General features: G+C 46.9%; 1 protein-coding gene and 1 long non-coding RNA gene across 2 annotated transcripts; one reads left to right on the plus strand and one right to left on the minus strand.

Annotated features, from left to right (window-relative positions):
* Nucleotides 1-2,622: 2,622 nt before the first annotated feature.
* SLC32A1 (solute carrier family 32 member 1) lies at nt 2,623-20,693 on the minus strand. Its single transcript, XM_069652365.1, has 4 exons — nt 20,556-20,693; nt 19,544-19,629; nt 12,883-14,845; nt 2,623-4,057 (listed from the first exon to the last, which is right to left on the minus strand). Exons 3-4 carry the CDS (start codon nt 13,270-13,272, stop codon nt 2,870-2,872), a joined length of 1,578 nt encoding a protein of 525 aa, XP_069508466.1. The 5' UTR covers nt 13,273-14,845; nt 19,544-19,629; nt 20,556-20,693; the 3' UTR covers nt 2,623-2,869.
* Nucleotides 20,694-21,005: 312 nt separating this feature from the next.
* LOC138581198 (uncharacterized) lies at nt 21,006-45,641 on the plus strand. Its single transcript, XR_011304468.1, has 2 exons — nt 21,006-21,139; nt 44,828-45,641. It is a non-coding gene; the product is annotated as an uncharacterized lncRNA (long non-coding RNA).
* Nucleotides 45,642-72,089: the final 26,448 nt, after the last annotated feature.

The raw sequence follows: 72,089 nt of genomic DNA on the forward strand, positions 1-72,089 counted from the left end.
GCCCCGGATATCTGATGTCATCAGTGATGTCATCAATGATGTCATTCGTGATGTCATTGTCGATGTCCTGGGTGGTAGTTTTAGCAGTGCATGGCGGTGGCGTGAGTTTTGGCTGCATAGCTTACCATAACTGGTGAATTTCAATGGTTTTTTCGATTTTACCTTGCGACCATAACGTCCCTTTGGGAATGTTTTTTTCAATGAATTTCCTAGGTTTTTATTAGTGCAACTTAACCATAACATCAATGTAATAAAGTTTTTTCAGTGAGGTATATATTCATATATTTCCTGATTGTTGTCACATACTTGTATCCTCTTCGTGCAACCTCTTGTCCTCTTGTTGTCTATTGGTCTATTGCTTCCCGGCTAGCCAGGTAGGTGTGCACTATATAAAACCAGTGGTAGAAGTGTACCGAAAAAAGTAGTGGAACTGTGGTTTCGGCAAGGGAGAGGGTACGTGGAAGCATAGTGCAACATGTGACAAGATGTTGCAGCTAGGGCATTTCAATAGTCTAAGTGACTAGTTAAGACTCCAATTACAACTTTAAACTTGCACATGGACAAGAATGGACAAATCCTCTAAATAGAATGGTGAATATGGTTGTAAAAAGAAGGATTGGAAAACTGGAAAAAATAAAAGTGGTGGAACACCGCTCCTGCCCGTTCCCGCTCACTTCGATCACTATATAAAACCCAAGGCAGGCATCCATACGTCAGCGTGTGTTACCAACCACTGTTGTGTAAAGTCCTCATGATTACTTTAGTAGGTAAAGAGACAGTGGGTCTGATTCACAACAAGTTTTCAATTGGAAAATTCAATACCTTTTAAAAACGCTTCGTGAATCAGGCCCCTCGAGCTTAATAGAGAAAGTTGGGGGTGCTATTGAGTGGAAAAGATCAAGTATTTGTCCAGGGGGTACCTGCAAATAACAAAAAAACAGTGCATCTTTGTCTCTCTTTATTGTTTGATATATTTATGTACCACAATATATGTTAAAGATACATTTTGCAATATACATCTCATCTTATTGACCACGGTTACACCACATGTACACTTGAAACATCTCCACAGGTTGGCTAGATTGCACAGAATGAGGTGAGTCTCTGCCAAACCCTTTTCAAGCAAACGACTTCTGCCTTAAAACTCAAATGAAAACTGAATATGTTTTTTTTTTACTTGATTCCACTTGAAATTAAACTGACATTTGGAGAGGGAAGCACGCGTTTGCTGAAATTTCACTTGGAAGATGAAGGAACAGTTGGTGCAGCTTTGATTGTTTCCCGTTGGTATGTTCTGAGAGTGATTGGGAGGGTCGGAGGGGGTGCTTTAAATATTACCCTATGCATTTATGGTTCATGCATAATGACAGACTTGTGTGAGTAAAATAACCATCCAAAACTTGCCACAATCTGATAATAGATAGAAAAAATGGTTTGAAAACACGAATTTACTGACTTGAGGCGGTTTTACCCACAATGCTAAATGAAACAAATCGTTTGATAAAAAGGTTTGTTGAGACAGGAAATGTATCCCAAAAGGGGATTTTAACTAAATTAGCTTTTTTTCCCCAAAAACTATAGAATTGGCATTTTGTCTTGTGAAGTGTGTTTTTTCCCTTAATTTACGATCTGCTTGAAATGCCAACTCTCCAATATTTGAAATCTTAGAATTCAAAAGGGATTATAAGGCAAACTCAAACTGTGTGTGTGTTGCATTCTTTACCTGCGATGGTGATGGTGCATATTTTATTGATCCAGTGGCGCGCGCGTGTGCGTATTTTTTTTGGGGGAGGACTTCATGGAAATACTACATGTTTTGCTCCATCCACAACACAATTATCCTTTCTTCCGCGTTCATTTTTTTCTCAACCTTTTCCAAAAACTATTCTGAGTGGGCCCACACAGAGTCCTGCCATATTTGGAGTGAGCCAACGTGGCAGATATCATAAAATAGCTTCCTAACTAGGTAATCACACCCATCAATATATTTTATGCCGGACACATTTTTGGTCTTAATCTTTGGGAATGCCATATTTTGATGTACTTTCAAACATGTTTTGAAAAGCACCAATAAAGGTATTTTCCCAAGTATACAGACCCTGCTTCCTGGGTGAAACCTATTCTACAGAGAGTGTAACTCGACTCACTGTTGCACTTACAGAAGGAGAGAGAGAGAGAGAGAGGGAGAAAGAGAGAGAGAGAGAGAGAGAGAAAGAGAGAGAGAGAGAGAGAGAGAGAGAGAGAGAGAGAGAGAGAGAGAGAGAGAGAGAGAGAGAGAGAGAGAGAGAGAGAGAGAGATGGCATTTGGGCCAATGTCTGACTTGGGTTGATTAAGCTATGTATAAAGTAGCATTGTCCTCTTAGACAAAGAAAACGTCCTGGAGAAAAGTGTTTGCATTTGAGCTAATTTACATACCCACAATGCCTTGCTGTTGTGGCTCAGAACTGGAAGTGAACTTCCTGCGATGGCTACTAGGTGGTGTTGTAGAAGTGGACTTTCCTACTTTCACATTTCCGGTCAAAGGTTTTATATATATATATATATATATATATATATATATATATATATATATATATATATATATATATATATATATAATTATTATATTTATATATATTATTGCATATATATATATATATATATATATATGCAATAATATAATGGATAGCATCACCTTCACATGATCTATTTTCTGCTGCTCTGCTGGTCCAACTGTGTATGTTCCAAATTCCTAAATTGATTTGATGTCAAAGCATTATGACCAATAATAGATGCATAGTGTATTCATGTAGATGTCAATGCATTTTGTTGCAATCAGTGCCCTATTTTTTTCTCTTCCCTCCTCCTCCACCGTGTTTTCATCCCATTTTACTCCTCAGGATTGTTTCCAAAGGCCTCTATCAGGCCTTCGACCGAATGGATGAAGCCGGAAACACTGCAAATGCCCCCAATCACAAAGATGGAGACATCAAAAAAGACATGGTGCCACATGAGTTTCCGCCACATGAGTTTGAGGTGGAAAAGGCTGGGGAGCAGGAAACAGAGGCCGGCTCCTGTGAGGCTGCCTGTGAGACCCATAAGCAGAGCAAAATGGGGCACATAGATAGCCATCAGCAAGGTGAGAACAACTAGGGCGCACCTGAGGCCCAGTCCCCAGGATTTTAGCCTTCCATCGCCCCCATAGCAGTTCGGAAAGATGGACCTGCCCCCCTCCTGGAAAAGTGATCGCTCCAAGACCTCCACAGCGGCAAAGAAGGGCAATGGGTAAGAAAGTAGAGCTTTGGCCACCAGGAAAAGGTTCACTACTGCCCTGATGGTAGAGGGCAAGTTGTCTGTGATGACCTCCTTCGTTTCATCGGCCCAGGTCAAGTAGGCGACAAGTGCAAAGAGCCCCTTGAGGATGCAGGCCGCAATGTGGGTCCAGTTCATCATGCAGGTGAACTCCTTGGGTTGGCTCATGTTGCCCTCCAAAGAAGGCAGGAAAATCTGGGAGGTGTAGCTGAAAACAATGATACCAATTGAGATTGGGAACTTCTTTACATCAATGTAGAACTTGACCTTGTCCCAGGCCCAGTCGCGCGCCCTGGAGAGGCAGTAGGCAATCACCAAGATGTTGATAACAAAGTGGGCTAGGGTGCATAGCAAGCTGAACTTGGACACCGCCTTGAGGTTCTTTAGGAAGGCGCAGGGCAGCAGGATGGCAGTGGCGATGATGGACCAGGACTTCTGCGAGATGGGCAGGTTCGGGAAGCTGTTGTACATCAGGTTGCCACTGACTACCACGTAGAGGATGCAGGTCATGACCAGCTCGATGATCTGAGCCACATTGACAATCCTGCCCCCGAGTTTAGGGAACCTGGGGGCGCAGCAGGCATTGGCAATGTCCACATAGGAATCCCGGACTCGCACTGTGTCCCCATCTTCATTTTCTTCATAGAGGCAATGAATGAGAATTTTTCCAGTGTAGCAGCAAACCACGGCAGCAAAGATAATTAAAAAGAGTCCTAGGTACCCGCCATGGAGGATGGCATAAGGAAGGCCAAGGACAAACATTCCCTAGAAGAAAGAAACAGAGTTGTAATTGAGAAGCAATAAATCGGTATTGTATCAATCCTTCAACAGATAAAATGACTATGTCATTAGTTACGCCTACGCCCCTCCCCGCCCCCAATTAGAAATAGCTAATGTCTTAATCGGGGCTGTGTTCATTCACATTTGCAATTTGATGCATAGGAAAGATTTGCAAATGAGTGCCAAGATCCCAAACTCTGCTGATTCCCCATGCTATGAATCTGGAGTAATGTTACACCAAATTCTTGGATTGTGTGGTTTTTATCAAGATTACAATTTGCTACCATTGTGATTTATTTTTATTAAAATGAGTTGTTTTAGAATACTTTTTTAAAAAAGCGTGCAAGCTAAACATTGTTTTTCCCACCAAGGTGTATTTGTTTATCCCCTAAATGCAAAAATGATTATGCTCAGTAGCTAACTGTTTCCTTGTTTAAGGCCAGCTCCAGCTCCAGCTTTTAGTAAATTAAGTGGGTGTCATTGGAGTGGATACATTCGCCATTATTTGGAAATCAATGTCAGTCATGGAAAAAGAATCCCCATACACTCTGATGACGAGTACCCTGAAAACCTGACCTGCTTCCGGCACTCCTGGGCCACCAGCCTACAGCATCAATGGGAAAATTGGAGCATAGTCCTGTAACCAGCAACCAGATCACATGGGGGGGGAGATATTAGGATAAAATGAATATATGAATGGCCTGAAGGTTAAGGGACCTGATTCAGAGATGCGTTTTATAATGGCGGAATCCCACTGGGAAACTCTCTGTGAATCAGGCCCTAAGAGTTTATTTATTTATTTAAAATGTATAAAGCCCTACTAAGGCCCAACGGGGCGTCTAGGCGCTGACAGCGGACGGGATGGCAGGCTCAAATACTCCAACCAATATCTTAGCATAGTGGAAGGAAAAGATTAAACAAATACTTTCCAGTTGCTCGAGTTGACGTCCCTGGCTCCAAGAATAGTGGCCAATCTGACGACTGCTACAAGTAAACTTGTTAGTCAGACAGAATACTGGACAAATACAGTAACACACCAAATCACCTCTACCAGTGTTCCTATATTTATTTATTTATTGGTCACTTTTTAGGCACTTATACAATTAGCAAAACTGTTTCAAAACGCCCACAGGGCAACAGGCTGGGGACAGAGGGAGGTAGACAATTAATAGTATTGTGTGCTCATTATTGTCCTCTTCTAAGCAAATCGGACGTCTTACAAGGCAGTCAATAACTCCCAGTATAGAACCCGTACTGCCTTAGACAGCAAGGAAAGAATATTTTCCCTTCAAACGCCTCCTCCAAATAAGTGAGGAGTACACAGACTAAGCATTTGATAAATTCATAGTTTGTACAAATCAGCAAACTAAAAAGGCAGCTTGTTCTGCCATTCTGAAGCTCAGTATTAGAGTTAGCATGTCAAAATAAACGTGCATGCCAAAGGTTTCAGTTCCTTTCTGGTAAATGTGTGAGTTAGCTGTTATTTTCACAGAGTTTTAGTTGAAGTAAAAAATATATCAGCAAAATTGCCTGGCCTTCGTTTTTTCCCACAAAGGTTCCTAACTGATGCTTGGAAGTGGTCATTATTACCACATGGGTTAATTTCCATTAATCAATCTAGCTAGGCGTTACCTCAGGTCATAACTTTGGGGCCGCCAATTATCCTACGATAATGGCCAGTTCTATGGTATATAATTCTACAATGGTCAACCTGTCTATTTGTGGACCGCTAACCATAGTTAATGATGCTTAAAGGAAACAGAAGAGTGATCCCGTGAACACTGACAACATTTCAGTAGCCTCAACAGCACCATGGTCCTGCAATCATGAGGGCACCGGTTACAACTGGCACTAAATGCATACCCTGGAGGTATGTGTTTTCTGTAATAGCCACAAAGGCCCCTGCCCAACTTCAAGCTCAACATTTAGTCCAGGTTCTTATTCTATGACTTTTGCTTTTGCCTGTCTGCTTCCTCTGCCCTCTACATTGTCCTAGGCAAGAAGTCTGATACCTTTTACTCTCCAGATATTTTGGACTACAACACACAGGATCTCTCACCATTGACTATGCTGACTTGGGCTGATGGGAGTTGTGGTATAAGGCATCTGGAGAGCCAAAAGCTGCACACCCATGTCCTAGACCTACCTTGTTTACACCCGATACTATATTTAAAAGTGAGAATATCCTTGTGAAAGTGTAAGCATTCAAATGCCAGTGGGTGGTGGATACCCTCTTTCTACTGGGGATTTGTGAGTGGCACATGGTGGACAGTGTTGCTTCTGGTGCCGGAGAACAGGGGCAGGAAGGAGGGATGGGCAAGCCATGAGATGAGAGGCAGAGGTAGGAGGCAGAGCAATTACAATAGCCGTCCACTGCACTGAGTGGCATGTGAGATCCCCCAAAAGCGTATAGCATCCTAGAGGGAACAAGTTCCCCACCAAACTCCAAGTCAAGTTTACAGAGTGTATTAGACTTGGTAAAATAGGCACTGGTTGTTCACAGACATTGCAGAGGCCAGGGCCAATGGTGTTACCGCTGCTATGGGGGGTCATTACGACCCAGGCGGTAAGTACACCAACTTTACCATTGGATGGCGGATTTACCGCCCCATTCCAAGGTGAGTAGGGCGGTAAATCCCCATTTCCCATTTACCCTTCCCCATTCCCATTTTTGCCCCATAGGGCATAATGGGAGAGGGGAAGGCGCTAATTACGGCACTGTAAATTACGGTGCCGTAATTAGCACCAAGGCGGTTTAGCGCCATGGATTTTAACGGCTGCTAAAAGCAGCCGTTAAAATTGGAATCAGGCGTTAAGGGTTAACGACGGCATTAACCCTTAACGCCTGAGTTTGCTCTGGGAAGTTGAGAGCATGGTGAAAGGGCTCAGTCTTAAGTGGTTCCGAGTTTCTTGTTGTCGTCCCCCATTTTCAGGGAGATGGGGAGACTCAAGACTTTTGCCAAGTTCTGGACCTTGCAAAGTGATTAACTTTTCTCCAATGCAGAGCCTCTTCATTGGGGAAACATCAACAAAAACGGCAATAATAATAATAATAATAATAATAATAATAATAATAATAACTGTTATTATTATTATTTGTATTATTAGCCTTTGCAAATACATTTGCAGTTTTCATCTGTTATGTCCTCACTGTATGTGAATATCTGAATGTATAAACATTTTAAAAGTATAAATCTTGTGTGTGCATTGATTTAATTATATTACTACCCACTAGTACTGCTGGCAGTATTATTATTATTATAGTTGTTATTATTACCATTATTACCATGGTTATGATCATCATTAATATAATCTGGTGTTTCTATTATTGTTAGTGGTATGGTTGCCATTACTATTATTAGTTGCGTTACTAAAGTGACTATGACTAATAGTATTACTAGCCTCGTTGTTATTGTTATTGCTGTTGTTGTTATTATGTGAGGAATGTAATCTCTGAAGGCGGCGGGGTGGATGTCCTTTGTCTGTTCTCCTTGCTTCCTCTATTATGGGCGAGGCCGGTGCACCTGGTGTTTTGCAGCAGAGCGGAGACACGCTTGGCAACATCCAGAGGCTGACCGGCCCCTGCAGGGGGCGCTAGAGGGACAGCCTACATAGCGGGCTGTCCCTTCTGGCCACCCCCTTCCGGTCGCTGGTCAGGCCTTCTCCTCTTCCTCTCCTCCTGTGAAGGGGAAGAGGCGTTCCCAGGGGGACCTGGCTTCCGGTCAGGTCCCCCTGCTGACACTTATAAGGGCGGGAGCTGCTGGCCATCAGTCTCTTTGCCCAGCAGCTCCCGCCCAGTGTGAATTGACACCCACCCACCCATGCCTGAGAATATAATGCTGAGGTTAAACAGGTTGAAGATTGGTAAGTTTTAAAACTGGAGTAATACGTGCAGACCGGTGGTAGGAGTAGGGGGTGACGCTTTCGCATCATCAGTAGAATTAGTAGAGTACCATAGTAGAAGTATTGATAAAATAAGTTAGTGTGTTGTTTGAGTTGTTCCTAATATTTTCGTTTCTTGTTACAGGCGGAGTATCGGGGCGGTCCTAGCCAATGAGGTACTTCACGCTGCAGCTGCAGCGGCTCGGGATTGGCCGGGCTCGAGCCGATCCCTCGACGGGCACTGACTCCCTTCCTTAGGTCTTTAGGCCAACAATCATCCTGGTCAGTGCCCCTGATTCCTGCTGGCTGTGCCAGTGTAGCTGGAATAACCAGCAGTTTTGTCAGTTTGGCCAGTGGCTAAAGTGGTGACATGGTTCACCCGTATCTGACTGTTTGTAATGTGGCTGGGACCGTCCCAAGTTGTCTTGCTCCAAAATAAACTGTGACCTTGTATTTTTCCAAAGAACTTTAATACAGTTGTCTGTGTATTCATTTATTCATATCATTGTGTTATGATAATGACCTAAGGAGGTGGGGGTGTCCAATGGGGATCTCCCCGCTATGACACTCGCTGAAGCGCTCACGGCTGCACTTCCTGCTGCACTCACTGCGCGCCCCTGTAGCTCTCAGTGGGTACTCCCTGCAACACTCCGTACCTCCTGCTGCACTCACTCGCGCCGACCCATTGCAGCCCGGAGGAAGGCACTCCCGGCCGCACTTGCTAATGCCCACAGGGCAGACAGCTTCCCTCTGCTATACTCGGTGTAGCACACACGGCTGTACTCACGCTGGCCCTCAGGGCTGCATTTACTGATGCACTCACTCTCACTGTCAGCCATTGTGAAGTCGGCGAGGCTCTGACTACTGGACTCTATGCGGAACTCACGCTTGCACTATGCTCCGGAATGGCTGTCGCCCTCACGCCCTGCAGCCCTCGCTTCGGCACTCTCTGTGGAGCTCTGTGGTCGCCCCTGCACTCAGTTGCAAGCCTGCCACTGCCTCCGTTCGTGAATTCATGTCTACGCTCACTGCCGGACTCATTACGGCGCCCAGGGACGCTCTCACCACTGCTCACAATACTCACTACTTCTCAGAGAAAGACTCAGTGACCACAATGCTGCTGCCCTGGTGCCTCCCCTCCCACCCCCCACGCCACTGTTACAGCCCCCGCAACCCGTGCTCATCTCAGAAATACACCAATGTCTGTTGATTTCGTCTAGTTTGCCAGAAACTCTGGGGAAGACAACACAGTCCATAGCCAATGACAGGGCTTGGTGAGTGGAAGGAACGGGAACTACTCGAAAGAGGCAGGTAGAATGCTCAAAACGTCGAATGCAAAATGTCGAAAACGAAAAACATCGAATTTTAAAACGCACACGAAAGTTTAAAATTAAATAGCCAGTAGCTAATTCAGGGTTCTCAAGAGCTGCTAGGTATTTGAGAATAGTATTGTAGAGAAGGGTCATTTTAGGGGACTGTAACGGGATCAAGTGATCCCCCTAATCCATTAAAAAATCTGTATTAAAAAGATCCAAAAGGTAACATTTACAAGGTTGGATGAACCATAAACCACTTCATGATTAATGTTCGATTTAATTGTACCTATACTGCAACACATAGACGTTCTGTCAGATATGATTCGACTTTTGCATTCAAGGTTTTAACATTCGATGTTTTATATAACACCGACATTAACAACAAGGCAAAACGTCAAAAGAAAATATACACAATCTGTGAAATGGCTGGTGAAATAGATAGGAGGGGCGGGCTCGTAAATGCCTAACGCCCATTTGCGTGGGCTGGAAATGGCGTTGTGCCCGCCATTTTCTGCAGAAATGGGGCGTCATTCTTGCCCTCGTGAGCGCTGTATTGCGCGCAGAACCACTGTTTTTTTCTTGGTCGCTTTGCTGAGGGAAATATGGGAAGCCCTAGGTTTAGAACGGGTCCGAACAAATGACGACTGGTGGTGGCGTGTCTGTGTAAGGACCAAATGACGAGGGGAGGGGCTCGGGGTCGTCTCTGGGTAGGACCTTGAGATGTACCCGAGGTACGCGAGTTGCCCGCTAATTCATTTGACCTTCTCAAGGTCGATGAGCGAGACATCAAAGGCCTAATTTGTATATGGTGGCACTGATTGCATAATCCCGCCCGTTTACTCGCTGCGAGTGCCATTTGCCGTGCATCTTAAGTGGGTAGATGCATTTTAGGGACCACAATGTACACCAAATCAGACGGTGGTGCCTTTCGAAAGAACATGCTGGCATGTACGTGTCGTGTTCCTTTAGACTCGAAATGTCATGTTCCAATTACAGGGGAGAATCTGGCTGCGTGTGGAAAGGGCCACTCGGGTGTTGTCCTCGGATCAAGATGCGATTTGGGATGTGCTGCGCGTGTGGACTGTACTGTGCGTGCTATAGAGTGATACATAGGACGCCCGGTATGGGTGGGGGGCGGAGGAATCTTCCCAAAAGGGAAGAACGCGCCTACTCCGCCTCCCATTCCACCTGCAGCAACGATGGACTGATGACGCTGCGGCCGCCGCGGGCAGATCGCCTCCATTTTCCCAACCCAGGCAAACGGATGCAAACGCCATGAGAGGTGGCCCTCCAACACCACGGCAAGGGGTGGGCGGGAGTCTAGTACATGCCGGACAGTGAGATGCCTGTGCGCATGCAAGGCTATGCATGTGGCACATGGAATAGATGGGCAGACAGACAGGCAGGTAGATAGATAGATAGATAGATAGATAGATAGATAGATAGATAGATAGATAGATAGATAGATAGATAGATAGATAGATAGATAGATAGATAGATATTGCTTGGTAGATAGACAGAGATAGTGATAGATAGATAGATAGATAGATAGATAGATAGATAGATAGATAGATAGATAGATAGATAGATAGATAGATAGATAGATAGATAGATATTGCCTGGTAGATAGACAGAGATAATGATAAATAGATAGATAGATAGATAGATAGATAGATAGATAGATAGATTAGATAGATATTGCCTGGTAGATAGACAGAGATAGAGATAGATAGATAGATAGATAGATAGATAGATAGATAGATAGATAGATAGGATAGATAGATAGATATTGCCTGGTAGATAGACATAGATCGTGATAGATAGATAGATAGATAGATAGATAGATAGATAGATAGATAGATAGATAGATAGATAGATATTGCCTGGTAGATAGACAGAGATAGTGATAGATAGATAGATAGATAGATAGATAGATAGATAGATAGATAGATAGATAGATAGATAGATAGATCGTCGGATGGGTGGATGGATGGATGGATGGGAATGGATGGATAGATATAGATTGATTGATTTAGGCCGAATGATAAATGGATAGATGGACAATAGATAGAAGGTGGAGAGATAGAAAGATGGATAAGCTACATATGCAGATCGTTTTGTGAAATAGGTTAAATAATTCGAATGTTTAAAGGTTTTATATAAATATGTCGCAAGTTGGAAGTTTTGCACAGTTATACCTGTGCAGACTGTATGCAGGTGCAAGGCCTCGGGAATGACCCGTCTAGGCAGGTCCATAAGATGCCAATATATAGATATGGCGGCGGCGGGCGGGCGGGCGACGAGGGGGGCGCATTGCTCGCCTGCCTCCATCACTTCGCTCTGTGGAGAGGCCGCGCGCCGGGGACCGCGCTGCTGCGAGGCGAGGAAGCCATTTATGCACGGGTCTCATTTTCCCTTTGCGCTGCGGTTGTTTGTTACACGGCGCCGTTTGGGAATGGGATCTGATGATTTTGTTTGCATCGAACATCTTCCAGGGGCAAACGTCACTTCTTTAAATATTTTGAAGATAGACTTGGCGAGGGCGAGCAGAATGCGTGTTCTGCACCTGTTTCCCCGGCCCCTCCGCATATCAGGCTATGGTGGAGCCTGGCATAAGTTAGATGGCGTGCATGCATTTTATGTTTTTCATTTAATTTATTGAGATTCAAATATTAGTAATAGATTTCGAAAATGCTTTCCATAAATCGGGATATTAGAAGTGTATTCTGTCTGCTTGCGTTTATAGCAACTCTTGAGGGGTGGGAGTGCGGTTACTAAAGCAGTGGACCTCCCGTGCAGGCGGAGGCATGCCAGGCCGCTGACTGGGGGGCATTTCTATACGGTCAGCCTTGGGCCCATGCCCCGGGGGCTTACCTGCACGGCACTGGAGTATTCCAGGCCGGCTCAGTGGGGCTAGGGGGCCAGGCCGACCCCGGGGGACCGCTTTGAGTAGATGGCAGCGAGTGGCAGTTTAGCCGCGCGGTAGTAGTGGCATTCTAAACTGCCCAGGGTGGGGGGTGGGCTGGGCGCTTGAGAGCTCAGGTCTAGGTACAGGCTGGACGGTACTGCTACATTATAGCCTGCATCAGGTGGGGCGGGGTCCTGTGAACACACCTCTGGACACAACTTGATGCTCCATCTGTCCAACGAGGTGTTACGCAGTTGGCGTTTGTGACGTGCCAGTGGGGCCGCGTGCGCGAGCGTGTGCGCGAGCGTGTGTGCCTGTGCGCGTGTGTGTGCGTGTGCTAGTGTATGTTACTGCACAGGGCCCAGGGGTATGTCCCGGGTGGGATTTGTGACATTATAAAAAATCCGGGTGGGAATAGGGTTTGGGGATGACCCCAGAGAATATAGTGTGGGGGGAGGGGTGGGGGCGTTGAGTGTGGGCACATGATGGAAAAGCTTACTGGGACGACATGGATAACATTTCTGAATATCTGTGGGAAGGGGGTGGGATTGGGTTAACCCTTAAAATGAAATCAGGCGAGGCAACCCCCGCCCCTCCCACTGGCGGAAGGGGGTCTTACCTGGAAGCCACAAGTGGCAGCACAGAATGCCCGGTGGGGCGGGAGGCGAGAACGCCCAGCCTGGACACGCGCAGTGGCGCCTTACCTGGATGGCATTGGTGACGTTCCACCCGGCCTCCCAAGCGGTGATCCTTGGCCTGCCCTGGGAGGACAGCTCGGAGCACATGCCCTCGTCTTTCGAGGCAGACGGCGGAGGGCCCGTGCCGTCTCTTTGGTAGTGGAAGTCCCCTTCCGCCCCTGGCTCGCCACCTTCGCCTCCTCCTTCCCCGCCGCTGACCTCGCCTTTCAGGATGTCCATCTGAAGGCCCTGCCGGTGGTCGACGTCCAGGTCGTCGCAGTGGGCGAAGCCCACCGCCTCCTCGTCCGTGGCCGCCTGGAAGCCCATCCTGGCGAACATGCCGCTCACCTTGGCCTGGGACTTGTTGGAGACCGAGGTGGCCACGTTGGAGATCTTGCTCCGGATCAAGGTGGCCATGGCTGCGCCTGGCCGCTGCTCGCGCTTCTTCTGTGGGAATTAGACTGTGCTCCCCTGGCGCTGGATGGGCGTTCGTTCCTCTGGAGTCTCCTATCTCCACTCCCTATGGGAAGCAGACCTCTCCTGCAGCGCTCCCCGGAACATGACACCTTCCCCAGAGAGGACTAGCACCGGGGCGCCACCATGACGCCGCCCTGCTTGCTCCTCGCCTGCTTTGCATAGATTGTGGGGGCTCTGCCCTGAAATGTGTGACTCGCCTTCTCTTGGAGGTGGACGTTGGATGGAAGGGGCTGGCTCTGCCCTGTGATTTGTGGCTGCCCTCCAGGAGCCGGGCAGTTGGTCGGAGGAACTCTGCACTCTGATTTGCGACTTCACTCTCGCTTGAGCTGCGGATTGGCTTACAAAGGGGCTAGGATTTCGTCACCTGTGCTCTACTTGTGGCAGATCTGTAGGAGGGTGTTGAGGAGTTGCACCCTCTCTGATTTAAGGTGGTATCTTCTGGGAGGGTGGTGTTAGGTTACAGAGGCTGTGGCCTGTGATTTGTGGCTGGCTCCGATTGGAGGTTGGTGGTTGCAGCAACTGTGTCTTGGGATTCGTGGATGGGCTCCTGTTGGAGGCTGGGGTTGGGTTGCAGGGCCTGTGCCCTGGGATTTGTGGCTGGGCACCTGTTGGAAGCTTGCGTTGGGTTGCAGGGACTCTGCCCTAGGATTTGTAGCTGGGCTTCTGTTGGAGGCTGGTGTTGGGTTGCAGACACTGTGCCCTAGGATTTGTAGCTGGGCTTCTGTTGGAGGCTGGTGTTGGGTTGCAGGCACTGTGCCCGGGGATTTGTGACTTGGGCACCTGTTGGAAGCTTGCGTTGGATTGCAGGGACTCTGCCCTAGGATTTGTAGCTGTGCTTCTGTCGGAGGCTGGTGTTGGGCTGCAGGCACTGTGCCCGGGGATTTGTGGCTGTTCTTCTGTCGGAGGCTGGTGTTGGGCTGCAGGCACTGTGCCGGGGATTTCTGGCTGGGCTGGTGTTGGACTGCAGGCAATGTGCCCGGGGATTTGTGGCTGGACTCCCACCGGAGGTCGACGGTGCTGTTGAGTGGCAGTGACCTGCGACTTGCGGTCGTGCTTCCGCTGGAGGTCACTCGGGCGGCAGGAGAGGGTCTCCCTGGCTCGGATGGAGTCCTTTAGGAGGCGAGTCCCCCCGGTTGGGCGGCCCAGGCCCCTCGCGAGTTCTCGGAGCGCAGACCCAGCTCGCTTGGTTGCCTTCAGCCTGAGTGGTCCCAGTGCAATGCAGAGGAGGACGCGGGGAGCGCGGGAGAGGCGAGGGGGGCGGGGACCAGGGGCCTGCAAGTGCTAGTCTCTTCCTCCACACTCTGCGTTTCCATCCCAATGCTCCTATCCATCGACTGCAACATTTTTTTTTTTTAGAAAAAAACAGAGAAGTGCTGCATTTCTGAGGGCGGTTCTTCCATCTCGGCAGAGCCCTCCCCGCCGTCTTCAGGCGACGCAGCGCCCGCACCCATCGAAAGGCGCCCTAAATGGAGGCGTCGGGCGAACCTGGCGCTTGCTCTGAGCTCCGTCTCGCCTGTTTGAAAACGAAATAAAGCACAAAAAACGACATTAAATATTGGGTCTAAATGCACACATACAAAACCCCATCTGACTGAACGAATGACATCAGAACCGAGAGGCAAGCGACAGAAATACGCAGTTTTTCGTTACATTTGTATTACAGATGTGCATTGCAGAACCCGCTAGAAAGGGTAGAATGGTGTCTATACGCGGGAGTTTCTGCGTTTATTCTCTCATCTTCAAAATATATACCAATCTATTCGCCGACTGTTATAAAATTGCTCGAAAACGTTCCGTGTGTGCATATATTTTCCGACCTACAATACGGGGAGAGGGTGCGTTTTATTCATGCTGGGGGCGCCGCGTATCACACTAGTTTCCCTCGCTTATGCCAGAAATGTCAAAATAAAACTCCACTGTGCGCATAGTGCCAAGGGGCGACTAAAATGGCCAGTGGCACTAGACAAGATTCGGTTACATTAAATCACGCACAACTGCTTTCGAATTCCACAGGCCTGAATTCAAGGGCGTCTTTCTAGCTTGCCCGCGCATACCCCCAAATACACGCCCTCTTTTTTTTAAGCAGGGACTGCATTCATTTGCATCATTCTGCGTCATTCTGCACCGACACACCACATCCCCCTCCTTTCATATTGGACTGGGGCAGGGGTGGCTTTACTTTAAAGAGGATAAGGAATCAAGGGTACAAACAAGTCACGCGAGAGTATTTGGGGGCGTGACCTGGGGAGTGTGAAGTAACTAAGAAACCAAGAGGCGTGCCCTGAAATCTGCAGTCGAGCAAACTATCTGTAAGGGGTGTGTTACATATAACGTCATTTGTCTGGATATTAAAAAAAAAATCTAGTTTAAAACAATAGTAGTCCAAATGGGCCAACCCAGGTTAATTTCCCTGTAAGTTAACTCCTAGTGTTCAAGGATATTGCGGCCAGGATGTCCCATCCAGAATGCATAGATCAGAGGGTCAATGTACGCACTGTAACCGTGTAATACAGGGCGAATATCCCTCTATTAAACGCCAGAAGGATTGAGGTCCCACTCGCAGCATTCGCGCCTTCCCCCAAAGCAGAACAAAATGTATTCTTCAAATTAATGGTCACACAAATGTGAAAATGTCTCTTGGAAATTAGTAGGGCGCCTTTAAACACGTAAAGACGTTCTTTCGAGAAGAGCGTTCAGCGAGTGTTGATGCGTGAAGTGCCTCAGTTGCCTCCAGAATAGAAGGTTTAGTCCTGACAGAGCAGCAGCATCTCCACAGGGGCTGGGTGGGTGTGGATCCTTGGCCAGGGCTACGGCCCCATAGAGCGCCCCGCCTCAACACGGACGGCCCTGGGCCACTTAAATTCCTTTATTACCTTTATCCACACCTGCGCTGACACCAGGTCGATAGAGCAGCACCTCCGGGATGCCAAGAAATGGGGATTGGGGTAGTGAAAGGCTGCGAGCACCGAGACGACCGTAGGCCCTGTGCACGTCAACCCTACCAAGACACGGGCGGCGCTGGCTTTTGAGATGCGATTAATACAAGTCATTGAACAAATAGGTCGCGTGGGCCGCCCCGGGTGCACGCGGGCCGGATTTAGAACAGCAAAGCAGGCTCCCCGCAAGGGCCGCTTGCCAGTTGCGCAGTCTCGCTACACACACACACACACACACACACACACACACACGAGCCTGTCACAGCTCGGGTGCTTTATGTACATTGAGTACAGGGCCGAGTGCGTGAGAGGGAATGAGGGACGTTATCAGGGCAATATACAGAGATAGAATGGATGGAAAATATAACGCTGGGGTATAGGGGCTCTCTGGGGTGGGTACAGGATGGAGAAATACATAGGAAACATAAGACCGGCGATGAAAAGAGCAAATGCAGCTTTGGGGATCCCATGTTAAAATGGTAGGATCGACGTCTAAGGGAGGGAAGAACTAGACGAAAGGGAAGGTAACTGGGTGACTATGATAGAAGGCGCGGGAAAACGTGTGACTATAACAGCGAGATGATATGGGGGGAAATATAAGGCTGGATAAGTATTCGAATTGAAATACAAGACTGTGGTAAGACGGGGCGCGTAATGGACGACACATAAGAGGGTCGCTCTGCTACTGAGTGGGCAAGAGTAACGGGCAGCTCGGAAATGCGTAGGAGGCCACAGGAGAGAGGGAAGTATACGAGCGGGGCTGCAATAGTCGAAAGCAAAGGCTGGGAAACAATGGGGGAGGCGGGGGTGTAACGGGGTGCGACAGGCGCGGAATGTGTGGCGGCAACGTAGAGAACGCGACTACAGCAGGGAAGTGAGGAACGTATAAGGGGAGGGCAGCATTGGTTGACATGTACGGGGGTGATGTAGGACATATATGCGGTGTAAATAATAAAAGGGCGGCCATATCTAGGTCTGCCCTGGAGAAAGGCGGGTACTGCTGGCGGAGAAGAGGAGTACGGACGGCCGCGCGGAAGAACCCCGCAGCGCGCACACGCAGGCCCCCGCCATCTTGTGACCCAGGGAGGTCAACAATCTATTAGGACCAGGCGTGATTAAAAGAAGCGAGGGTTGCGGGTGCAGGGGGCAGCGCCCCCCCCCCCCCCCCCCGGGCGGAGCACGCGCCGAGCGCACTAGGCACACATGCATGTGCCGCAGGGGACGGATACACATTTTTCAGATAGCGCTATCCTTCTGGCTGGACACCTGGCTGTTTCTGTGACCTTTCCACCCTGCAATACGGGAACGGGTCCATTTTTACTGCACGATGTCATCTTTTTTTCTTAAATGCATTGAGGTCTGCAGGCCACACAGCTTAACCCCTGCGCCACACACGGCCAAGGCATTTACAAACACCAATGTCGCGTTACCTTTAAAAAACGGCAACTGCACCTGCAATCTCCAGATCATTGTATTTCATCTGCCTTTTACTTCAGGGAAAATTGCGTTTGATAATTGTGTACGAGGGAGAGCCATCGAGCTATGTCGCGATGGTAAGCGGTATAACGTCAGTGTTACCAATAAGGTCGACATAGTTCGGCGAGGGACGCATTCGGTACTTAACGCGGGAGAGCATTTTCACACAGCTGTATTCATTTAGCGGGCAGGCGAATATTTTACCGCGACATTATCGCGCTGGTCTCTGAAATCCCGCGATCTTTGGGTGTTTTAGGCGCGCACCTGCTGCAATTTCTGGTCGCGCAATTATACAGGACCCAGCCATATAATTACCCAGAGCGACAGAAAGGGGTCCTATTCTAGCAGACAGTGGGGACAGCGCCCCGTGGGGGTCCCCGTCAGCGACTCCCTCTGCACATACGCACTTGTACACACGCTGCCATTTAACGACCGCCGAAATCTCGCGCTCTCTCCCTCACACATGGTTACAGGAGAAGATATTCAGAGATCTCTGGCATTGCTTACAATTGGGACTGATTTACAAATCATTTTGCAGTGAGCTTTTCCCATTGAAAAACGCCTTTGTACCCAATGGCTTCAGAGAACTAGATAACAAGAACACACAGAAACTGGAGACCTCTAAAATTGAGAACCCACGAAATACACACAATCCACACCAAGAGCGAGCCAAGAACACCGACGTTACACGCGCATGCAGCAAAATGCATTCCGTCCAAACAGCCCCGGAATAATCTGCGCGGCAAACCCTTGGTTCAGACTCTCGCGCCAACACAAGCACAATGGTCCGAGGCCCTTACAGCTGGAGTTGTATACATTCTAGTCTAGACACCCATCCAAATACACCTTCACAAAAATAAAACAGCCGCTGCCTCTCTTACAGTCTGTGTGAGTCTCCCAACCAGTCCGGCGACGGTTTCTTTTACGGACAGACACGCACGCACACACACACACGTGCATGCGCGGGGTCGAGGACGGTGATGGCACAAACACACCACGCCACGCACACCGTAAACCACACGGGCCTGTACAGCCCTGGAACAGGCGCGCGCCTAATTCTGGGACGAGTCAACACTGGGAGCCTGAAAGCATTGATTTGCCGCCAGCCTTCGGGAAGCGCGTGCCTTCTCGCCGCTAAACCGTCGTTTGTTCACTGGGCGACCAGACAGGGCGCACGGCATCGTTCCTACAGGGGGGTAAAAAGTCATGGCAGCTCAAGGCGGGTGGGCACTGCCCAGTGTGGTAGCTCTGCCTGGCACGCGGAAGTGCACCTGTGTTTCAGGTCGGCAGCTCCTCCCCACAAGATGCTAGACGTGCTCTCCTTTGAATCCAAAAACGCCAATGTTCGCTGGCCGATATCCGAGGAAGATATTCAGGTCGTTCAATCGTGCGTGTTGTTTCCCAAAAAACGAACCTTGGCTTGGTCCAAGGTTCTGAGTCACAATAATACCAACGGACCCCAATGTCCATGGGGTGATTGATTGCACCCATATTTAGCTGAAAGCGGGGTGTGTTACCACAGACACTATATGAGGCGGTATAGTTTGGGGGCAGCTGAGACTCCTTGAAATACACCTTAGAACACGCAAACTACGACAACAAAAGCGAGTGCTCTAGGCACACATTGCCCTGGTGACTTGTGGAACCGTCCATGCGTCTGCATAAGTGACACACTCCACACCATGCGTGTGGCATGCGCCGTTTCACACTCACTGCCAGCACACACGGTTGGTTGCCTCACACCCGTCCATTGGTCCCACGCGTTGGGCAGCAGGAGAACGGACCCGTGGCGCCTTTACCTGTATGTGGTCCACTGGGCCGCCAGACTCGCCTTCCCGCCAACTCCATCCGGTAGTGCCGCGTCCCCGGCTCTTTACTCGCAGCGCTTGGGAACCACAAGGAGAAAGTTTTGTTATGGCAGTTCCACGTGCGACCGTTCTTCAGGAGAGACGGGAGAGGCCGGGTAACTACAAGTGATGAAGGGAAGTGGGGGAGGGGAGCAGAACAAAGTGGGAGGGGGGTACGTTTTAGGACGAAAGGGGTAGGAGAGAGAAGGGGTGTGTGCGTGAAAGAGAGAGCAGAAGACAGAAGCATGCGTAAACGGACAGGAACTGCATGCAGATGGGATCTGAGAAGCATGGGGGAAGGGAGAGGGGCAGCCAGAGGTGGGACAGGAGACGCACCAGAGACGTACACGTTGACAGAGTAGGGGAAAAAGAGCAGGCAACGCGATGATGAGAAAGCTAATCCATGACAGCGAAAGAAGGGAGAGTGGGAAGAGGCGGGGGCAAGGTGGACAAGGCAAGTGGGGAAAGTAAGAAAAGAGGCTAGTTAAGAGACAAAGAAGTATGTAAGGCAGATTGAGGGATGGGAAAGAAAGAAAGAAAGAAAGAAAGAAAGAAAGAAAGAAAGAAAGAAAGAAAGAAAGACAAAGAAAGGGAGAAAGAAAGAAAGAAAGAAAGAAAGAAAGAAAGAAAGAAGGAAGGAAGGAAGGAAGGAAGGAAGGAAGGAAGGAAGGAAGGAAGGAAGGAAGGAAGGAAGGAAGGAAGGAAGGAAGGAAGGAAGGAAGGAAGGAAGGAAGGAAGGAAGGAAGGAAGGAAGGAAGGAAGGAAGGAAGGAAGGAAGGAAGAAGGAAGGAGAGAGAGAGATGAGTTAGGAAGACAACTTAAGTATGTGTGTGAGGGATCGTCAGAATGAGACACAGAGGGGCAGTAAGACAGCGAGGGCGTGAGTGTGAGAAAGAGAGGTGGAGGGGAGGAGAAAGAAAGAGAAGGGCCAGTAAGGCTGGGAGAGCGCACCTCTCACACTCACCTCTGCCCCTCCGCCGGGGTGGAGTGTATTACTGCGTGTGGCAGCCCGCACTGCCTCGGCGCTGGATGCAGACAGCAGAGAATGAACGCGTGACCTCACCCCGGCTCCCCTCATGACTATCCTCCAGCAGAAAGCTCCGTGCAAACACCGCGGAAAGGTTAGCGTGTCTCGGGAGCGCGGCCGGGCTGCCCGCGCCTCCCCGCGCTCCTCGCCCGAGAGGGGATGCATGTGTCCTGCTTGCTTCCAGCGCGTGCGAAATGCTGATTAAACATCGTCGGTGCTCCAGCCCTGGGCACCAGGACTGTACAATGCAAACACCGAGCGGAGCAGCCACGTCCCTCCGTGCACTGGCGGGGATTCGGACCCGGGAGACCGAGGTCGGGCGACGTTTGTGAAAAAGTGCACTGGACAACGTTCCAGCGACTATCAGTTGAGTTACAGGAAGGTACCCAGTGTGAGATTATACTTTCTTGCAAATGCACTCTTTAAAGGAGGACATGATCATCCAACCCCCACAGACCAGAATGAAACGGCGTATGCACGATTTTGGGATACCACTGGGTTCGCAATCTATCAAGAAACAGGTGTGTATTTCATATGCAAATGCATCCAGCTGGCAAGAGGTTAAAACTGAGGGGCGTACCGGGGTTGGGGTGCGGGGCATAGGAAACATTCCCAATTCAGGTTACAGAACACGGACGTCATATCACCAAAATGCCAGGGGTAGCGGAAGTGATATCACACGACATTTGACCTCCGATGATATCACAGGAAGTGATGTCATTTCACCACCACCCCGAAGTGACATTATGGGAAGCGATGGAACACGACCAGGAAGTAGCATCACATTGCATTCTCCCTAAGTACACTATGAAAAATATGGTTACAATATCACTATATTGCGATACACATTTCATACAAGAATGGATCACCATATGTATTGTTAATATCACAGTGTATAGGCACACATTGCTATATTGCCAAATTACTGTCAATGCAAGCAGACGTCCAAGACCAAATGATAATGATGTGTTACTGAAAAGCACTTACGCTTTATATCTTAACCTCTGGCACTTACTATGGACAACCCTCTAGACCAGGGGTGCACAACTGATTTTGACAGAGGGTGATGCCTATAGTGGGCTGAAAAATAAATGTGGGTGGGGCGGTAGGTGCGGAGGGCATGGCGTGGCAGGAGGCTTTTTCAACCCCCCCCCCTTTTCATTAAACATATGGACAAAGAATACGTTTTTGAGGTGTAACAGTGTTTATTTGTATTTCAAACTTACATTTTGTAATACACATTTTCCATTCTTATCATTTATTTCTATTTAGTTATTGCATATCGTCTGTTTAATTAATTAAAGTATATATATATATATATTTTATTGACCCTTGATTGGACATTCCGTTATTTTGGACTGCTATAGTTTGCCCAAGAGGAGTATGGCCTTCGTTGAGTCAGGTTTCCTCAAAAAGCAAAGGATGTACATCTCCTAACTGTTCACTTTTGGATTGCGACACTATGCCCCATAGCCCCCACCCCCAACCAAACACTATGCCCCATGGCCCCCTCACCCCCAACCAAACACTATGCCCCATGGCCCCCTCATCCCCAACCAAACACTATGCCCCATGGCTCCCACCCCCAACCAAACCCTATGCCCCATGGCCCCCACCCCCAACCAAACACTATGCCCCATGGCCCCCACCCCTCAACCAAACACTATGTCCCATGGCCCCCTCACCACCCCCAACCAAACACTATGCCCCATGGCCCCCTCAACCCCCAACCAAACACTATGCCCCATGGCCCCCACCCCTCAACCAAACACTATGTCCCATGGCCCCCTCACCACCCCCAACCAAACACAATGCCCCATGGCCCCCTCAACCCCCAACCAAACACTATGCCCCATGGCCCCCACCCCTCAACCAAACACTATGTCCCATGTCCCCCTCACCACCCCTCAACCAAACAATATGTCCCATGGCCCCCACCCCTCAACCAAACACTATGCCCTATGGCCCCCTCACCACCCCTCAACCAAACACTATGTCCCATGGCCCCCTCACCACCCCCAACCAAACACTATGCCCCATGGCCCTTCACCCCCCAACCAAACACTATGCCCCATGGCCCCCCTCACCCCCAACCAAACACTATGCCCCATGGCCCCCACCCCTCAACCAAACACTATGTCCCATGGCCCCCTCACCACCCCCAACCAAACACTATGCCCCATGGCCCCCTCACCACCCCCAACCAAATGCTATGCCCCATGGCCCCCTCAACCCCCAACCAAACACTATGGCCCATGGCCCCCACCCCTCAGCCAAACACTATGCCCCATGGCCACCACCCCTCAACCAAACACTATGTTCATGGCCCCAAACACCCAACCAAACACTGTGCCCTATGGCCCCCACCCCTCAACCAAACTGCCCCATGGCCCCCACTCCCCAACCAAATACTATGCCCCATGGCCCCCTCCCCTCAGACACTATGCCCCGCACACCCCTAAACAGAGTGATCAGTGGACTGCATCAGTCTGTTCAGGGTGCGGTGGATGACTAGCAATAGAGGTTTTCTGTTTGGTGATTGGGAGAGCCTGTACAGGGTGCAGTGGATGACCAGGAATCAATGTTTTGTGTTTGGTGATGGGGAGAGCCCGGCCAGGGCACAGTGAATCCCTGGCAATAGATACTGTTTTTCATTGAGCAGAACATTAAGGAAAGAAAGGCCATGCAGTGTCAAATAGACACGAGGCATTCAATAGGTTTTGCACTGGTGGTACAGCGTGGAGAAAGAAATTAAAAGGAAATGTGTGTGCCTCTATCTTGAGAGGCATTTTCCCATAGCTGCACGCCATGGAGCTGCGAGTGGCCACCAGAACTCCTCTGTCTGCTGTTTCATCTGAGATAACCCCTCAATGGTATCTCAGGTAGGAAGTGTGGGCCATTTATACAGTTATTTTTATTGAGAAGACTGTTAAAACATTACATCACTAGGTTTTGCACCAGATTAAGTAATTGCTGCCGTGGGTAAGTGATGTATTGGTACCCAGGGGAGAGAGGCACTGACTAATCAGGAGGCCAGGAATGTGGGCTTGAGTCCACGATCATCGTCTGTGCTGCCTCCCGGTACCTCACCAGCAGGTCTGACTTTTATACTCCACTGGGCAGCACACACCTAGACCCATTCCCCTCTTGATCCTGAATGCACAATCTCGCCCTCTACCCCCTACAGACTCAACCCCCCCAACCTCCACCCCAGCATACAGACTAACAAGCATACACCATGCATACATACCCATACAGAGCCGATCCCCCACCAAACAGACTAACAAGCATGCACCATGCATACATATCCATACAGACCCAAAGCCCCCACCCCAGCATACAGACAAACAAGCATACACCCTGCATACATACCCATCCAGACCCGAACCCCGCCACCATACAGACTAACAAGCATGCACCATGCATGCATACCCATACAGACCTGACCCACCCACTGCATCTCAACATACACACAAAAACAAACATACAGGCAGGCAGACCCAACATACACACAAAAACACAAAAAACAAACATTCAGGCAGGCAGACCCGACCCCTTCCCCCACCACAGCATCTCAACATATGCACAAAAACACACAAACAAACATACAGGCAGGCAGGCTCGACCCCCCCCCCCACCCACCACCGCATCTCAACACAAACACAAAAACATACAGACAGGCAGACCCGACCCAAACCCCTACTTACCGGATGTAAAGACTGGTAGGGGGTGTCTGTACTTCTGCTCTCTATATGGTAGAAGAGAGGCACAGAAGACCCCAGCCAAGATTCTCTATTACGGTAGCAATGGACGAGCAATCAAGGCCTAGCTTCTCAGGAGGTGATGCAGGCTGGTTCTTAAGTACAGTGTAGTCCCCAAGCCCCCACAAAGGAATGTCCACACACTGTATTGGTTAGAACACAGTCTTTATATAATCAATATTCAAGGTTATGTACACTTATCATAATAACTCACTTTGTACTTAGGAAAATCAACAATGGCAAATATATACAATTCTAAAGTGGTACCACCCTTTGTATTAGATCTCACTAAAGTGCATCAACAATACTGTAACAATGTCACACAGCTCAATAGAGTGAAACCAGCAATAGAGAGAGGAGAGAAAATAAGATGGTTGAGCAATAGGCAGAATACTGGCCCCTACCACTAGACACAGTTCTGTGTGGAGATCCCCCCACCTGGGCAACCTGTAAAATAAAGATATAGCACAAGCCCAGTCCATATATTGTTCTGCAAGTCTTATTCCCTCCTATAATGTTTTTACCCCCCCAATGTACCTGGTGGAGTCGAGTTCTCCGAAGAGGCGTCGACAGATCCTTCTTGAGCGACCCCCTTTCAAGCGGGAGTCACGGATCGTCGAGAGGCGTCGAGAAGCGTCGAGGAACTCGGCGTTCGGCGGCGGGGAATCAACGGCCCTTCTTGAATGCCTTCCCTTTCAAGCGGGAGACACGGGGTGTCGAACGTCCGTCGACAAACAGGGTAGAACGGCGTCAATGAGGCGGCAGCTTCGTCCGAGCGGTGCTCGTCGACGACGGAGCGTTGGCGTCCTGCAAGGCAGAGGCGTGCGGGGCACCTCGATGACAATTGTTCTGGACCGGAAAGATTGTGGAGACGGGGGCCCAGCAAGGGCGTCGAGTCGTTCGAGTCATTGTGGTCTTCGGGTGGCGGGAAACCCACCGGCAGGTTTCTCCTCGGCGCGTTGGTCATCCACGACTTTCTCCGGCAGGATAAAGCGGTCGACGGTGCGGACCAGGGAGTCCTTCGATTCAAATGTTCTTAGGCAAGGAGCGGACGGCTCCGGTCGTCGGCGACGCGGCGTCAAGTGGTTCCCACGGCTGGGCAACACAACTTCGACGGGCCTCCAGCGGTTACACAAACCTGCAAACCCTGGTCGACGGCAATGGACTTCGACGGCGGCCATGTCCGGGTGCTTCACTTCGGTCTCCTCGGCGGTCCCGTCTCGGGTCGGCAGCCTTTCGAAGGTCTGACTTCCACGGCGCTTCGGCGAAGATGTAGCGGTGCTCGATGGTCCCTCGGAGCATGGGAAGAGGGCGCCTTACCAGGTCCTCTCTCGGGTCAGTCTTCGACGATTTCGGCAGCCTTCGGATCGGTCGAAGCAAATGCAACAGCAAGTCTTCTTCTTCCAGCTGGACGTCGAGGATCAGCAGTTCCAGTTACTCTTAGAGAGGAGACTCAACTCCAGAACGCTTCTGAACTCTTCTGAACAATTACCAGTGGTGAGAGGTCCCCAGATATATTATTCTGTCTCTCATCCACACTGCTGGCACACACTCAGCAGCCAATCATACAGGAGGGCATTCATGCAGTCAGCCAATCAGGCACACTGTGCATTCAGGCCACACTCCTCCCTTTCAGACACTCACAACAAGGAATGTGGATTGGGACAAGTACCCAGCCATTCAACACTACACACTGCATTCAGGCCAGTTTCGGGCAGGGCTGTCTCAGTCTTTGTCTCTCATGCCAGAAACCAGACAACCACAACAAGGAGTGTATATTGGTCACACACTCCATTCACCCAGGTCCCACCCACAGGAGGTACCTACAACATACAGTCACTGGGAAGGCTCCAGTCAGTCTAGCTGGGCCTTCACAACAACGCCACATATGGAACTTCCACCCAACAGCCAGCCAGGGGGAAGGGACAGAGCCAGGCCTTCCCAGGACTTTGGGGAAACAAGGTAACAGGCAATAGAAAGCAAGAGGCCACAGGGGCCATCTTGTTTCCTATCAGGAATCAACTGACCCCAATGGCAGGGCCTGGGTATCCCAAAATGGAGGACACCCAGAGCACCTGTCAAATTCAGCATGGAGCTGCCACCAGCCCATACCCTGCTCTGTGGGCCACCCACAGGTGCCAAAAAACATACACTAGGGGCACAGGGTTGTACCCCTACCCATGGGTGCCATAAGGGTATCCCATGGGTCTGTTCACCAAACCAAAAGAGAGAGCTGCACTGCCAGGAGTCCCACATGGACTCCTGGGCAGAAAACATGACAGAACACACGATAAAAAGCAGTAAAGGACAAGGATTCAGAGGCCCTGTCCCTCTGATGCATTTCCAGCATCACAGTCGCCCCCCCCAGACTGAGGTGGAGGGTGTCTAATCTCCCACGGGATAGACACCCTCATCCAGACGGTCAACATACCTTCTGGAAAGGCCATCTGCATTATCGTGACTCTTCCCTGGTCTGTGCTCTATGGTGAAGTCTAGCCCTTGCAGGCTAATGGACCACCTGAGCAATTTCGGATTCTCCCCCTTCATCTGCATAAGCCACTTCAGGGGCTTATGATCTGTTTGGTCCTTGAAGGTAGACCCCGTAAGGTAGGGCCTAAAACGCCTAAGGCTCCAAACTATGCTAAAACACTCCTTTTCAACAGTAGCCCACCTGAGTTCTCTACCCTTGAGTTGTCTACTGATGAATATGATAGGATGTTCTCTCCCTTTGTCATCTAACTGGGACAAGACAGCTCCAATTCCGGTGTCGCAGGCATCCGTCTGGACGATAAAGGGTCGGCTGTAGTCAGGCGCACACAACACAGGTGCCCTACACAGACTTTCTTTCAAGCCATCAAAGGCCCTCTGACAGTCTTCAGTCCAATTAACCTTCCTAGGCTCTTTGGGTGAAGTTAGAGCTGTCAGGGGTGCAGCTATGGTTCCATAGTCTGCCATGAAATTGCGATAGTACCCAGTGAGGCCCAAAAAGGCTCTCACCTGGGTTTGAGTAGTGGGAGTCTCCCAGTTCTGTACATCCTGTACTTTACTGGAGAGAGGTTGGATTTGACCCCCTCCTACCTCATGACCAAGATAGGTAACTTTCCCCTGAGCTATCTGGCACTTGGTGGCCTTGATAGTGAGGTTAGCCCTTTTCAAGGCCTGCAACACCTTATCCAGATGTGTCAAATGCTCTTCCCAGGTGGAACTGTAGACGGCAATGTCGTCTAAGTAAGCCACACAAAAGGCTTCCAGCCCACTGAGCGCATGGTTGACCAATCTCTGGAAGGTGGCAGGGGCATTCTTCAACCCAAAAGGCATGACCCTAAACTGGTAGAGTCCCTCAGGTGTTGAGAAGGCCGTCTTTTCCTTGGCATGGTCCGTCAGAGCTATTTGCCAATAGCTCACAAATTTGGCAGCACCTATGGTGTCCACGAGCTCATCAGCCCTGGGCAATGGGTGCGCGTCAGTTTTGGTGATGGCATTGACTCCTCGGTAGTCCACACAGAACCTCCAATCCTTGGTACCCGCCTGGGAACTTGCCTTGGGGACAAGGACCACTGGACTGGACCAGGGACTGGTTGAGGGTTCAATAACACCCAGATCCAACATCTTGGCGACCTCAGCCTGGATGTGGTTCTTGACGGTATCTGACATACGGTAGCACCTGCTTTTGACAGGCACACTGTCACCAGTGTCAATTTCATGCCTACAACACGGTGTAAGGCCTGGCGTCAGTGAAAACAGAGAGGCATACTGTTGGAGCAAAGCCCTGCAGGCCCTCTGTTGCTCTGTTGTCAAATCCGGAGAGAGATGTACTCCCTCCACTGAGCCATCCTGAGGGTTGCTGTGCAGCAAATCAGGAAGGGGCTCACTCTCATCCTCTTCTTGCCCTGAAGCTAGCAAGAGACATGAGACTTCTGCTCGCCGGTGGAAAGGCTTGAGCCTGTTGACATGGAATACCTGAGGGGCTACCCCAGAGGCTCCCATGTCAACCAGATAACTGACTTCGCCCATCTTGGAAATGATCCTGAAGGGTCCAGTCCACTTGTCTGCCAAAGCTCTAGGCTTGGTAGGCTCCATCACAAGGATTTCCTGTCCCAGAGTCCAATCCACTTGCGAGGCTTTAAGGTCATGCCAGTACTTATTCAATTCCTGGCTGGCCTTGAGATTTGCTGTCGCCTGACCCATCATCTGTGTCATCCTCCGTCTGAGGCCTAACACGTAGTCCCCCACTTGCTTGGCGGGACCGGGAGGGGTGGCTTCCAAGCCTTCTCGGATCAAGGCGAGGGGCCCCCTCACGGGATGTCCAAAGAGTAACTCAAAGGGGCTGAAACCAACACCCTCTTGAGGTACCTCTCTGTAAGCAAACAGCAGGCACGGCAGGAGGAGATCCCATTTCCTCCTTAGGGGTTCTTCCAAAGCCCCTAGCATGCCCTTGAGAGTTTTATTAAATCTCTCAACAAGACCATTGGTCTGGGGGTGGTAAGAGGTGGAGAACTTGTAGCTTACCCCGCACTCTTTCCACATGGTTTTCATGTAACTAGACATGAAGTTGGATCCTCTGTCAGAGACAACCTCCTTGGGGAATCCAACACGGGTGAAAATGCCCAGGAGAGCCCTGGCAACCACCTTGGCAGTAACAGTCCGAAGGGGTATTGCCTCAGGGTACCTGGTGGCATGATCTACCAAGACCAGGATGAACCGATGTCCACCTGAAGTGGGAGGGTCAAGGGGACCGACGATGTCGATGCCCACCCTCTCAAATGGTGTGCCAACCACTGGCAATGGCTGCAGTGGGGCAATGACCTTGCCCCCAGTCTTGCCAGACAACTGACAAGTTGGGCAGGTCCTGCAGTGGGACTCCACCTCTACTCCCATCCGTGGCCAGTAGAAATGGGCAGAGAGCCTCTGCTTAGTCTTCTTGGTCCCAAGATGACCAGCCAAGGGCACCTCATGCGCCAACTGTAGTAGGAAGGGCCTGTAAACCTGGGGTACCACCAACCTCTTGAGGGCACCAGGTTCAGGCTTAGTGGCCTCACTAACAAGGAGCTCACCCTCCCAATAAATCCGGAATGTCCTAGGCACTTCTCCTTGTGCCTGGGACAAGGCCTGTTTCCTCAGTCCCTCGAGAGAGTGGCACTCTCTCTGTCCCTTACAGAAGTCTGCCCGGGAGGGTCCCCCTTCAGCTAACAAGCATTGAAGGTCGGGATGATCCTCCGGGTTGAGAACCTCTCCCACAGGAGAGTCTTCTGTCTCTTCTCCCACAGGAGTTGAGTTTGGGTTTTCTACTGGACCCAGCCCGTCCGGAGCATGGATCCCGATGGGTGCTGTCGGAACAGCAGGAAGAGAAGGTGTTCCCTCCACAGAGGTGGCCTTCTTGGTCTTCCTTCTTCTTGCCTTAGGCCTCGCCTTTGGCTCGGGTACCTGACCCACAGCCAGACCCGGTGTCACCTGTGACCTAGTGACTGCAGCAGCAGTCATGGGAAGACCATCCGAGATCAACCCCAACTCTACTAGATCATTTCCTAACAGAATGTTAGCAGGGACATTGTCCTGAACCAGGACAGGAAGCTTTGCTGTCTTGTCTCCAATCATGAGTGTGACTAAGGTTACAGGCGATAATTTGGGAGGCCCACCAGCTAACCTGGTGGTTCTCAGAGGAGCACCTACATAGTCCTCTGGCTTGAGCAGGGTCCTGTCCACCACTGTCATGCTTGCCCCAGTGTCTCTCAAACCAGTAGAAGGCTGGCCATTCAAGAGGACACTTCTCAAAAACCTACGGGTGTTCTGTGGGATAGTCGCCAGTACTTCTGCATACTGGTCCCAGGCCCCAAGGGACACTAAGGAAATCTCTACCGGAGCACCAAATGTGATCCCGGTAGAGGAGGGGAGGACAGTGGCCTCCACCTCAGACACGGGGTAAGGGTAGGTCAGGCTGACAGCCTGTACTCCAAGTGCCTTACCTTTACACTTGGAGTCACCCCTTTTGTGATCCAGAGCCCCACAGTCCCAACAAGCGCCAGGAGTGCGGGGTACGGTACTGGAACCACTGGGAGCCTGCTTTGCAGCAGGTGGACCACTACTCTTATTCCCACCCACAGATGACTTATCCCCACTAGATTTTTGGGTCTTGGGAGAGGAAGGTTTAGGTGTACCTGACTGTGACTGCTTGTGGGACTCCTCAGCCTTCTGAGAGGCCCCCTTTTCTTTGTCCTTGTCCTTCCCACTGGAGTCCTTAGGGGACACCCGGTGGGAGACCCACTTGTCAGCCAACCTAGCCAGCTTAAAGGGGTCCAAAATGTTCTGGTCAGCCACATACTGACGCAGCTCTGGCGAACAGGCTTCAGAAAAATGCTAAAAAAACAAGGAGGTAGGACAATTCAACAAAAGTCTTAACCTTGTACCCATCGATCCACCCCATCATGTTCATGTGCGCAGCACTCACCCAGTCAACCCAAGACACATTCTCTCTTTTCTTCAAATCCCTGAACCTTCTAAGGTATTGGGTAGGTGTCTTGCCAAACTTGGCAATCAAAGCAGACTTCATACACTCATACTGACCCCTTTCTTCCACACTCAGCTTCAGAATACAGTCATATCCAGTTTGAGGCACTCTGCTTAACAAACACTTAGCCCAATCTCTTTTATCAACATCATGAATCGCACAAGCCATTTCAAACGCTTCAATCCATTGGAGGATATCTGAACCCTCCACAAATACACCCACCAAATCTTTCATAAACTTGGTGGCTGGGGACCTGACACTCTCACTGTTTTAGCTGAAGTCTCCACTCTAGCTTTCTCTAGCTGGATTCTCCGACATTCAGTGTCCTGGCTCTTGAGTTCAAGATCCCTAATCTTGAGCTCCACTTGTTGAGCCAACTCCTCTTTCTTAAGTTCAGCATCTATTTCCAACTTGCGGTATTCAAAGGCCAATTTCATCCTTAATAACTCAAGCTCAAGGAATTGCTGGGGTTTGGAACAGAGGCAGCAGGAATGGCGGCATTCCCAGAAACAGATTCAGCGGAAACCCCAGGGGCAGAGTCCTCATTGGTTGCATTCCCCCCCTCATCAAGAGTTTCACTATCAGTCTGGTAGTCCACCAGGGCAGCTATCAGCTCAGCCCTAGACTTATCCACAAAGTCTAACTCCCTGGCTTCACAAGCACTCTGGAGAGCCTCCAAGCTCATCCGAGTCAATTTTCCATTTGCAATAGACTCCATTGTTTGTAATGCAGTTATCTTGTAAACAACTAAACCTTAATTTAATAAAGTGCAGATATTTTGTAAGTGGCACGGTTATACACTTATTCTTAAAACCATAAGCATCCCACCGCTGCCACCAGCTGTAAAGACTGGTAGGGGGTGTCTGTACTTCTGCTCTCTATATGGTAGAAGAGAGGCACAGAAGACCCCAGCCAAGATTCTCTATTACGGTAGCAATGGACGAGCAATCAAGGCCTAGCTTCTCAGGAGGTGATGCAGGCTGGTTCTTAAGTACAGTGTAGTCCCCAAGCCCCCACAAAGGAATGTCCACACACTGTATTGGTTAGAACACAGTCTTTATATAATCAATATTCAAGGTTATGTACACTTATCATAATAACTCACTTTGTACTTAGGAAAATCAACAATGGCAAATATATACAATTCTAAAGTGGTACCACCCTTTGTATTAGATCTCATTAAAGTGCATCAACAATACTGTAACAATGTCACACAGATCAATAGAGTGAAACCAGCAATAGAGAGAGGAGAGAAAATAAGATGGTTGAGCAATAGGCAGAATACTGGCCCCTACCACTAGACACAGTTCTGTGTGGAGATCCCCCCACCTGGGCAACCTGTAAAATAAAGATATAGCACAAGCCCAGTCCATATATTGTTCTGCAAGTCTTATTCCCTCCTATAATGTTTTTACCCCCCCCAATGTACCTGGTGGAGTCGAGTTCTCCGAAGAGGCGTCGACAGAGCCTTCTTGAGCGACCCCCTTTCAAGCGGGAGTCACGGATCGTCGAGAGGCGTCGAGAAGCGTCGAGGAACTCAGCGTTCGGCGGCGGGGAATCGACGGCCCTTCTTGAATGCCTTCCCTTTCAAGCGGGAGGGACGGGGCGTCGAACGTCCGTCGACAAACAGGGTAGAACGGCGTCGATGAGGCGGCAGCTTCGTCCGAGCGGTGCTCGTCGACGACGGAGCGTTGGTTTCCTGCAAGGCAGAGGCGTGCGGGGCACCTCGATGACAATTGTTCTGGACCGCAAAGATTGTGGAGACGGGGGCCCAGCAAGGGCGTCGAGTCGTTCGAGTCTTTGTGGTCTTCGGGTGGCGGGAAACCCACCGGCAGGTTTCTCCTCGGCGCGTTGGTCGTCCTGGACTTTCTCCGGCAGGATAAAGCGGTCGACGGTGCGGACCAGGGAGTCCTTCGATTCAAATGTTCTTAGGCAAGGAGCGGACGGCTCCGGTCGTCGGCGGCGCGGCGTCAAGTGGTTCCCACGGCTAGGCAACACAACTTCGACGGGCCTCCAGCGGTTACACAAACCTGCGAACCCTGGTCGACGGCAATGGACTTCGACGGCGGCGATGTCCGGGTGCTTCACTTCGGTCTCCTCGGCGGTCCCGTCTCGGGTCGGCAGCCTTTCGAAGGTCTGACTTCCAGGGCGCTTCGGCGAATATGTAGCGGTGCTCGATGGTCCCTCGGAGCACGGGAAGAGGGCGCCTTACCAGGTCCTCTCTCGGGTCAGTCTTCGACGATTTCGGCAGCCTTCGGAACGGTCGAAGCAAATGCAACAGCAAGTCTTCTTTTTCCAGCTGGACGTCGAGGATCAGCAGTTCCAGTTACTCTTAGAGTGGAGACTCAACTCCAGAACGCTTCTGAACTCTTCTGAACAATTACCAGTGGTGAGAGGTCCCCAGATATACTATTCTGTCTCTCATCCACACTGCTGGCACAAACTCAGCAGCCAATCATACAGGAGGGCATTCATGCAGTCAGTCAGCCAATCAGGCACACAGTGCATTCAGGCCACACTCCTCCCTTTCAGACACTCACAACAAGGAATGTGGATTGGGACAAGTACCCAGCCATTCAACACTACACACTGCATTCAGGCCAGTTTCGGGCAGGGCTGTCTCAGTCTTTGTCTCTCATGCCAGAAACCAGACAACCACAACAAGGAGTGTATATTGGTCACACACTCCATTCACCCAGGTCCCACCCACAGGAGGTACCTACAACATACAGTCACTGGGAAGGCTCCAGTCAGTCTAGCTGGGCCTTCACAACAACACCATATATGGAACTTCCACCCAACAGCCAGCCAGGGGGAAGGGACAGAGCCAGGGCTTCCCAGGACTTTGGGAAAACAAGGTAACAGGCAATAGAAAGCAAGAGGCCACAGGGGCCATCTTGTTTCCTATCAGGAATCAACTGGCCCCAATGGCAGGGCCTGGGTATCCCAAAATGGAGGACACCCAGAGCACCTGTCAAATTCAGCATGGAGCTGCCACCAGCCCATACCCTGCTCTGTGGGCCACCCACAGGTGCCCAAAAACATACACTAGGGGCACAGGGTTGTACCCCTACCCATGGGTGCCATAAGGGTATCCCATGGGTCTGTTCACCAAACCAAAAGAGAGAGCTGCACTGCCAGGAGTCCCACATGGACTCCTTGGCAGAAAACATGACAGAACACACGATAAAAAGCAGTAAAGGACAAGGATTTAGAGGCCCTGTCCCTCTGATGTATTTCCAGCATCACACCGGACGTGCTGGAAGGCAGGCTAGCTGGAACTCTGGCGAGGTTTGTGTTACTATGGCTAGCGTGGCAAGGCTGAAATGACTTCCAGCATCAAGCGTTATTGACCACTCCAGCCGTAGTACTGGCACTCCATTGGTGCAGCACACACACACTACGTGGCTCGTAGGAGCTACGTGGTGCGTGTGCACTGAGACAATGAGGGTCAGTGTTTCATCCGCCCTGAAGACCAACAAAGACTTTTCCTAATGGAGGGCAGCCGATGCTGCTTGCAGGCTGCACTCCATTAGGAAAGTCTTTGTTGCTGGTGGGCCGGACAAAACAGCATGGCGGGCCCCAACTGGCCCGCAAGCCGTAAATTGTGCACCCGTGCTATAGAACATCGCTCATCAGCCTGCCAAGCCATTACACAAAGGGGAAAGATCATATGCAAATCAGGAAGGAATGTGACCAAGCAGTTCAAGCTGTACTATCCCTTTTGTGGTGTCGCAAAGCCTGATTTGCCTCTTGTAGGAAAGCCCCTCGAATGCTCACACCAGAAAAAATACAACCCACTAGGGAAAAAGGCCAAAAACACCACTTGGAAGGATAACAAGGTTTATTTCCATACAAACATGGAAAGCGCCAACAAAGAACTCTGCTGCCGCAGAATGTTCTGCCAAAATCTGCATGAGCAACACTCTAAGAAGGTACATCCTGTCATCAGTGACATCATTACATACAGTAGAAACCCACGTGGGTGATTGGTGAGACCAACCTACATATACTGCCTGCTCCTTGGGGATACCAAGCCATTGGTCCCTGCTCCTTCTGTTCATCTTCTTCCACATAGGTGATGCTGCAGTCATCATCAATCATGAGGTGGTGGCTAATTGGCAATTTTGTGGAAAATCAACAATACATCTCTATCTATGTAGCAGTGCACATGGTACAAGCAGACAGGGGCCCGAGGGAAAAGCAGAGGTCATACTAACTCACAAACCTCACTTGATTCCAGACATGCCGGCATCTCTCCAAGGTCCCCCACCTGCGCTTTGGGCTATAACGGTATCCCTCCCTTCACCTTGCAGCACAAATCACGTGACCCAGAAGTGAAGGCAATAAAGCCCTGCTTTGTGGTGCTTCTTGATTAATCGGGGATCTAACAGATTTATGATCAGTGGAATGGTGCTGGCCCGTACCTTGGAATTCAGGGGTTTTAAGGCTAGGGCATTTGGGTACTATAACTTAGAATTGGGACGGTTGGGGGTCGGAGGCTCCTGCCCTCCTTGTTGTGGGATTGTATCATACAGAGATGCTCAGCCCTCCTCCCGTGGCCTTGCAGGGCACATTCCTCTCAGACCACGAATGCTGGAAACTTCAAGAACAATGAAACGTTTACAGATCTCAGTGGCTGTAGCCTTTCTCATCAGTGCCCAGGATACAACCTATTCCCTTCCCTGGGTTTGCGGCCTAGACCTGGGATACTGGCTACTGCGCTGCATTTGCACCTTATGTTCAAATATGGCTACTAATATCTGAGATGGTGTTTGTCCCGTATGTGAACTATATCAATGAAGCATGCAATAATATGGTAGTGTAAAGGACTTTAAGAGCACCCGCCTGCCCCTGGTGTCTTATATTACATCGCACAGCCTTTGCCTTATTTAAAACCGCTTGGGGGTGGGGAATGGTCATCTCCCCTTCCCAACACTCTACCCCCTTTCTGTAATGGCCTAGCAGGTGGAAGAACGATCGTCTGGAGGTTGGCAGAGAGCTATGCCAGAGGTCAAGCTTAATACTAAACCTTCCAGTCATCACATCTTTTGGTTCGCTTTAGAAAGTTGCCCAGCCTTGGAAGTTGCCATAACAATATATGCAGCCCGGCCACCCTTTAAAGGTAGATGTGCTTCAAGAAAATTCAGAGTTCTGCCAAAATAGTATATGCTAGCGCTGCAACTGTAAAACATGTTTAGCTGCTTTTGAAAAAAAGTACAGCATGAAGCTTTCATCAACAGTGTATGCCTGCGTTGCCCCCTTTAAAGAGGGGGTATACTCAAAGAAAGTTCAGAGCCCTGCCCAATTAATATATAAGCTAGCATTGCCACAGTAAAACATTTCTGTGATGCTTGCAGCAGAGCAGACTATTAATTGAAGGTATTGTTACATTTAGTGGGTAGAAAGCTGTGTTGCATTGTGAAGGCGCCATCCAAACCTGTACCCTGGGTTTCAGGGCTGTGTGTATAGATAAAAATAATCAGTGAGTCCATTGTTGTGAATACAAACTAAGCAGGAGCAGTGTTGAGATTTCACCCCCTGCATACTGAACCTATTAGGTGCAGAAGACATTTCATAATGAGCACCGTCAAAATTAACATTGCCAAAAAGCACCTTCTATTCAAATTGTTCATCAAAGGTGAATGGGTAGAACAGGAAAATTAAATGTGGCAATCTAGAATGATGCAGGAGGTTATCTCTGTAAATATGTACATGTGTCAAGATAATGGCCTGTTATATCAGGCCCTGACAGACTATCATATGGCACGGACCACCAGAGATGAGCAAATTAAAATGGCTCAGCTCACAGCGTATATGTACTTCCATGTGGTGATCATGGAAGAAAGATATAAGAAGAGTGTAGCCTCTATCCAATCCCAATCCGAGCTTTTGGATCAAGCACAGAGAGAGTTGAGGCAAGTAGAGGAAAAAGTGCAACAGAGCCAAAGTTCTGAGGTAAAATTAAAAAACATGATTCAGCAGTTGAAAGATGAATTAGTGGCACTGCAGAAAACACATTTAGAGCGAGAGTCCCAATTTTCTGCACTGAGAGAAGAACATAAAGAAAACCTGAGAGAGAGTCAACAAAAATTAAGTGAGCAGGTGCTGCATAATAGAGCCTGCTTAGTGGACATTTGTGCACTTCAAATGCAAGTTAAACTAAAAGATGAGAATAGCCAATGGATCATAAGGGACGTCGATTCCCAGGTGGAATTTGATGAGGAGCCCCAGAATCTGAACGCTCTGAAACGACAGAGAGATCACCTCATTGAGAATAGTAAATTGTGTCAGGCGAAAAGTGCCCTGTGTCAGGAAGTGTACCACATGGAGAAAAGTGAGTCATGTTCTCAGGAACTGACATGAGGGTAGAAAATGAAAAATTAATGGGACATGTGAGGCAAGCATAATTTGATCTAGAGCAGGCAACACAGGCCCAAAATGCACAAAGTGAGGAGATTAGTCTCCTGCAAAGGAAGAGGTCTGAGTATGCCCAGATAATACAGGCCTTGCAGAAGGAACACAAGTCCCTTTGTGAGGACAACATGGGACTCAGTGGCCAAGTGGGGCACAAAACAAAGTAATAGAAGCTACTCAAGCTCTGATAGCAGAATTCAAAGCTCAGGCCTCTATATATCAACAAGAGTGGGGCTGAGAAAGACAAATCTGAGAGATTGGAGAAGGAAATGGCTAGATACAAGCAGGCTTTGAGGCACCCCAAACAGCTACATTATAGGAAGGCACCCTCCGATCATGGGGTGCTGCTCTCTTTACCAGGGACCTCAAGCCAACTCACCACATTATATGTGCAGGGCGCTGCTAACATCATGCCTACTAATTTGCAAGAACAGGGAAACATGAGGCAGCTGGACTCAATCAGACCTAGTTTAACTGAGCCCGAAGGCCAGCCCCTATCAGATTTTGACAGGCATTTATCTTTATCCAGATTTTTAAAAAAACGTAGCTGATACTTCTGAAAAGGAGGGCTCCTATGATGAGAGGATCAGGGAGTTAGACTGGCAGAAACACAAGTTACAAAGGGACCACGTGGTCCGCTTTGCAGACGGAGTAGAATCAGAGTCCAGGCATCAGAAGAGAATCTTGAAAACCTTCACACCTTCAGGGAGGCAGGGGGAGTTCTCCACCACACCTGGAAGAAGGGATGAGGAAGATGAGTACTCCCCTGTGCGAAAGGGGGAGCCCAAGGGAAGTGACCCAGAGATCCCAATGTACCACAGGGGAGAAGAGACCAGACCCCGTCATTCTGGGAGGGATTCCCAGTCTCAGGGAGGCAGGGAGTGCCTAAAGGATACGGAGTGGACCACAAATAGTAGCAGCTCTGAGTCAGGGGGCGAGTGGACTCAGGTGCAGCAGAAAAAGAAGGCAGCCAAGCAAAAGAGAGCTCTTGTAAAAGACCCAATTCGGCAAATAAATGCCATCAGAAGCTTTGTGACACACCATCACAAAAATGCCAAATACTCAGTATGGCAGCATCTGGAGCTGTATGACGAGATGATGATGTAATTTGGCATAAAAAATGATCACAAGTCCATGGAGTTGGTCAAATGGACATTCTCCCCCCGAAAACTCCAGCTTATTTTCTGGGCTGGAGGATCAAGACCACCAAAGATGGTCAACCTACAAGGTGGCCATCTAAAAGCACTTCTCTGTGCACAGGAAACCTCAGGAGGCCCGCAAGGTGGCCTACAATCTACAGTGCAGAGAAGACCAGGTATCCATCGTGCAAGAACTGAAGCGGGCATTCGCCCAGATGTCTAGATGGGTGCGCACCAATAGCGGGGAGTTCATTAATACTCCTGGGCAAAGGATCCTGGATTGGGTAATAGAACAGGCTACACAGATTTATGAAGTCCAAAAGTCAGTTGAAAACAAAAATAATCCCCCAAATTCCAAACCATCAAACACACCTGCTTCTGAAAAGGTGGCAGAGGTGAATAATAGCCCCATTTTGGACTTAGAAATGGGGGGCCTAAAAATACTCCTCCCTCTAATAAGCCAAATGAGAGGCAGCGGAGACCCTCGGGTTCATCACAATTGGGTGGTAGCCAGGCACGGTATCCAACCAACCATTCACCAGACTCTGCCACCTATATTAGCCTGAGATACAATGGTGACAGACCCATCTTGGGGTATGTATGGACTCCCCCGGCAGAAGGGGGGATCCAATCAGGTAAGTACGGCCCAAGGAAACCTCCCTCAAAACGTCCCTCAAAACCTCCCTCAGAACTTTCCTCAGGGGGGGAAGAAATACTTCACCCTCCAACTTAAGCTTTTTTCCCAGATACCCCCCAAACTCCAACTTCCAGAACAATCCTCCTCTCTCTCCATGCTTTCAGGAAAATAGAGCCCCAAATCAGGGAGGAGGGAGACCAAGTATAGAGGGTAATAAGGGAAACCCTCAATACCCAAGCTACTCTGGGAGAAGGGACAGCACCCTTCCCGAGAGCAGCAAAGGTATGACTCCAGACCCCCATACCAACCCGAAAGGATGTCGCAACTGGAGACCCAGGTCCAAAGTTTGACACCAGACCTGGGTCGCATGGTGAGGGCTGAGCAAAGCCCTCAAATGAACATGGCTGCACAGAACAGCTCAACAACCGGGTATGGTGCCCCGGAGCAATGACAGGGAGAAAACCCCGACAACCAACAGGTTCCAGGGGAGGAAGCCCGGGGGGAAGGGAGATGCAAAGCCCTAGAAGAAACTTCCTTTCTCACCTGAGAAAAACCCCTAGAAACCTCTGAAACTGAACCCAAATCCCCTAACCCTGAAAAGTTGGAACCTAGGGAACAGAGGATAAGTAGGAGAAACCAAGGGACAAAGAAAACCCATTTCGTGGAGGAGGTCTACGTCATCCCGTTTGAAGGGGAAGAATCCATGGAGGATTCAGGGAAGAAAATCTTCGCTTTCAGGGATGGAGGGATCCCTCCCAAGGAAAAATGGGTCCCGAAAGACCTTAACTTAGACTGGGTAAGTATGGAAACTGACCCAGAACCACCAATTCCTGAACCCCAACAATGTCACCGCGAGAACTCTGAAAGCAAGGAGGGATGCTCCTCCCAAAGCGGTTCAAGCAACTCTCTCCAGGAAAAGGGGGGCAGCAGAGAATCAGGGGACAAAGGAGATTTCACAATCCCACAGATATGTGGGTGCCAAATTTTCTTTACAGATTCCCGTACTCCGACACAGAAAACTGTCCAAGATCACACAGTGTCGGAGTTCAAAATAAAGACATGAACTGCCAGGCTGGCACAAAATGCACATTTTCTTTGCCCCCCTGAGGAGAGGGAAGGGTGATTGTATGCCTCCATCAAAATACAGGGTCAATGTGCAGTTTCTGCACTGGTGGATACTGGATCCCAAGCCACCCTTCTGTCCAAAAAAGGCCTTTGACCAAAGGAATTCAGAGAGGGGGGAGAGTCACCAAATTCTCCTCACACCTCCTCCTGGACAACTCCAAAAGTTTGATGGAAATTATATTTTCATCAATGGGACTGTGGATCTGGAGGTCAAAATTGGCCGACATTTTGTGAAACACCCGGTGATAGTCATCAATGCAGAGGGCACACCATGTCTCCTGGGGAATTTCCTCCTCCAGAGGTTATCACTCCTGATTGAGAAAGCATTTCGGTCAACCCAATTGCTCCTGTATGCAGTTGAAGTTCAATCGGGAGAAGAGGTCACCATCACAGGACAGGTACCACAATTCACAATTCCCCTAAAAATTAAGCGAGGACAGAACCTCAAAAACCAGGACGCTTATATACATTTGAATAATCACCTCCAGCAGCAAGGGTTGTATTTGAACCTGACACCCCTTGTTGACCTATAACATGACACTATTCCAATATTGGTGGATAACAGCAACCCTAGAAGTATCACTTTGGTCACAGACACGTTTATTGGAATGACGATTGATGCCCAACATTTTTCCAATGACTTAGGGAATAAGATAATGGGACAAATTCCAAATTACTGTTACCACTGTGATGGCGATATACCTCCAGAAAAGATTTTCACCCGGCAGGGGGGGGAATTCCTTGGTGTACTCCTCCTGCCCTTCTGGTGGCGAAGAGGTAACCTGTGACATCAGGAAGGGTGAGGTGGTATTTCAAGTTAGTAGTGACTACCTAACTTCCTTGAAACCATGTGTCCAGGCCAACACCATGACAAGAGATCTCTCCACTCAACTGGAGCATACAGCAGAAATTGCAAAACCCAAGGTATTTCCAGGCTTCAGGCAGATGGCTGAGGAAAAAATCAACTTTGCAGATGCCTGTGAGAACGAGGAGCAAAAGCAAAGGCTGAAAGAGGTGTTTTTGGATTTTCAAGAGATCTTTGCCCTGGACTCGTACCACTGTCGTTGCACCGAGATACATTCAACCTCCATACCAACGGACCCTGGGATGGCCCCCATATTTGTAAAGCAATACCGGTTGCCTCTCTTGTCTATGGAGTCACTCACAGAGATTATAAAAAACTTTGAATCCTGTGGGATAATTTGACCAGTCCACAGTACCTTTAAGAACCCGGTACTGGGGATACTCAAACCCAATGGCCACTGGAGACTTTGCGTAGACCTTAGGGAGTTAAATAAATGGGTCCACATGTCAAGATGGCCCCTTCCCTATATCAATCAGGGACTGGCCCAGATCCAAGGGTCAAAGGTGTATACCGCCATTGACATGACTAACGGTTACTGGACAGTACCCGTGAATAGGAAAAACCAGCACAAGCTTGCCTTTACCTTTGGGGGCAGCAATGCATGTGGACCAAATCCCCTTTGGATAGATAAACTCAGGCAGTGAATTTAACATCTTCCTGCATAAGGCTATGCCCGACTTGGGCGAAAGGGGAAACCGGGCCTATTTGATGTTGGAATCAAAAGCTCAACTGTGAAGGAACATATAGCTGCAATAAGCCATGTTCTGATCCAGTTGCAGAAAGCCTGAGCAAAACTATCCTTTCAGAAGGCACAGTGGTGTAAGACCCGTGTGAACTTCCTAGGGCATGAAATCACCCCTGAGGGTCTTAGTCCACAGGCAAAAAAGGTGGAAGCCTTACTGACAATAAAATACCCCACGACTTTGCGTGAACTAAGAAGCCTTCTTGGATTTATGAAATATAGTAGAAAGTTTATAGAGGACTATGCAGGGGTCACAAGACCCTTGTTCCATTTACTAAGGGCTGAGGTCAAGTGGGAGTGGGGTCCAGAGCAAGCTGAGGCAGTAAAACAACTCAAGAGAAGCTTTGGCCAAGCACATTGTTTGTCTTACCCCATAAAACACAAGGAGTTCTTCTTGAAGACAGAGGTCTTAAATACTTGCTTAATGGCAGTATTATACCAAAAGCATGACAAGGTCAACAAAGTAATCTCGTATGCGAGCAAGACTCTGTTCTCTGTGGAGGAAAAATTAAATGATTGTGAAAAGGCACTCCTGGCGACAGTGTGGGCATTGAAGAATTACTGCACGTTCATCCAGGGGGAGGACATCATTGTCGAGACTCCTCACCAGCCCTTGCAATATCTTCAAAGTAACCAAATCCGAATGAGGAACGTGAGTAATTCAGATTTATTTCCTGGATTCTGTCCATGCAAAGCTTGCCTGTGAAGGTCAGATATGGCCAAAACAAGAAGAGTCCCCTTGCACAAGGTTTGGCTGACTTGCATGACTGTGCTCAAGAAAACTGTCTCGAGGACGAAAGTCTACAAACCCAAGACAACATGGAGGCGTACCTTACTTCCCCACACAAAGTCTACGAGGAAGACACGTGCCAGTGGATACTCACAGTTTATGTGAATGAGTGCTCCTACAATGTTGATAATTACAGGGAAAAAGAACTGGTGGCTGGCACTGGGAATGCCTGGGTGAATGATGCCCCAGAGCCCTCTGTTGGGGTACAAGATTGGTCCCCGAAGTAGTCAGGTGGCAGTGTTGATGGCGGTACATCAAGCCATCCTCACTGCCATGCAACACATACTCTAAGAACTAGTCACAATCACTGATTCAGATTATGTCAGAAATGGGTTTGTGAAGCACCTGATTAATTGGAAAAATCGAGGCATGCTGTGTGCAAACAACAAACCGCTCAAGCATGTGAAATTAATACAATCCATTGATGATCTCGTCACTTCTAATGAGATGACCATATACTGGATAAAGATCAAAGGTCACTCCAAAGTAGAAAGACCAGACAAAACTGGAAATGACTTGGCGGACCAGTTGGCCCAAACCGGAGCCATCAATGGGGATCTCATAGAAACCAAATCCCTGTTGGGGGAAATCCAGGTTGCTGCTATCCCCAGGTCCAAAATTAACTCTCCACTGCCCAGTGGGAAAGGAAACCCCAGATGTTGATTTCATTACGGCACAGAAAGGGGATCCGATTTTTGTGAAATTTTATCAATGTATTGAAGACCCTGTGAATTTTCTTCTGACTGAATCCCATTATGTCAGGAAAGAGGATCTCCAGGTGTTGATGAAGTTTATCGAAATGTTCTGAATCCAAGACAGTTTGTTGGTACATAGATCCATCTCTGGATGTGACCAGTGGGTGGTACCTACCTCATTCAGAAGCGCCTGATGTTAAGTCACGCCCATGACGCGGCCACAGCCGGTCATAGGGGGTTTCATACAACTTTGGAAATCTTGCAAGAGGTCGTATTTTGGCACATGTGGGTCAGGACCTCGACCAATACTTAAAGGGGTGTCTTGTGTGTGTGCTCAGTTTCAGCCAAGTTCCCTCACACACCGAGCTCCCCTACAAAAAAGGGGAATGACACTGCCTTGGTCAGATTTGCAAGTAGATTTCACCGGGCCCATGATTCGCTCCTCTAGAGGAAACAAGTACATGTTGACTGTGACATGCTTGTTTACCAAGTGGGTGGAATGTCTCCCGGCCCCAAATTGCAAGGCAGAAACAGCTGCTTCCCTAATGGTCAATCACATCTTCTTGTGTTTCGGCCTTCCCCAAAGGATTGAGTCAGAGTGAGGAAGTCATTTTACCAATGAGGTGATGACAGAGATGTGGGAGATATTCGGGGTAAAGAGAAAACTCCACATTGCCTACCACCAGCCTCAAGTGGGGGAGATGAGAGGTACAAAACAATGATTGTGGACATTCTAAAGAAGTTTGTGGTGGACTCTTGGCCTAGTTGGGACATCCGACTACCGCTTGTCCTGATAGCCAACAGGTCTACACCATGTTCTGCGACGAAAATGTCACCATTCGAGCTCATGACCGGACGAAAAATGGTGCTACCTCAGCATCTGCTCTACATAACTCAAGAGCAGACCCTGATCAACGCATCCACGACCCATGAATACATTGAACATCTGTGAAAACACCTTCAGCACTCTTTTGCTTACGATCTGCAAAATCTAGAAAAGTCGGCAGAGGGGATAAAACCCCCTACAACTTAAAGACCACCAAGAAAGAGTACCAAGTACGAGACATGGTCTACCTGTACAATTTGCAAAGCAACCAGACCAAGGAGCAGAAGTTTCTCCCCTCCTGGCACAGCGCCTTTGAAATTGTAGATAAAATATCATCTGTCGCCTTTAAGATCTGCATCTCTAAAGGAGAACAAAAGGAAGAGAAATGGGTTCACATCAATCAGTTGAAGAGCTGTCATCCCAGACAGAACTTGCAATTGATTGAAGAACCCAGTGAGGGTACTGCCCAAGAACCACCTGAAGGGTAAAAGCGAAAGAATGGCAACCCAGATGAAGGAAATCATACATTTACAGGGAATAGAATGACTTATACTTATTTTTGAAACCATTACGAATAATTGTCATGTAAAAAATGTTTGTGATGTATAAACTGTGGTGTCTCTTGTTCTTTTATTGTTAATTTTCATGTCCCTACCTGGGAAAATAGTATTGTATGAAATTCTTAAACTCTCCTTTCTTCTTGGCAGATTAAATAACTTCTTGCCTCTACAGGCCAGAGGTGGAGCTGCCGGAAGGGAGGGTTACAGGACCAAAAATCTAAAAGGAAAGATCAGAAAAGAGTGGAGTGCAGACCAGAGCACCACTCCAGTAGGACCAGGAAAAGAGCAGACACACTCTGAAGGAGATTCCTGGGATGAACCCAGGTCACACTGAAATGGAAACCCCACTCTCTCCTTCCTCTTCTCTCTGGGAAATTCATCAAAGATCAAGGAGGGGGGATTTGTGGGGTGCAATAGCCCAGCATGCGAGAAATAAAGAGGCCAGAGTCATTGATGAGGACTCATCAAATTCCCAGGCCTGTACAGAGAGGATGTCCAACATAAGGCCTATGGAACCAAAGTAATATCAAGAGAAATTGGGCCTAAAAACTTCCAGATGCTAAAAGATGCAAAAATATGCGCAAAACCTCATATGAAGGAAAGCCACGTTGCAATGTATGACACATTCTTGGAGAGCTGTAATCACATTCCCAGAAACAGCAGTGGCCAGCATCTTAAGTGAAATGCCAGAATTGTGTTTCAAGCCAACGTAGTGAAACGAAGCACTTCGCAATGCAAATAAATAAAAGCATGTCATTTCATTTTCCCCTCCTAGACTAATAATATGTTCAGCAAAATGTTTGCAAGACTTTCAAAATGTGAACTTGGTTTCTGTCTATCATGATCTCATCACATATGATATAGCAGTGCACAGAATCTATAATGGGTTGATGAACTGAGTTCATGCAGCTGCATTAAAATGGAGTTCCTTTCATGGGTGAAATAAATAAAATGCCATTTAGTTTTTCTTCCAAAGTGACAATGTATAAAGCAAAATGTTCATCAAAGCCACTAAAAGGGTAATTATGATGCTCTCATTTAACTGTTGCATTCAAGGGACAACATTGTAGTGAACTTTAGATATATGCTGAAATTGTGTGCCTTCTAAGAGTATATTCAAAAGTGAAATGTGAGTTAAAAGGCAATTTGCGGCTGAGTTGGAAAGGCCTTGTGCTGCTTGCCATTTCTTCAAGTTGTGAAACTGCATTCCAGGGTGCCTATTGTCCTGGAGATCTAAGGCTGCAACTGCAAACCTCAGTGCCTTCCTTTTAAAAATACAACCGTAAATAATTTTGAGATCAAAAGTGCCATCAAAGACCAGATAAAGGCAAATCTGTTCTCTGGCCTGTGTGACCTTAGGTCACAAGCCTCACATAAAAAGTGCATTAGTGTTCATTATTTCTTGAAGGGCTGAGCTAATGTGAACACAGATCCCTCTCTTGACGTCACAGGCATGAACAGGGAAACTGAAACTTAGCAAAGGTGGGCGGCCAAAGTGGCACAGAATAGAAACTGCTCCATTGCTTTTAAATGAGAGAATCACATTTTATCACATAACATTGACAGTATGTATCGTAATAGTCATTGAAGGATTTCTGGAAAGATGACAGTAAACCCCTTCAAACAACAAAAACTGGACAACTAGATGAAAGATGAAAATGCACTCTAAGTTCTTTTTACTTAGTTCACAGTAAATGATTTTAATTAATCATATACATTTACATAACAAAATCAATGTCCATATCTAAAAAAAAGCTCACAACCTCTTCCCCATCATTCATACACTTTCATGCATTCATACATACGCTCTCTCTATTTTGTTCAAAATAACAGTGTCCATAACAGTATTACCATGACATACAATTCGATTCATATAATGCTCTTGAACCCTTTCTTTTTTACAGGTGTGTCCCTCTGTATCTGTTACAGGAGATCTAGCAGTCGACATGTGTTTTAGTTGGGTTTAAGCAGGGCATAACTTCTCGTGCCCTTCAGTTGTTCCAACCTTCGTCAGGACTGAGGCAAACCACCAACTGTGTATTTCCTCGCAGATGGATGGGGTGAGCAATGTTATCTCCACTAGACAACTGTTGGAGGAGAGTACAGATATTCGCAGCAATGTCCCATATAAACACTGTCTGAAATGTGTCAGCTCTTTCTCATTATAGTGTTCCAATAGTCATCTCATGGGTATTGGGCAGGGGATCATCATCTTGTTAATGGATCTCCTTGCGCTTGCAGATTTAGTAGTCACAGGTTTGGTTTAATGTTATTTTGGATGAATTCTTAGTTGGTCATAACCTTGTGAATAAGATCACAACTTGCTTTCATATGTTTTACAATTACTTGCTGATACGGATTTCATGTTGTCTCACTCACAGCGTTACCGCTTGTGTCTGTAATGCACCTAATCGCCGCAGAATTAGCTCTTTTCCCCCTGAGCTCATTCTGCTTAGGTGAGGCAGAGAGGGAGAGTGACAAGTAAGCGAAGGCTGAAATGACAAGCGAGAGCTTTGTCAGAATGAATGGCAAAAGGAGAGCATACGCAGAGTGTGACACTAGCCATCTTACCCAGGGAAAACAGAAATCTCTGGGTTGCAAAGCCGCAAATGAGAGAATCCGGTGTTGATAAGGATGGTGGCGGCTTTCTTGGAAGAGACTAGACGGGTCCATGTGGCGCGATGGGAAACGTGACGGCATATCAATGGCGGCCCAAATGCCAGCATTTCCAAATGCTCCATGTAAACCTAACATTGACATTTGATCACTGCACAGATAGAGGAACCAATTATTGGAAAATTCAATCGACATTGAAGACCCCAAGAGTTTTCCTCTAACAAAATTGGATTATACTGGTGAAGAGGATCTCTGGGTGTTTATGAAGTTTTCCAAAATGTTCTGAATACCGGACGATTTGTTAGTATAGAGAGCCCTACCTGGATGTGACCAGTGGGTGGTTCCTAACTCATTTGGGAGCCCGAAGTTGAATCACGCCCATAACGTGGCCACAGCCCATCATAGGGGGTTTCATACAACATTGGAAATATTGCTTGAGGTTGCACACTGGCCGCACATGGGCCAAGACCTCCACATTTATTTAAAGGGGGGCCTTGTGTGTTCAATTTCAATCCAGTTCTCTCACACAAAGAGCTCCCTTACAGAAAAGGGGAATGACCCTGCCTTGGTCAGATTTGCAAGTTGATTTAATCTGGCCACTGATTCGCTCCTCTAGAAGAAATAACTACATCTTGACTATAGCATGCTTGTTTACAAAGTGGGTAGAATTTCTTCCTGGCCCAAATTGTAAGGTGGAGACTGCTGCCACGCTATAGAATGTGAGGAATAAGGGCTGAAAGCGCACGGGAGTAACACTTTTTGTTTCTTAAACCTCCTAAGGCAAGTATGGAGGTAAGACTACAATTCCCAGCAAGTCACGGGGGCTTGTAGTTCAGATCACGGCCACAGGTGTATGTCACATGCGCGTTGCCAGCTGCAGTGATTGTGAGCAGCATAAAGGGCAAAGGCGCGTAAATCAGGTGTGGTTTATTAATGATCTGGGTGCGGTTGGTGTGAGGAGCAGGTCGACAGAGCGCTGCGGAGCCAGGGACGGCAAAGCTCTGTCCCTTTGATTGCTGCAACGAAGCTTCACACTATGGACCATTGAAGCCACCAGCATTCGCTCGCACAGTGCAGAGCAGGCGGACCGGTGGAGACTCACGGCATGCTACAAAAACTCTGAGGTGTCCCGAGAGACCCTCGGAGATCAGATAAGTGCTGAAGCCATTGCGGGGTGGGGCTCATTATGTACTTGCTTTCACTCGCATTGGAGTTGTGCTTAGCAATCACGGAAGGTCTGAATTGGTTGCTAACAGTTGGTTTGTTAATATGATGAAAGGACTTCACGGAGTGCTTATGCGGGCCTAATCTCGCCTGTTTAAACTTCAAGGACATGAAGTTACGTGTTTGTGTATTGCATCAAGCTTGCCTTACGGGCCATGTGTTTTGTCATTCATTTATGGGGAAATTTCCCTTGTCCTGTGTGCATCATGCTTGCTCCTACATGTGAATGTTTGCTTCTCTATGTTTTCCATTAAGTCAAGTACATACGTATAAGGTGTGTCTTGGGTTATGCTATAGTATGTTCAGGTATTAAGAAACAGGGAAAAACAGATAGGAAGGGTGTTTTCCCAGTGCTTCCCCCTACCTATCCAACTTAGGTTGCCCTGACCCTTTTTCCGGTTTTCTTAACTTCCCCCACCCTATCCACAACCTCTCCCTAAATCCTCTTCCCCCCACTGGCTGCCACGTGGTGTCCTGTGTACTACTTCAGGCACCTTGCCAACCACGGTGGGAGGGTTGAATTCATTTGGCTTCTGTGGTTCGGGGGAGAGTGTCGATTCCTCTCCTCCCTCATTGTAAGTGTGTATTGACATAATAAGCCACCCCCATATTGGGATACTTACAACCACCCAAGCCAAATGGAGTCCACTCCTCCGCCTTTGGCCGATGTGCTAAAGGTCTTACAAGATATCCAAGTAGAATTGACACATGCCCGTCAAGAGTCTGATGCTTTAAAAGCACAAGTTCAAGGTTTAGTGGTGCAGCAAACCCCTTTGGAAGGGCCAAGTGGATCGACAGCAAGGCCCAGGGAAGGAGTTCCTAATAAGAGTGCTACAGTAATTGTGCAACCTCCCAGCAGTGTACCTTTGGCAGCCCCTGAGCGTTTTTCAGGGGATCCTCGAAAATATATGATGTTCTTGACTCAATGCAGAGTGCATTTTCTATGTAAACCCACAGCATTAGAAAAAATACAGGCTAGAACTGCATTTGTGATCTCCTATTTAACGGGGGATGCGTCGGCTTGGGCCATGCCACTAGTTGAAAAGGATGACCCTTTGTTATATAATTGGGATAGGTTCCTGGCAGAGTTTGGTAGATTATTTGACCGGCGGGAGGCATCCTTGGCCCAGGATTAAGAATTGTTGAACTTAAAACAAGGTAGTCGAGATCTAGTGACTTATGTGACTCAGTTTAATTGGTTAGTGATTGAGACAGAGTGGCCAGTAGCAAAACAGACAGTGCTATTTTATCAGGGTTTGAAGGAAGAATTAAAGGATGCCATTGCTCAGGTAGAACCACAACCAGGGACATGTACAGCTATGATTGATTTGGCGTTATGATTGGATCACAGAATGAATGAGAGAAAGGGAGACAAGAAAAAACGCAAGTGGCACCATTTGTGAGATTGGATAGGATTAAGGGAGGTAGGGGAAATGAAGTGGAACCCATGCAGATTGGTAGTATTAAAGGACCTCTATCGGTAGCAGAAAAGGAGCAGCGTAAAGCTAACAACTTGTGTTTGTACTCTGGGCAGGCAGGACATTTCATACGTACCTGTCCCAACACTCCACAAAGGGGGGCGGGAAGTGAAAAAAGCAAGAAGGAAGCGGGAAAAGAGACGGGCCGGCCATAGCAGGAACACCGGTGACAGGCACCAGTGAAATAAGCTTCCCTAGATGGGTAGCTAACACAATTGGTAATAAGAATTCTCACTTGTATATATTGGTGATGATGTGTTTTGCAGTGTCTAAACAGGAGGTCTAGGCCATGGTGGATTCACGTGCAACGGGCAATTTTGTGGACATTGCATTAGCGGTACAATTGGGATTGCCAATTCAGGAGAAGGAAAGAGTGGAGGGAGTACAGTCAGTGGATGGATCGCCTTTGATATCAGGACCCATTCGGCAACAAACAAAGAAACTGGAGATGGTGTGCGCATCAGGCCATGGTGAAGAGATTACATTTGATTTGATTGCAGCACCTCAGTTTGGGTTAATTTTGGGCATGCCATGGTTAAGAAAACATAATCCTCAAATTGATTGGGCGAAACAGATGGTGTGGTTTGAGGGGCAGCAGTGTCAGGAGCATATGTTACCAGAAGTAGGAGCTGCATCTTGGTTGTGGAGAGAGAATCCCCGGAACAAATGGTGCGAGCGGTAGATGTAGGCATCCCAGCCCAATATAGAGGATTTGCAAAAGTCTTTGATAAAGGAGAAGCAGAACGATTACCTCCACATCGTCCCTTTGATTGTGTAATTGAACTGGAGGAAGGGGCAAAATTACCATGTAGCAGAATATATGCTCTCACAGAGACCGAAAATAAATATCTAAAGGAATATCTAGATGAGATGCTGGCCAAGGAATTCATTCAGCATTCTACTTTTCCGGTTTCCTCACCTTTATTTTTTGTCCCTCAAAAGGAAGGCACCTTACGAACCTGCATTGATTATCGGGCACTAAATAGAGTTACAGTAAAAAATAGGTTTCCTTTGCCATTCATTTCAGTGTTGTTGGATCAAGTGAGGTCTGCACAGATTTACACCAAGTATGATTTAAGAGGAGCTTATCATTTAATAAGAGTGAAAGAGGGGGATGAGTGGAAAACGGCTTTCCGAACTAAATTTGGTTTGTTTGAGTACCTTGTGATGCTGTTTGGTTTGTGTAATGCCCCTGCAGCGTTTCAGTTTTTTATGCAAGAAGTATTGCGAGACTTTATTGATATTTTTGTTGTTGTTTATATTGACGATATCTTGATCTACTCAGATTCGCCCGAACAACATGTACAACATGTTCAGGCAGTGTTGAACCGTTTACAAGAATACGGCTTATGTGTAAACTTGGAGAAATGTGCGTTTCATGTGCAACAAGTGGAGTTTTTAGGGTATATTTTGACTCCAATTGGTGTGGTCATGGACCCAAAGAAGGTGCAAGCAGTCAAAGATTGGCCGTCTCCACAATGTATCAAAGACATCCAATCCTTTTTGGGATTTACTCATTTATATAGACGCTTTATTAGTAATTTTTATAAAATAGTCACACCCATTACACAATTACTGAAGAAGGCAGTGAGTTTTGTGTGGAGCCCGGAGGAAGAGAGGACGTTTAAAGAATTGAAAGTGGCCTTCACTACGGCTCCAGTGTTGAGACACCCAAACATGGAGAAACCGTTTCAGGTAGAGACCGATGCAAGTAACATCGCCATAGGAGCCATATTATCACAGAAGGCTGAGGAAGGAGTATGGCATCCTGTAGCCTTCTTTTCAAGGAAGTTAACTGGTTGTGAGCAGAATTATTCATTCACTGACAAAGAATTGTTGGCCATTCGAGCAGCATTCTTAGAATGGAGACATTATTTACTGGGAGTGAGACATCAGGTGGTGGTGGTGACTGATCATAAGAACTTACAGTATTTCAAAACCGCGCACACCTTGAGTCAAAGACAGCTCCGATGGTCCCAGTACTTTAATGAATTTGATTTTGTGGTGACATTCAGACCAGGGAGTAAAAATGGGAAGGCAGATGCATTATCCTGGCAACAAAACATAGACCAGACAGTATGGGAAGTGAAGACCATTATTTCTCCGGAGAAAGTCATTGGGGCAGTCACTAAACAATTAATTGACCAAATAAAGAAAGCTGTCTCCTCTAGACAATTGCAACAGTGCAAGGACAGTCATCCGGAACGTACTGTGTGAGAGGGGTTACTCTACCACCAGGGTCATTTGTATTTGCCCACTAAAGGATTGCAAGAAAAGGCGCTGTTTTGGTGCCATGGATCCCCGTTGGCGGGGCATGCAGGTCAGAGAAAGATGCAAAAAATGTTGGAGAAGTATTTTTGGTGGCCTAAATTAAGACAGGATGTGGTAAAATATCTGTTACAGTGTGAAAATTGTGCACGGTACAAGGCTGATCATGTTAAAAAGAGAGGTTACTTACAGCCATTGCCTACACCAGAAAAAGCATGGACTCACATTTCCATGGATTTTATAACTGATTTGCCACCAGATAACCAGTTTGATACCATTTGGGTAGTGGTGGATTTCTTGTCCAAACGGGCTCATTTCGTTCCATGTGTTGGGAATCCCGGGGAGGCAAGTTTGCAGAGCTATTCTTACAACATGTTTTCAGGTTGCATGGGCTACCAAAGAGTATTGTTTCGGATAGAGGCTCACAGTTTACATCCAGGTTTTGGCATGCTTTCTGTAAAATGCTGGGAATCAACTGTGCTCTGTCCACCAGTTACCATCCCCAAACCAATGGTCAGACTGAGAGAGTTAATCAAACTTTGGAACAATATTTGAGAGGTTATCTCGGGGATGGTAAGGACTCCTGGGTGCAGGCCCTGTGGTTGGCGGAATTTACGTATAATAATACCTTCCACAGCTCACTGGGAATGGCACCTAATGAATGTTTGTATGGGTAGGCACAAAACATGATCCCGGAGCAACTACTAGAGGTGGAAACCATGCCAGTGTTACAAGACCGAAAACAGTTGCGTCTAGCATTCAGCCAGAGAGCACGCACAAATTTGGAAAGAGCCAAGAAATCCTATAAGGAACAAGCTGATAAGCATAGGCAGGAGAGTCCACGGTACAAGATCGGGGACCGAGTGTGGCTTTCAACTCGGAATTTAGCCTTGGTTGGATCTAGGAAATTTAGGAGATTTATTGGTCCATATGACATCATTAAGTGGGTATCTGATACTGCAGTGAAATTGAGATTGCCAAAGACTTTGCCGGTACATCCGGTATTTCATGTATCTCTGCTTAAACCTGCAGCTCCGGAAATAAAGACAAAGCGACCTCCTCCTATGATGAAGGAAGGACATTTGGAGTATGAGGTGAAACGCATTTTGGATGCGAAGAAAATAAAACAAAGGTTATGGTACCTGATTCAGTGGAAAGGTTATGGATTGGAAGATTGTTGAGGGGAGGTAATGTGAGGAATAAGGGCTGGAAGCGCACAGGAGTAACACGTTTTGTTTCTTAAACCTCCTAAGGCAATTATGGAGGCAAGACTACAATTCCCAGAAAGTCACGGGGGCTTGTAGTTCAGATCACGGCCACAGGTGTATGTCACATGCACGTTGCCAGCTGCAGTGATTGTGCGCAGCATAAAGGGCAACAGCGCGTAAATCAGGTGTGGCTTATTAATGATCTGGGTGCAGTTGGTGTGAGGAGCAGGTCGACGGAGCGCTGCGGAGCCAGGGACGGCGAAGCTATGTCCCTTTGATTGTTGCAACGAAGCTTCGCACTATGAACCATTGAAGCCGCCAGCGTTCGCTCACACAGTGCAGAGCAGGCAGACCGGCGGAGACTCACGGCGTGCTACAAAAGCTCTGAGGTGTCCCGAGAGGCCCTCAGAGATCAGATAAGTGCTGAAGCCATTGCGGGGTGGGGCTCATTATGTACTTGCTTTCACTCGCATTGGATTTGTGCTTAGCAATGACGGAAGGTCTGAATTGGTTGCTAACAGTTGGTTTGTTAATATGATGAGAGGACTTCACGGAGTGCTTATGCGGGCCTAATCTCACCTGTTTAAACTTCAAGGACATGAAGTTACGTGTTTGTGTATTGCATCAAGCTTGCCTTACGGGCCATGTGTTTTGTCATTCATTTATGGGGAAATTTCCCTTGTCCTATGTTCATCACGCTTGCTCCTACATGTGAATGTTTGCTTCTCTATGTTTTCCATTATGTCAAGTACATACGTATTAAGGTAGTGGGTAGTGGTGGATTTCTTGTCCAAACAGGCTCATTTTGTTCCATGTTTTGGGAATCCCGGGGAGGCAAGTTAGCGGAGCTATTCTTACAACATGTTGTCAGGTTGCATGGGCTACCAAAGAGTATTGTTTCGGATAGAGGCTCACAGTTTACATCCAGGTTTTGGCATGCTTTCTGTAAAATGCTGGGAATCAACTGTGCTCTGTCCACCAGTTACCATCCCCAAACCGATGGTCAGACTGAGAGAGTTAATCAGACTTTGGAACAATATTTGAGAGGTTATCTGGGGGATGGTAAGGACTCCTGGGTGCAGGCCCTGTGGTTGTTGGAATTTATGTATAATAATACCTTCCACAGCTCACTGGGAATGGCACCTAATGAATGTTTGTATGGGTAGGAACAAAACATGATCCCGGAGCAACTACTAGAGGTGGAAACCATGCCAGTGTTACAAGACCGAAAACATTTGCGTCTAGCATTCAGCCAGAGAGCACGCACAAATTTGGAAAGAGCCAAGAAAGCCTATAAGGAACAAGCTGATAAGCATAGGCAGGAGAGTCCACGGTACAAGATCGGGGACCGAGTGTGGCTTTCAACTCGGAATTTAGCCTTGGTTGGATCTAGGAAATTTAGGAGATTTATTGGTCCATATGACTTCATTAAGTGGGTATCTGATACTGCAGTGAAATTGAGATTGCCAAAGACTTTGCCGGTACATCCGGTATTTCATGAATCTCTGCTTAAACCTGCAGCTCCGGAAATAAAGACAAAGCGACCTCCTCCTATGATGAAGGAAGGAAATTTGGAGTATGAGGTGAAACGCATTTTGGATGCTAAGAAAATAAAGCAAAGGTTATGGTACCTGATTCAGTGGAAAGGCTACGGATTGGAAGATTGTTGAGGAGAGGTAATGTGAGGAATAAGGGCTGGAAGCGCACAGGAGTAACACGTTTTGTTTCTTAAACCTCCTAAGGTAATTATGGAGGCAAGACTACAATTCCCAGAAAGTCACGGGGGCTTGTAGTTCAGATCACGGCCACAGGTGTATGTCACATGCGCATTGCCAGCTGCAGTGATTGTGAGCAGCATAAAGGGCAACGGCGCGTAAATCAGGTGTGGCTTATTAATGATCTGGGTGCAGTTGGTGTGAGGAGCAGGTCGACGGAGCGCTGCGGAGCCAGGGACGGCGAAGCTATGTCCCTTTGATTGTTGCAACGAAGCTTCGCACTATGGACCATTGAAGCCGCCAGCGTTCGCTCACACAGTGCAGAGCAGGCAGACCGGCGGAGACTCACGGCGTGCTACAAAAGCTCCGAGGTGTCCCGAGGGGCCCTCAGAGATCAGATAAGTGCTGAAGCCATTGCGGGGTGGGGCTCATTATGTACTTGCTTTCACTCGCATTGGATTTGTGCTTAGCAATGACGGAAGGTCTGAATTGGTTGCTAACAGTTGGTTTGTTAATATGATGAGAGGACTTCACGGAGTGCTTATGCGGGCCTAATCTCACCTGTTTAAACTTCCAGGACATGAAGTTACGTGTTTGTGTATTGCATCAAGCTTGCCTTACGGGCCATGTGTTTTGTCATTCATTTATGGGGAAATTTCCCTTGTCCTGTGTTCATCACGCTTGCTCCTACATGTGAATATTTGCTTCTCTATATTTTCCATTATGTCAAGTACATACGTATTAAGGTAGTGGGTAGTGGTGGATTTCTTGTACAAACAGGCTCATTTTGTTCCATTTGTTGGGAATCACGGGGAGGCAAGTTAGCGGAGCTATTCTTACAACATGTTGTCAGGTTGCATGGGCTACCAAAGAGTATTGTTTCGGATAGAGGCTCACAGTTTACATCCAGGTTTTGGCGTGCATTCTGTAAAATGCTGGGAATCAACTGTGCTCTGTCCACCAGTTACCATCCCCAAACCGATGGTCAGACTGAGAGAGTTAATCAGACTTTGGAACAATATTTGAGAGGTTGTCTGGGGGATGGTAAGGACTCCTGGGTGCAGGTCCTGTGGTTGGCGAATGTACGTATAATAATACCTTCCACAGCTCACTGGGAATGGCACCTAATGAATGTTTGTATGGGTAGGAACAAAACATGATCCCAGAGCAACTACTAGAGGTGGAAACCATGCCAGTGTTACAAGACCAAAAACAGTTGTGTCTAGCATTCAGCCAGAGAGCATGCACAAATTTGGAAAGAGCCAAGAAAGCCTATAAGGAACAAGCTGATAAGCATAGGCAGGAGAGTCCACGGTACAAGATCGGGGACCGAGTGTGGCTTTTAACTCGGAATTTAGCCTTGGTTGGATCTAGGAAATTTAGGAGATTTATTGGTCCATATGACATCGTTAAGTGGGTATCTGATACTGCAGTGAAAATGAGATTGCCAAAGACTTTGCCGGTACATCCGGTATTTCATGTATCTCTGCTTAAACCTGCAGCTCCGGAAATAAAGACAAAGCGACCTCCTCCTATGATGAAGGAAGGACATTTGGAGTATGAGGTGAAACGCATTTTGGATGCTAAGAAAATAAAACAAAGGTTATGGTACCTGATTCAGTGGAAAGGTTATGGATTGGAAGATTGTTGAGGAGAGGTAATGTGAGGAATAAGGGCTGGAAGCGCACGGGAGTAACACGTTTTGTTTCTTAAACCTCCTAAGGCAATTATGGAGGCAAGACTACAATTCCCAGAAAGTCACGGGGGCTTGTAGTTCAGATCACGGCCACAGGTGTATGTCACATGCGCATTGCCAGCTGCAGTGATTGTGAGCAGCATAAAGGGCAACGGCGCGTAAATCAGGTGTGGCTTATTAATGATCTGGGTGCAGTTGGTGTGAGGAGCAGGTCGACGGAGCGCTGCGGAGCCAGGGACGGCGAAGCTCTGTCCCTTTGATTGTTGCAACGAAGCTTCGCACTATGGACCATTGAAGCCGCCAGCCTTCGCTCACACAGTGCAGAGCAGGCGGACCGGCGTAGACTCACGGTGTGCTACAAAAGCTCTGAGGTGTCCCGAGGGGCCCTCAGAGATCAGATAAGTGCTGAAGCCATTGCGGGGTGGGGCTCATTATGTACATGCTTTCACTCGCATTGGATTTGTGCTTAGCAATGACGGAAGGTCTGAATTGGTTGCTAACAGTTGGTTTGTTAATATGAAGAGAGGACTTCACGGAGTGCTTATGCGGGCCTAATCTCACCTGTTTAAACTTCACGGACATGAAGTTACGTGTTTGTGTATTGCATCAAGCTTGCCTTACGGGCCATGTGTTTTGTCATTCATATATGGGGAAATTTCCCTTGTCCTGTGTTCATCACGCTTGCTCCTACATGTGAATGTTTGCTTCTCTATGTTTTCCATTATGTCAAGTACATACGTATGAAGGTGTGTCTTGGGTTATGCTATAGTATGTTCAGGTATTAAGAAACAGGGAAAACAGATAGGAAGGGTTTCTTCTCAGTGCTTCCCCCTACCTATCCAACTTAGGTTCCCCTGACCCTTTTTCCGGTTTTCCTAACTTCCCCCACCCTATCCACAACCTCTCCCTAACTCCTCTTCCCCCCACTGGCTTCCACGTGGTGTCCTGTGTACTACCTCAGGCACCTGTGCCAACTACGGTGGGAGGGTCAAATTTATTCGGCTTCTGTGGTTCGGGGGAGAGTGTCGATTCCTCTCCTCCCTCATTGTAAGTGTGTATTGACACACCTTCTCTCGTTTCAGCCTCCTGAAAAGGATTGAGTTGGACCAAAGAAGTCATTTTATCAGTGAGGTGATGATGAAGATGTGGGAGATTCTAGGGGTAAAAAGGAAATTTCAAATTGCTTACCGCCTAGCCTCGTGCGGATGAGTTGAGAGATACAACAAGACAATTGTGAGCATTCCGAAGAAGTTTGTGGATGACTCTGGGCCCAGTTGGGACATTGGATTACCACTTGTCCTGGTGGCTATTAGGTCTACACCATCTTCTGCAACTAAAATAGCTCAATTTGAAAAATGGTGTTACCTCAGCATCTGCTCTATAGAACTCAGGAGCAGACACTGATTAATGCATCTACTACTTATGAGGCCATTGAATATGTAAGGAAGCAGCTCCAGCACACTTTTGCTTGTGCACAATATTTCAACGGTGGCTAACATCTCTATGAGGGAGATTAAACTGTTCAAATCTAGTGAGCCTGCATGCTCTAAAGATTGGTCCTCCTTCCCTCTTTTTAATGAGGAAACAATATCTATCGCCATCCAGAAGATCAAGTCATCTACTCCTTCTGACCCGGTCCAATTGGCAACGATGAAGAAGATTTCTCCCGACTTCCTGAGTGAGATCACAGTGGCAATTGACAACTCGTGCCAGACAGGTTGTGTCCCGCCAGAACTCAAGGTTGCAATGGTTATTCTGCTTCTGAAGAAGCCTTCACTGGACTCTTCTATTCTAGCTAATTTGCATCCAATCTCTCTTCTGCCTTTTCTCACTAAGCTTTTGGAGCCTTTGGTGTCAGCCCTACTTTCTACGTTTCTTGAGTCCTCTCAGCTACTCGATTCTGCGCAGTCAGACTTTTTCAGCCTGGCAGGGCACAGAAAGTGTTCTGGTCTCGGTCCAAGATGACATGGCCAGACTGGTGGATGCAGGGGAGGGTGGGGGCCCTGAATTTATTATATCTATCAGAGGGCCCTGAATTTATTAGATCTATCAGCTGCATTTGACACCGTGGACCACCCCACCATGCTGTCCCATCTGGCCCAGTTGGGTATATCTGGGTAAATGCTGGCCTGGTTCTCGTAGTTCGTAGCTGACCGTACACAGACTCTTTCTCTTCCTCCCTTTCTTTCTGCTCCCTGCTACCTTGCCTGTGGGGTGCCTCAAGGCTCCTCCTTGTATCCGATTCTCTTTAATATCTACATCTGGTCACTCATGTGTCTCATCCGTTCCTTCTGCATCAGGTGCTTCTGACCGTGGGGGAGTCGATGAACCACAATTGGCTAAAGTTGAATGGAGACAAGACTGAGGTACTGGTGGTAGGGCCCTCCCCCCTGATCCTTCACTCTGGGTGTCTTCCTTTTGGCCTGTTTCTCTTGGCCTTCTGCCCATTCCAGTGGTGAAGGTGAAAAACATAGGCGTGGTTCTACCTGTGTCCCTGTCAATGGATGCCCAAGTGCTGACAGTCTGTCAAACTAGTCATTTCCAGTTTAAGGTATTGAAGAAAGTGCTCCCTATTCTGCTGGTTTCTCTTCGCCCACCGGTTGTGGCAGCGATGGTGTTGAGTTGGTTGACTATTGTAATTCCCTCTATTTGGCACAGCCAAAAGGGTTAGTCCAATGACTCCAACGCTTACAAAGTCTTGCTGCTCGTGTGGCTGCAGGGTCCCCCATGGGGCCCATATTTCTCTGGACCTACGGGATTTGCACTGGCTGCCGGTGGTCCAGCGCATTGGATTTAAGGTGCTCTGTACCGTCCACTGGGCGCCGCATGACCAGGGATTGGAATATCTTCGCCTGAAGTTTACACGCTATTCCCCTAAGCGCTACCTGTCTAGGCGTCGTCGTTTTGAAATTATAGACACAATCGCACCTGTTGCCTATAAGATCCAAATCCCGAAAGGAGAAAAGATGGAAGGGAAATGGGTCAATTTCAATCAGTTGAAAAGCTGTAATCCCAGACAAGCTTTACAACTGATTGAGGAGCACAATGAAGTTTGAGCCGAGCAAACATCTGAGGAATGAAAGGTAAGAATGAAAATCCCGAATGGAAACTAAAATATGTATTTATTGAGGAGTAAGCTAATTAATATTCATCAAAAATTTGAAGAAAAGATGGTCTTGCAATTGCCAAATTGAAAATGTGATAAATGTCTCTTCTATGTAATGTTGTTTCTAAAACTATATGCAATGTTTTCCTGTGAAATAAGTTCTGTACGAAATACCTCTCTTTTTACTCCTATCTGTGGAACGATTAACCTCTGACCCTTCCAGCCTGGGGAACAGCATTATTGCAGTCTTTGGTGAACCCCAGGAACCCTGGGAGGGAACCAAGGAAAAAAGAGGGAGGGGCTATGTGACCATACCCTCAGATTGCAAAAACAAGATGGTGGAGACCAGGGCACCCACTTCTTGAGGAACGAAAACAAGCCAGACATGCTCCATTGGTAACATTTTTATTTTTAATTCTGAGGAAACCCCCACTCTCCCATGCTTTTTCGCAGCAGTGTCACTGTGCACAAAAGAGCCAGTGGGGGGAGGGAGGGTCCTGTGGGGTTAATGGCAGCCCCAGGATCAAATTAACAGAAAGGCCAAGTTAGGCCTTAATGTACTGAAATACATTCTTCTCACGGAAAGGCGCAATGGCAGAATGAAAACCTAGCCCCCAAACTTTAATACAGCCAAGGTGCCTAGTGAATTCAAACTGTGTGTATTTCTGCAGTTGAAACAAGAATATGCAAAAATTAAACCAACAATTAAACCAGACTGCAGAAAGGAGCTGGAAAGGACCTTGAAAGGCACATTGTGAATGCCAAAGTGAACAACAGCATTTCACGTGCATCTGCCACATTAAAAAGGCAATTTGTCGTTTTCGGGGGGCGTGGCTTGGCGCCGAGGCAAGATGGCTGCCCGAGAGACCGGATCCACCCCACATCAAAATTAATAATGCATTTAGGATCTATATAATATATTAAAACTTACCTTAATCTTCCTCCCGAGCGCCGCCGACATCCCGCCTTCACTCGTCGTCTTCTTCCGCGGCTCCGGCGTGCTGGAAAGCTTCACCCGCTGTCAGCTGTTCATACAGGCATCCACATCGGAAGCACGCCAAAACGGGAACCGCCCCTCGTGAGGAGAAGAGCGGCGTGCAACATCAGCTGACATCCTGGTCTTGTCCTAGACATGCCGCTCCTCCACACGAGTGCGCCATCTGCTGGAAAATAAAGAACACAAAGGAAAAAAAAATAATACAGTAATAAGCAATTCTAATGCAATACTTAAACTGTACATGAATAAATACTGAAGCGGAAAGTTTATAAAAAAGGAAAGAAAGGGGGGAAAAGAGAGTTTTCCTTAAATTAAGAGGACTGTTTGGATATAAAAGAAAAGAAGAAATACAGGATGAATAATAGTAGCAACGCACGTCTTTAGTCTTATTAAGGAGTTGGAAAAATAAAAAAAAAGGAAAAAGACAGTGAAAGGGCTAACAGGTCACATCTCAAAGGTATACCAAGCATCAAAAGTATAATACTGAACACGTTATTCAGTCTCCCATCTGCATAATCTCTTCTCTCCTGTTAAATTTCATACCATTGCCATATTTTATTGCTGCAACCGTCTTTTACGGTACAAACAGACTGGTTTACAAGCAACCCATCGCAGTACTCCTACAGCTCCACTGGTACAAACCTCTCCTTTTGGATAACAGCTCTAACCAACATATCTATTTCTATCTCCAGTAGGATATGCCTTATTATTCTGGGTTTTTCCATTTTTTGGTCACTCTAGCTCATAGTAAAGCCTGAAGAATAATATGGAAGTAATAATTATATACTACGAACCATCATAAATAATAAAGAATCAGACGCCATAACAAATCATATTGGTTAACATTTGCTCAAATATGGCAACAAGCAAAGCCAACCAGAAAAATGGCACCTCTATCAAAGACGCCACCGCCTCCTCAACTACTCTGAAAAGACCCAAAAGTGACTCACCACCTCCAATTGGAATCTCAGACCCAGCTATTGAAGCCATTCTTGCTGAAATCAGGGCACTCAAACCCTTCATGGAAACCACAAATATTAAGTTACAGCAACTAGATGAAAGGTGGATGGGAGTTAACAACAGAGTAGAAGAGGCAGAGAAAAGAATTGGCGCGCTTGAAGATTTATCGCGTAAGGTAGCACAAATGGAGAAATCCATTAAAGAACTTCAAAAGCATAATGAAGATTTGGAAAATCGTAGTAGGCGCAATAACCTACGCATCTCTGTCCTTCCGGAAGGAGCTGAGGGCATGGACCCCATTGTCTTCCTACAAAAATTCTTACCGGCCATACTACATTTGCCATTGGAAACTATTTTTAATATACAACGAGCCCATAGGATTGGCCAACCCTCAGTCTTTCCCTCATCTCGTCAGTCACCAAGAACGCTCATATTTTACCTTTTGGAATACTCTCAACTGCAACTTATTATCTCCACAGTTAAAGAACGTAAATCTCTAATTTGGCATGGCAGTAAGTTATATATCTCACAGGATGTAGCTAGAAGTACAGCACAAAGAAGAAAAGTCTTTTTGGCATTCCGGCCTGCTCTTAAACAACTTAATGTCCGATATGGCTTGTTCCATCCTTGCTCCTTTAAAGTTACATACGAAGGACCCTCTGCAGTCTTTGATGATCCCGCTGACTTAAGGCTCTACATACAATCCATCAAAAATGAAAATATGGACACCTCTTCTCCAGCGGCGGCCTCAACTTCACCTACTACTTGAAACCGGATCTCCATCACTTGACTTTTATACTCATAAGTATCTAATTACCTAATGCTATGATTTTACTTTGATATTTATATGTTGGGTGGGCGCTCTTTTGGGTCCATCTTGCACAGGTAGTCGCTTGTTCCTAGTTAGCGACCCGGTAGGCGTTTCCTATCCCCCATACATATCTCCCTTTAACTCCTTTTCCCATGTCCTGTTTGATCTCTAAAATCATTCATTCATCATGGTATACTACCCGTCAAGGTGTGATCAAACCCCTCTCTCCCCTCCCTGACCCCCAATGTTCCTTCCTTCTGTACAAATATTGGTGTAAACATAATTTCAATCAAATGACAATGGTATATGCTTATTTCTGTACGATAGCTATAAGGTGTATGAATATCAAATCTCCTCCAGCTAAATGATCTTTAAATGCATAACATGGAATATCAAGGGTTGCAAGAATCCAATGAAAAGATGTAAAGTATTATCTCACTTGAATAAATTTAAACCAACAGTAGCTTGTCTACAAGAGACACACATATCCCTCAAAGAAACAATGAAACTCAAGTCTCTTTGGGTGAAGGAGGTTGTTGCTAGTCCAGCTTTATCCAAGAAAATGGTGTTGCTATACTTATTAGTAAAAAACAACTCTACAAAATTCTTGCCCAAGATGCAGATACAAATGGCAGATGGGTTTGGGTAAAACTGCAAATTGACACGACACAAGTATCAATTCTCAATATTTACGGACCTACACTACCAGATCCCTCCTTTTGGAATAATATCAAACAAATGATTTCGAAAAATGACTTCACCAACTTGATAATGTGTGGCGATGTCAATCAGGTTCTTGACCCTTTTTTGGATCGAAAATCCAGCTGCATATTTAAACCCAACAAAATTCACAAATCCTTTATAAAATGTCTAGGAGAAACAGGACTAATTGATTCGTGGAGGATATCTCATCCTTCACATTTGGATTATACCTTCCATTCCCCCCCACATAACACATTATCACGTATTGACTATATTTTTGCTACAAAGACTCTATCTGGATCCATTATAGACTCCAAGATATCCAATATCATTATTTCTGACCACGCTCCAGTCATCACTTCCTTCTCCCTTACAGATATGAACAAAGGTGCTACCAGCTAGAAACGTAACAATTTTCTTTTAAATGATCCTAAATCTATTCAATCCATAAATACTTTCATTCAACAATACTTTAACGAAAACCAAGATCAAGATACCTCCACTGTCAATAATTGGGATGCATTCAAAGGGGCCCTTCGTGGTCACATAATGGCCCTCTCAGGCAAGAATAAAAAAATCAGGAAAAAATATCTTGATGATCTTTACTCTAAACTCACTATTGCAGAACAACACTACTATACTGCCACTAACTCAGCTAACCTACGACAAGTCATTAAGATACGCTTTGAAATCAACAAAGAAATCACTGAGTTAGCTGCAGGTACCATTCTTAAATATAAAAAAGATCTATCAAACCTCTAATAAAGCAGGTAAAATGCTAGCTTCTTATTTAAAAACCAAAAAAGAAAAAGTTCAAGTCTCTCACATTCAAGATAAATTGGGCAAAATGCATCATAGGTCTGATGAAATATTGGAATGCTTTAGAAAATTTTATACGGATCTATATACCCCAGAATGTGCTGTTCCCAGAGAAAACATTGATTCCTTTTTAAACAACATCAGTAGAACCACCTACCCTGAAATTGATCTATCTCATCTAGAAAAGGACATCACCTCTATCGAGATTACCAAAGTCATCCATGGCCTCGGAAAAGGTAAAGCACCCGGCCCTGATGGACTATCCACAGAATTCTACAACACATTTTCTCAAATCTTAACACCTAAGCTTAAAAAACTTTTTTCATATTTCATTTCGCAAAAATGCTCCTCCGGATCCTTTTCTGAAGCTTTACTTATCATTTTTCCAAAACCTGAGAAGGACCCAACTCTTCCTAGCAACTATCGACCCATTTCCCTTACCAATATTGAAAGCAACATTTTTGCCAAAATACTTGCCAATAGAATCAAATCCTCACTCCCAAGTCTAGTTAAACCAGACCAAACAGGTTATGTAAAAGGACGTAATATATCCTCTAATGCAAGACTCCTACTAAACGCCATCAACCTTGCAGCCAATGACAAAAAAGACACTCAAGGCTATGCGGCCATTGCATTAGATGCGGAAAAAGCTTTCGATCGTGTTGACTGGAATTTTATGTTTCAAACTCTACGTTGGCATGGGTGTGGTGAAAAATTTATTTCACTGGTTAAACTTCTTTAGTCTGCCCCCAAATCCGCTATTTACTTAAATGGTCAAACTTCCTCCTCTTTTCCCTTACTAAGAGGAACGCGTCAAGGTTGCCCCTTCTCACCATTACTATATATCCTCTCTCTTGAACCACTACTAGAATTAATAAGATCTAACAAAAACATCCCGGGTATTCAAGTCGGTGCTTCAATAAATAAAATAGCCGCATATGCGGATGATATTCTTATATTAATTAAAAACCCCAAACTTCACATTCTCAACCTCTTGATTGTATTATCGCAATTTGGTCAGGTCTCAGGATATAAATTAAATACACAGAAATCAGAAATTATGCCCCTAAATCCATACTGCCTTAAACATGATATTGTCACTTTTGGCCTCAAATGGTGCAGTAACTCTGTCAAATATTTAGGTCTTCGTTTTGCCCCAACTATCCCAAATACGATCAAACTCAATACTGAAACACTACTGGGCACCCTCAAGGATCTAACATCCAAATGGTCTCCACTATACCTCTCCTGGTGGGGGCGCTTAGATACTATCAAGATGATGCTTACTCCCATAATTCTATACTATTTGCAACTTCTCTCCGTTCTATTATCCCTTTCCTTTTTCAAATCCATTTACTCTATACTACTTAATTTTCTTTGGGGAAAAGGAAAAAGTAAAAGAATTGCTCTGACGAAACTGAAAGCTCCCTATGATATGGGAGGAGTAAGATTCCCTGACTTTAAGTCATATCACTGTGCATTTCTTATAAAACAATCTCGTCAATGGTTCATGGATCCTATATCCGCTGATATCCCGACATGGTGTACATTAGAAAAACAAGTAGTTCTACCACACGACATCACAGACTATATATACATATTTAAACATTTGTCTAAAAAGATTTTAGACCCTATTAACGCTTCAATCTCAGCTCTACAAACCTTTCTTTTTCCCCACACTATATCCCCCAATAAGCATCTTTCCCCACTATTATGGCATAATAAGAACATAGTAATTAATAATAAGATCCTCAACCGCAAAACATGGATTCAAAAGGGTATCAGATTCATCCAACACATTATAGATGACTCGTATATCCTCTCCTTCCAGCAACTCTCTATCACATTTAACATTCCTAAGTAGGACTTTCAATTTTATAACAACTTAATTAATTCCTGCCTTGATGCACTTGCCCAATTTTCCAATGAAATTCCTACTCCAGATGCTCTCAGACTAATGCACCTTACCATAGTTAGTGAAGTTCGAGCCTCGAAAATATACAATATGCTCACCTCAACTTTTAAGATTTGCCCTATACGTCTGAAATAGGGCAAACTTGATTTGGGCTTCATGTTTGAAGATGAAATTTGGCATCGTCTGTTTGCTAAAATCAAACAAATATCGGTATCAGCAAATATTTCACAACTTTATTATTTCTTCATGCATAGAGCATTCATTACTCTGGCCAAATTGGCTAAGTCTAATCCGAATTATAATGCAAAATGTTGGTCATGTGGCATATCTCCCGCCACGTATATGCATATGTTTTTTGAATGTTCATATATTGTTAAAATTTGGCAGGAAATTTGGAAGCTTCTTAAGTGTATCTTCTGTGTTGATGTGTCCTTTTCCTTTGTTAACATATTTTTAGGAAGTATAGCCATTTCAACTTATTTCTCATCTGACTCTGCTAGACTTTATGATTTATTCATCTGTATAGCTTTAAAATGCAAAATCTGGTGGAATACCATTTGTAACACTCATAAACTGGAAATGTGCATGGCCAATAATCATAACACAATTCCTAAATATAATGCTAAATGGTACTATTTCACCAGGTATCTTAACTGTTTTAATGCAACTGCTCATGGTACATGAATCTACACCCTTATATTTGCATCATTATCCATATTTCCATACTCATATTGAAATGCTAGAACTAATGTTTGAAATGATTAGTTTATTTTGATGAAATAATCCAATATACCCATTCTCCCCCCTATCCTCTACCCTCCTGATTCTTATATGTCTCTTGTCTGTCTCCCTGTACGTCTCCCTCCATAATCTCTATATTCACTACATATAAGTCACTCTTTGCAGACTAGTGCTACTATTAATTTTATACTACTTGTTATATTAATGCGGTTTATATCTACTATAGTTCATATTATAAGTGATTTTAACAAATGATTTAGCTATATAGAAATACTATTACAATACTATTACAAGTGACCAGAATCATTTACTATGTCATTTCATTATGGTTCTTGTTTTATTCAAAGTCTGTAACTTGTCGATATCTGTATCAAACTCAATATCTGAACAATAAAAATCATTAAAATAAAAAAAGGCAATTTGTAAATAAAGAGAATACACTTTCAGATTGAACCTAGCATGTGATGCAGCTGAAATAAAAAACACATGGAGTTGGAATTTTCCTTACCAAAATGAACCTTTCATGCTGGGAAAGGAACATTGATGGTCCTATGCGAGTATATTAAGAATAAACAGAAGGCATCATGTTCCCAAAGAAAGTAATCTTCCCAAATAATCAGGGTAATTGATGGAATGTTAAGAGTGCGTATGGGAATAGACCACTCATAAGCCTTGTGTGTTTAAAACTGGTATTTTATTGAGTAATGAAATTTCTTGAAACCTAATAACTAGATTCGTCCAGCAACTGGGAGAGTGTCTCTGAGGTTGTGTCTCACTACTTGTTGAGTCTTTTTCTTATATGCTTCCTGTTCAAAGCCACTCCTCAAAGCTTGAAAACTTTGTCTGTCTTCTCGTTAGTCTTTCCCCCTTGGGTTTGGATGAAATGGCTACCACATGCGGTAAAGTTCTAGTGGAGTGCTAAATCTTTACATTGCTTTCTTCTTCCACTTCGTGAAGAGTTAATTCATTGGTAGCTGGCACTATTTAAATTGAATAACAAGTTCCCAAGATCATGTCTACTTGCTCAGTCTGTTGCTCAGAGCATCATATGAAACTCAGCAGTAACTCATACTCCTTTTATGATTTACATCTTCACTCCAAGTCTATCTTGTTTGTACTCTCCCTGTTATCGGAGTTAGCCCCTCCTGGATTCCCTTGTGGCTCTCTCTCCCTCCCTCTCTGATCTTCAGGGGATCAGCTGTTCCTTTCTCATACTGGTGGCTTGATGTTGATTGGCTACCTATTACGGGTCCTCTTTCCTTGTACGGCCGTGTACAAGTAAGGCTTACGCTGCGGCTACTCCTCCACAAGGGTGGGGGTCAGGAGTGGAGCCGCGGACCCGTTGATAGCCTCATCAGACGGGCCCTCGTCTCTCGTACAGCCGCGTACAAGGAAGGCTTGCACTGCGGCTCCTCCTCCACAATGGTGGGGGCTAGGATTGGAGCCGCGGACCCGTTGACGGTCTCTTGCGTAGCGGGCTGATTCTCCCGTTCTACAGGTATGCTGCAAAAGTTTTTTTCTTTAAGGAATCACGGCTCCAGAACAACAATAACATGGTTCTTTTACATCAAGGGCACAACTGGTGCTTCTAAACTCTCACTTCTATGGCTAGGATCAATACGCCCATTCATAAAAGCCTTCCTCTTCTGAACTTAAACCTTCTTGCTGCTTCTTTTCAAAAATCCACACCAAAAACGAACAAACAAAACAGAAAGACCAGTATTAAAGAAATGTACCTCTCATGTAGGAAGTATCAACACTACTCATTGGTTTATGTAAATGTCATTCACAGTACAGCTGGGTCACCCTTTGTGACATCATGCACTAACCCTTCCTGGATGATGTACGATTACACAGAAGGGGCTTTAACTGGCTCTGATGCTCCTTCACTTCTTCCGCCTTATCACAGTTCCCAAAGAAAAGTAATCTTCCCAAATAATCAGGGTAATTCATGGATTTAATGTGCACTGAAAAGGGGTGCGCAAGTGTGAAAATCGCAGCGCACACGTGCTAAAGCCGCGCACGCAACCTTTTGTCGATTCATGAAATGCACTGCGTGTGGCTTACCTGAGATGTGTGCTAAATTGGCATGTGGCACACACGCCATTGCGACATCCTGAAGGCTGTGCGCGAGACCGCCAGTGAGGGCGCACAGAGGGCAGCGCACACACCTAAAAAGGGAAAGCGGAATGGGAACAACACGTGAAAATGTGGGCGGTACGGGGGAAGTACCGCTGCTAAATCCTCGCAACGCCCACACGCGTGCTAACAACACGTATTCATGGAGTCGAACAGGGGAAACCCGCGCGCCAAAAAAGACGCGCTTATCCGGAAACACGTACGCAAGCAGGAAGCAGGCGTAAGCGGCCCTGCGCAGCATAAAAGTGCGCGCAAACAACAAACAAGCTCATACGCTACAATGAATCTACCGTTCCTCGCAGCAGTGGTCATGGAACACTGCAGGAGGAGGAGGACAGCCAGGCCCTGCATCTGTTTTACCCAGGACCAGCCTTTTTGGGATGCCTGATGACCAGGTGTATGGGAGGTACAGGTTTCCATCCCAAATAATCCTAGAAGTGGTTGCTGAGTGGGAGGATGACCTCACATCACCTACCCTGTGCTCCCAAGCAGTGAGTCTCTTGGAAAAGGTGCTCAATGTACTGCATTTCTTGGCTACTGGGTCATTTCAGTGGACAAGTGCCATAGTTGGGGGAGTCTCACAGGCCACGCAGTCACGCTGCCTACACCAGGTGTTGGCGTTCATGACTGAACGCCCCTCAGTCTGCAGGCACATATACATGCCCAGAACACCTGCAGAAAGGCAGGCCGTGGTCCAGGACTTTTACTGTGTGGCACACTTCCCCAAAGCGCTAGGTGCCATTGATTGCACCCATATGGCTCTACGTCCTCCCAGAGCCACTGAGCAAATCTATCGAAACCGCAAGCACTGGCATTCCATCAACGTGCAGGTTGTATGTGATGCCAAGCGAATCATCACCTCAGTATATGCCAACAATCTGGGGTCCAGCCATGATAGTTTTATATTCAGAATGTCACCCCTAAACTGGGACCTGGAAGCTGGGAGGCATGGCGACACATGGCTCATTGGTGAGTACAGATGCCTCTGCACATGCATACATGTCAGACACTAAGAAATGGGAAAACCCAACTAATGACAACCATTATCACCTCCCCAGGGGACAGTGTCTACCCTATGAGCACCTACATGATGACGCCAATACGGAACCCCACCACACCACCCCGGGTAAGATACAACACAGCATATACTGCAACCTGGGGCATAGTGAAGCGCACATTCAGAGTGCTGAAGTCACATTTTCGCTCCCTTCACCGCTCTGGTGGGCAGCTGCTATATGTGCCCCCAGTAGTGTGCAGGATCATAGTGGCAGCATGTGTCCTGCACAACGTTGAAACCCGGCGGGGCATGCCGTTGGACATGGTGGTGCCCCCACATCCCCAACCACATGCACGCCGCTGCACATGGGAGGGGAAAGGGCATGTGGTGAGGCAGCCCGTACCCACCTTGTGGCAAATTTCTTCACCTAAAACCAACCCCTGTGGAGTGCATGCAGGCCTGGCACATACCAGCTGACGATTGATGATGATGACAAAAGGGACAGTCAACTGTCACAACCATACCACCCTGAGATTGTTTTCCTGGAAGTGCTACATTGTGTGCATCCCTAGCTACTTAAACATACCCAATGCTGTGTCAGTAAAAGGCACACATTCATGCAGCATGAAGGACTACCCCCTTGCAAAATAGTAGACCCAAATAGTGGCATGTCACCCAAACCCTCCCCATCTCAGCTTCCCAACACGCCATGGCATGGCATGCAATGTGAAAGCAACCAAATGAATGCACAACATATGACACAAGTGTCACAAAGTGCACCGTCACAAATGGAAACAGGCCTCTCACCAATGAAAAAGAAACAGCACACATGAATACATACTTACCAGCAAGACAAAACATTAATACAGGACCCAACAGTGGCAACATATGACAGTAAAAAATGAAAGTAGTGCAAGTGTCACAACCTGACAAAGGCAGCACATCGACCCCTTCCATCTCCGCTGGGTTGCTGGTAGGTAAATGTGGCAATGCACTGCATACAACATGAACTGCATCTGCAATGGAGACATGCTAGTTAAGACATGAAGAAGCGACATGCAAATATGCATAATGTCCTGTATGGAATACAATATACAAATCAACCATGCAGTGGAGAAATCATCACCAATCCCCACTAGGGGTGTATACCCAGTTTGGACTACAGACTGCCCACACAACTTATGGGAGTCCAATGCCTCTGTGCAAGTTACTGTCACTTGGTCACACTCTTGCGAGCCCATGCAAATGGGAAGCAGGAGTGGCATATGTGTCAGGAACCCAAGTTTCAAATACAAACACAGGACAAGCCTGCATGTGCCCAGCTGGAACACACAGTGGATGCCTACGGGAGCCACACAAAGCAACACACTGTAACATGAATGTACAATCTGAAATGAAATAGTTATCAACAAAAAAGGAAATGTAAATTAAAAAAATTAAATTAAAAATTAAAATAAACTGAAAATGAAAAGTAAAAAAAGAAACAAAGTAAAAATGAAAATGAAAAATACTAATTAAAAAGAAAAAATGAAAAAAAATCAAATTAAAATGAACAATCAAATTAAATTTGAAAAGAAAATGAAAAGAATAAACAGAAAAAATCAAAAGAAAAAAAATACAAATCATATTGTAATTTAAAACGAAAAATCAGAATCAAATATGAAAAATAAAATAAAAATAAAAATGTTAAAAAAATTCCAAAAGAAAAATTAAAAAGAAAAATCAAAAATGGTCATGTGTCAACCGGGGCGGGCACCTAGGAGGGAGGAGGTACAGGGTGCACCCAACACCAACATGCGTGATGTTGAGAAAAAAAAATGAAACCTCCATGGGCTCATGGCCTGCACGGCTACCCTATAGTGGGAGAACTGCCGTTGCTGTCATCACCCTCTGGTGGTACATTAGAAGGTGTGTGTGGTATGGGAAGCAGACCACGCAAAGCCCTGGCATGCTCCTCCATGGCGGCAAGCATGTGGGTCTGAAAGGTTTGGTTCTGCAGGATGATGGTCCGGAGATC

Source organism: Ambystoma mexicanum, chromosome 3p (genome assembly GCF_040938575.1).
Source record: "Ambystoma mexicanum isolate Mex_15411 chromosome 3p, UKY_AmexF1_1, whole genome shotgun sequence".
Lineage (NCBI taxonomy): Eukaryota > Metazoa > Chordata > Amphibia > Caudata > Ambystomatidae > Ambystoma > Ambystoma mexicanum.

Excerpts from the sequence above, each read along its gene's own strand:
- SLC32A1 (XM_069652365.1), bottom strand. The coding sequence starts at position 13,272 with ATGGCCACCTTGATCCGGAGCAAGATCTCCAACGTGGCCACCTCGGTC. Across the intron at positions 4,058-12,882 it reads ACGTCACCAATGCCATCCAG|GGAATGTTTGTCCTTGGCCT; the intron begins GTAAGGCGCCAC and ends TCTTTCTTCTAG.